This window comes from Jatropha curcas, chromosome 2 (assembly GCF_041381405.1).
Source record: "Jatropha curcas cultivar XTBG-Jc1 chromosome 2, XTBG_Jcur_1.0, whole genome shotgun sequence".
Classification (NCBI taxonomy): domain Eukaryota; kingdom Viridiplantae; phylum Streptophyta; class Magnoliopsida; order Malpighiales; family Euphorbiaceae; genus Jatropha; species Jatropha curcas.
The window spans coordinates 25,002,367-25,073,291 of record NC_143152.1 but is presented as its reverse complement, the minus strand read 5'-3'; the positions used below and the strand labels follow the sequence as shown (position 1 = coordinate 25,073,291).

Sequence of the window (70,925 nt, the reverse complement as noted above, 5' to 3'; positions counted from 1 at the left end):
CATGACAAAGCCACTTAAATGACAACTTTTTGAGAAACACAAGTCCAAGCTACATCTACTTTTCAATCCGACATTAGCTTGAGGAGTGCTGATAAGGAATTATGTTTTTCTATCAATATCTATATTTATCTTTATCTCTTAGTAACTAAGTCTATCACTTTATCTTTATCTCTTAGTAATTAAGTCTATCACTTGTAACCATATGTAATTATCTTTATCTTTCTATCTCTTGTAAGTCTATATATATAAATATGTACATTCACCATTATGAATAGTGAAAACACAAAGATCTTTTTTATAAATCTTCACAATCATAATTTGATATGTAAATAATAACTTCTACACAAGTAAAGCAATAAAAGAAGAAGTATAAGAACAAATTGTCAAAATAATAATCTAGTTAGCATTGTAGGATAAGACAAAAGTAAAATGAAACTTCCCCCACAAATAAAAAGTATAACATGTTTTAATCCCCATGAATAAATACAACAAAGTATGAAACTATTATTTCTACTAGGTTCAAGAGTGCAAGATGCTAATACTAGCATGAACTTAGTTCTCCTTTTTAGTGATTTGAACTTGAAGTGTGGTAGAGATAAGCTCTTGACTAAATAATGATTTAATAGATAGACTCAATCCTAAACTTCATTAAAGATTGATGAAAAGATAAAGAAATCTTGAGGCAATTTTGTGGATTCAAGATAAGCCTATTTTCTATAATAATTTATAAATTGAGAGAGTAGAAATAAATATTGAAATAGTAGATGAAGTTTACCTCAATGTTTAGAGAGAGGTTTTTAGTGGGCTCGTGAGGATTTTACTGCAAATTTTATTTCCTCTATAATTTTCCCCTATAGTTTTCAAAGAATGATCCCCTTCCCTAGTTATTCTATATGGTATTTTCTTCCCTTCAAAAATTTTTACTATCCAAACGGAAAGATTTCTCCCCTTCAGATTTGACTTGACCTCTGAAATTTGTCATCTTTCCCGTCAATCAAAGGACAAAACATCTTTCTACTTCTTTTAGCTTCTTTCATAATTCGTTGTCTCAACCATAACTCTTAAGTTCCACCCACGATTGATCAAACCAAAATGCATATGAGTATCATGTTCAGAATTTTATCAGATACTAATATCTTTTATAAGCAAACACTGTTATAATGCTTCAATTTAACAAAAAGAAAAACTTTTGTAATGCTTTTATATATTGTTTCAATTCAATAAAAAACTCTTTATAAAATTTTAATCTAACCTTTATGAATTTATAATGGTTATACCCATCAAATAGGCAACAAAATTAGCTTGATTATAGATTCAACGATTGAATACGCAAACAAATTAGGGTTCAAAATCTTGGAATGAGGGGACTATTTTCTTTTCTAAAAATGAAATAAATTGAAAAGAAAATACCTGAATGCTTATAAGCAACTCGTGAAAAAACAAAAAAATTTCTATCTACTGCACTATAGTGATTATATATTTGGTACAAACCCTAAAGAATCAAGATTGAAAGATCAAGATTACTGTGCTTGATCAAATTTACGTTTATACAATTTAAGAAACTACCACTAATTAAATAGTACTGAAAAAAAAAAAAAAAAACTCAATAAAGTTGTGTATTAACTCGGAGACACCCATCGATCCATTCGTTGTAGATGTTGATTGGCTCCATTAAAGGGTTGATCTTGGTCAATTAGCTAGATGTGCAGATGCTGCAACCAACTTCCGATCAATGATGTATGCAATAACTTTGGAATGATTGCAGAAAGGATAAGTGAAGACTATGTCGAGTTTCTCCAGCATGGCTTCTTTAAAGTGCGCTTCGTTTTCATTTTTTTCACTACAAAAACTTTAAATTTGTTGGAGAGAAAATTTGATTGATATGATCGATAAAGAAAAGCTTATGCGATTCTAATGTAAATCCAAAATTGAAGAGAATTTGAAACCAAGGGTGGCTTGAAAATGACGCCTCTCCTTCAATTTGGTTTGTTTAATGTTATAGTTTTGAAATATAAATCATATCATTTTGGATTCTGATCAATGCAAAATCAAAACCAAATGGATGAGTAGTTAGGGGTGTGTAAAACTACTGACAGAATCAAATTGAAAATCGAATCGACTCATTTTAGTCAGTTTAGACAGATATTCAAGAGCTGTTCGGTTAATCAGATCATTTAGCTCGATTTGATTGCATAGAAATTCATCAGCTCGATTGGACTTAAAACCAAATTGAAAAAGCAAAAACCAACTAAAATAAACCGAATTGATTAATTTGGTTCAGTTCAAATTCAATTTCGATTAGGTTCGATCAGTTGTAAAAAAAATCCAGTTTGCATTTTATGTCCTGGTTCGTGCTCACCTGTGCGAGCAGTGAATTAGTGTGGTCATTTTAATTTTTTTTTTTTTTTCTTTTTTTTCCTTTGAGGCGGCTATGAACACTCCTATAGAATATCCAAAAGTTGCTCCTTTATTAGCCCAAAGGCTTTGAAATTGCGCTAAAAATGGGTCAATAGTTAACCAAAGCTGGGCCGAAAGCATTATTTCTTCTGTCATCCATGACATCTTAGCTAAACCATAATTGCACGCTACAACAAAACCACGCACGGAGAGTAAAAAGAACCGCAACACACATCAGCATCGCTTATCAGACCTAAAGTAGTAATTATAATTAAATAATCTAGGCTCCGACAAACGGGAGCCAAACAGATAAACGGCACTGTTAAAGACATGCAAAATCCAAAATAAGAATTCAGCGGATAGTAAAAAGCATTATTTAGACGCAATTTACCTTTCTTTATCCACTGAGATTCTTCCAGACGACGATAGCTAAACCGCCTGCACTGTCAAACTCACAGAAATATATAGAAGAAAGTGGTTGAATTCATAACATTTGAAGGTTTAATGGTGGCTTATAAAGTTAAATTGAAAAATCAAAATCCATACTTACAAAATTAGGGTTTATAAACCTGGGGGGAGTTAGGTGTTTTTTGCGTTTGTGTTGCTCAGATTGGGTGTTGCGTATTTGCCGTCTTGGTATGGATAATATGGACATCGATTCGCCCGCTGAACCTAACCCTCCCAAGCCGCGTGATCGAGATGATCTAGTCCTGCGGGTTCGAATTTCATTTTTCATTCGATTTCTTTTCTAGCTGCTTCTAAAACAATGGTTTTGTTTTTCTTACTAGTGTGCATTGGGTTTACTTGCTTGTTTTCAGTGTTTAAATTTGCTTTTAACTATGAGTAATTTGATATTTTTGAAGCAGGCAATCGACTCGAACTTACTTTGTGTTTGTTTAGGATGAAAGTTTCGACATTTTCTCACCGTTTTTGTTATAACTGAACTTGTGATTATAAATGACAGAGTAATGGATTGTTGGATTGTTTAGTGGTTATTTAAATGAATTATTCACATTTTTTTCCCCTTAATTTTCAATGTTATACAGAGGCTTGCTCAGCTTGGAATTCCTGATGAGTACCTTCAAAGGATGCATGCTGGTATAGTTGCTTTTGTCATGGATAATCCAACCTGGATTCCTGAGATTGTCTCTGCTATTTTACCTCCTGATGAGGACGTGGCAGAGGTTCTCCAGGAAACCAAGGCAGGATCAAAGAAGTCTGTGATCCCAACAATGAAACATCGGTTCAGGGGCTGCATGATTTGGTTAAAGTGGTTGATGTTTTTGGGTGAACCAACCATTGCTCTGGGTAGACTGGCAAGGATAAGTACTGGTCGAGGTGTTTGTGGGGCTGTTTGGGGAAATAATGATATAGCATATCGATGTCGAACCTGTGAACATGATCCAACATGTGCAATTTGCGTTCCTTGTTTTCAGAATGGGAACCACAAGGACCATGACTATTCCATTATTTATACTGGTGGAGGATGTTGTGATTGTGGGGATATTACAGCATGGAAAAGGGAAGGCTTCTGCTCGAAACACAAAGGTGCTGAACAAATACAGCCCCTTCCAGAGGAGTTTGCTAACTCTGTAGGGCCTGTACTTGATGCTTTATTCATTTGTTGGAAAAATAAGCTAGTATCTGCGGAAACCTTCTGTCAGAACAATCCTAGATCAAATGACCGTATTTTAGTGCGCAAGAAGGTCTCGAATGAGTTAACGTTTGTGGTGCTTGAGATACTTCTTGAGTTCTGCAATCTCAGTGAGAGTTTACTTAGTTTTGTTTCAAAAAAGGTGATCTCGTTAGTAGGTTTGTTGGAGATTCTGGTAAGGGCGGAGAGGTTCTTGAGTGAAGGTGTTGCAAAGAAACTTAATGAGCTGCTTCTGAAGTTATTGGGAGAACCAATCTTTAAATATGAGTTCGGTAAAGTCTTTTTAGGTTATTACCCTGTGGTTATACATGAAGCCATAGAAAAGGATGATAATACTTTCAAGAAGTATGCACTGCTTTCTACATTCTCTGTACAGATCTTTACAGTGCCAACTCTGACCCCACGACTTGTGAAGGAGATGAACCTACTAGCTATGCTGTTTAGATGTTTGGGAGATATACTCATTCATTCTGCTGGAGAAGATGGTCGTTTACAGGTAAGCCTACATTCTTGTCTACTTTGTATTCAAATTCTACTTGTCTGCATATGCTTTACTTCTCGTGGCTGCATAATGTAATTCTTTACTTAGTGCCATTTTTGCACCTGAACAGACATATATCTTAAGGGTTGGCTTGCTTGAATAGCTTTTTCCATACTGGAGACTATATGGTGAAGAACAGTATTGTCTTTTCATGCGTTGTGTTGAATTTATGTTTTTCCTATGTTGCCTATGTTGCTATCTTAAACTTGCTAGTCATAGAAGTTCTTCTGTTTTGAAGACAAATATGGTACCATTTATAATACTTGGAAATTCCATGCTTCAAATGAAAGTTACAAACACGTGTTTTGTATTGGATGGTGTTAGCTTGTTTGTTGCTCAAATTCTCTATTGGGTCTACTTGCTGAAGTCCTGTGAAATACTGCAAATGAAGTTTCTATTCAGATCCAGTGATTATGTAGTTTTGCTTCATGAACTACATCTTGATTTGATTTTCTTTCATATGACAAGGAATTACAAGCAATAAGCTAGTAAGTTTTTGATGAATAATGTTCACAAAGAAGCTTAAAGAATCTTTCTTGATAGATATTTGAAAGCAAGCTAAAAAATGTCTAGTTCATCGGTCGCGGTTTGTTGCTTTTATTTGTGCCTTTTTCATTCTATCAAAAGCCTTTTTAGCCTCTAAACATTTGCTTGTATGATCTCTGTAACTATTCATCCTTTATCAGTCATTAATTTGAACTAGGCATGTACATTTGGAAGAGCAATGGATGGTGCTAATCTGCTTTGTTCTATTTGATTAGGAACTTGTAGTAGAAATTTCTTTGGAAAATTTGCATCATGTGTAATATGTAAATACTAAAGGCAAACATGGCTCTATGTTCCTTGATGAGATTTTTTTTAAAGATTGTTTATCAATACCTGTCATTAAGGAAAATTGGATTTACAGATTTTTATATTTAGTTAAAACTCTGCCCAAGTGAGTCTAGCAAAGCGTAGTTTGTCTTAAGCCTAGAAAAAGGAGAATGTTTGTGATAGGTTGACGGCTAGCGTAAAAATCTTCAAATATGCATTATGAAACCTTTGGAATTGGAGATAGGATTATCTCTTTAAAAATAGTGTTGGGAAATGAGATAGTTAACATCATGAGTGCTTTTGCTTCTCAGGTAGGATTAGACGGAGTGTCTAAAGCTAAGTTTTGGGAAGAGATGGATGCATTAATACAAGGAACCCAAGTGACCAACATATTTTTATTGTTAGGGTGGAGGGGTTTAAATGGACACATAGGTGGAGATAGCAGCGACTTTGATAGAGTACGCAAAAGTTATGGCTATGGCAACATGAATGAAGAGGGGAAGACTATTTTGGATTTTCCATCGGCTTATGATTTAGTCTTGGCTAATACTTGCTTTAAAAGAGGTAGTCAAACTTGATCGCCTTTAAGAGTGGGGGTAACCAGAGCCTAATAGACTTCATACTTACTCGAAGAAAGGATAAGGCTATGTGTAAAAATTGTAAAGTTATACCAGGAGAAGCTATGTGTAAAAATTGAAAAGGTATATCAGGAGAAGCCTTAACAACTCAACATAGAATATAGGTATTAGATGTGAAGAACAAGAGTAATATGAAAAAGGGAAGAGTTTAAGAGAACCAGAACGGATATTGAAAAGTTAAAACCAAGTAGCTTTTAAGGACAAGCTATTAAAGGAGAATGTGTGGAACTTAGAAGTTAATGCGGAGGACCTGTGAAAAGAAATGAGGAGTTGCATTAAGAAAGTGGCAAGCGAAGTGCTTGGTGTGTCTAAAGGGTTAGGGCCTTGACTGCAAGATTCTCAGTGGTGAAATGAGGAGTTACAAAAAGTCATCAAAGCGAAACGAGACTGTTATAGAAAGTTACTGAAAGCATCTAATTAGGAGGCTTTTGAAGAATATAAGAGAGCAAAGGGAGAAGCTAAAAAAGCAGTTGGCGAAGCTAGAGATGAAGCATTTGTAGACTTGTATCAAAATTTGTGAACAAAGAGGGGGAAAATGATATGTACAAGCCCGCAACGCCAAGAGAGCCGAGAGAGAAAAAGGGTATGGACTTGAGTCAAGTTAAGTGCATTAGAGAGTGAGTAAGAGTGCCTAATTCTACATGTGTAACTAAGGTTTCTATCTGTCCGTAGGGTAGGGAGGAAGGGAGGGAGGGAGGGAGGGAGGGAGAATATTATCTCTTTGGCATGTGATAGGCAGAAACCTTAGTTGGAAATGAGATCAACGAGGCTTTGAAGCATATGTGGTCCAGATGGTATCCTTATAGAGGTTTGGAAGAGTCTTGGGGAAGTGGGAGTTGCTTGGTTAACTAAGTTATTCAATACCATTCTTAGAGGTAAAAAGATGCCAAATGAGCAGAGAAAGAGTACTTTGATATCGATATATAAGAACAAGGGAGACATCCAAAGCTGTACAAACTACCATGATATTAAACTTATGAGCACACGATGAAGTCTAGGAAAGAGTAATAGAACATAGATTGAGGGACATTACAAAGCCTGTTAAGATCTACAACAAAGGCTATTTTCCTTCTAAGAAGAATGACATAAATGTATTGGGAAAAAAAGGACCTAGACATTGTACATTGACCTAGAGAAAACTTATTACAGTGTCGAGGGAAGTACTTTGGTGGGTATCAGAGAAAAAAGAGTTCATACCAAGTATGTAAACACCATTAAAGATATGTATGAAAATGCAGTCACAGTGTGAGAACAACTGGAGGGCATATAGAGGAGTTCACCATAATAGTTGGGCTACATCAATGATATGCTTTGATCCCATGCTTATTTACTCTAGTAATGGATGAGCTACCTGTATTATACAAGAGCATGTTCCCTGATGCATGTTATTCACAGATGATATTGTCCTAATCGAGGAAACTAGTGAGGGAGTAAACCAAAAGTTGAGACTGTGGAGAACTGTTGAGGATAAGAGTTTTAGGCTAAGTAGAAGTAAGATGGAATACATGCACTGCGAGTTTGGTTTAAGGAAAAGTAGGAAAGTGAGGTTAGATTAGATAGCATAGTGGTGCCCAAGTGCAACCAATTCAAATATCTAGGCTCTGTGTTTTAGAAAAGGGGGCGGGGGTGTTCATATAGATGAAGATCTTTTTCATAGAATTCAAGTAGGATGGATGAAATGGAGGAGAGCTATAGACGTACTATATGATAGGAAAATATCTAACAAGGGGAAAGGTAAGTTTTATAAGATGGTTGTGAGACCAACAACTCTACATTGGGAGTGAATGTTGGGCATCTAATTTGCAACATGCTCACAAGATGAATATTAGGGAGATGCATGCTAAGATGGATGTGTGGTTACACAATGTTGGACAAGATTAGAAATGATCACATTAGACAAAAGGCACAAGTAGTGGAAGTTGGAGATAAATGAAAGAACACTTGAGATGGTATGGTCATGTATTACATAAAACATATTGTCCTGGTTCACAAATGTGATAATTTAGTAGTAGAGGGTGCTTAAAAGGGAAGAGATCGACCTAGAACTGCTTGGAGGGATAATTGTCACTAAAGATCTACGGTGTTCGGATATTAGTGAGGATATAGCTATAAACAAAATAGAATGGAGGCAAAAGATCCATATAATAGACCCTAGTTAGTTGTTGCCTATTTTATGTCTTGTCCTATTCATGAATATGTCACATTGATTTTAAAATTCTCATTCAAAAAATTTTCTACTTTGTCCTATTTAGTTGTTTTAAATTTTTTGTGACTTATAATTTGATTTACATTGACACTAATTTGGTCAGAGCAAATATTTGAAATAAAGGATTCATATAGCCAACCCCAACTATTTGAGATTAGGGATTGGTTGTTGTTGTTGCTGTATATTTAGTTAATAACTTAATATTTGAAAAAGCAGCTAGGCTTATGGGCATTCTTATCTGATTTCAAAGCTCATTCTTATGCCTGTGAGTTGATGATATCTTTAAGGAGCTGATGACTTATTGTTATTTCTCTGTCGATGCCTTTTTGTAGCTGTAATTTCAGCTTGTCTTATTTCTTTTGTTCTTTCTGTTTCATATGGCTGAGTTTGTTGATTATTGCCTCTTTGCAGGTTACTCGGTGGGAGAGATTGTATGACACCACTATTCGTGTGGTGGAAGATATTCGATTTGTTATGAGCCATAATATTGTGCCCAAATTTGTAACCCATGATCAGAGAGATATCTTGAGAACTTGGATGAGGCTTCTGTCTTTTTTGCAAGGAATGAGTCCACTAAAGAGAGAACATGGCCAACATGTAGAGGAAGAAAATGATAATATTAATTTACTTTTTGTTTTAGATCATTCTATTGCCAATATTCATTCTCTTTTGGTGGATGGAGCTTTTTCTACTAGTGAAGAGACATATGATACTTTTCCTTACATGAATAAACAAGATATGGATGAGGAAGATAGTGGCAGACATACAAAAGTAGGACGACTGTCTCAGGAAAGCTCAGTGCCCGGTGTTTCAGAACGGAGTGCTTCGTCTGCGATACAATTTACTGAAGTTAAAGCAGATCCCTTTTCTCACCGTTTAATTCCTTCATCTGTTATATGGTTAATATATGAGTGCTTGAGAGCCATTGAGAATTGGCTGGGAGCTGATGGGTCTCTATCATCTTCAAATACTACCAGCACTTCCAGCAAAAACTTTTTAGCATTGAGAAAAACTTTATCTAAGATTAGAAAGGGAAAATATATATTTGGTGGGTTTACTGGTTCAATTGAAGATCAAACTAAGCAGTCTTTTACTGGTTTAAGCATGATTATGGACTCTGAGAATGCTAAAAGTATAGGGCAGGATTGCAAAATGGTTTCCGGTGACATTGAAACTGTCAATCCTGATGAGATTTTGATGGAAGCAGACAGTTATACAGAATTGGACACCTCAAGTATTTTGAGTTCGCCCAATTGGCCAAATATAATTTATGATGTTAGTTCACAGGATGTATCTGTTCACATTCCTTTACATCGGTTACTTTCCTTGCTTTTACAAAAAACACTAAGACAATGTTATGGTGATTCTGATGTTCTTAATACTACAGCTAATGTAAGCCCTTCGACTTCATTATCTTCATGTGATGATTTCTTTCGTCATGTCCTTGGTAATTGTCACCCATATGGATTTTCTGCATTTGTTATGGAGCATCCTTTACGTAATAGGGTGTTTTGTGCTGAGGTCCATGCTGGAATGTGGAGGAGGAATGGTGATGCTGCCATTTTATCTTCTGAATGGTACCGTTCAGCACGTTGGTGGGTATATGTTTCACTTGATTAATAATTTTAGGAGAAATTGTCTTGATTAGCTTACCCAGCGTTCTTCTTTTTTCTGCTTCTTGGGGTGGTTAGGTGGGTGAGACTAAAGTATTAATGCTCATGTATTTCTGGTGGTTTTGTCTTTGCAGGGCTGAACAAGGTTTAGAACTTGATCTTTTTCTTCTGCAGTGCTGTGCTGCATTGGCTCCAGCTGAACTTTTTGTTAATAGAATTGTAGAACGATTTGGGCTATCAGACTACCTTTCCTTGAACCCTGAGAGATCCAGCGAGTATGTAAACTTCTTCTTAAGTTCAAGCTGAAATATATGGTTGTAGATATTCTGTGATGCTGTATTCTTTATGTTGTTTCTGTGCATGAACGTGAAATGTAGGTTTCATCAATTTTATTGTTTATTTTGTGTTTTCAAGTTTTTAACATTCTTCTTTAAATTGTAAAGGGGGATAGGATTTTTGTGATTAAATCCTTGAAAACATGATGTTTTATGATTTGCTTATTAAGTCTGATAGATTTTGGATTTCTTGTCCAAGTTTTTACCAATCCACCTGTATCTGTTAAATACCCCATGTGCATGTGTATATATATACACACATATATTAATATCTGTTTTGCTGGCAACACTTTATCTTGTAGATGCATTCTTTTAATTTTTTTTTTTTTTTTTTTGTTTTCATGTCCTGATGATAAAGCAGTCTATTTGTGTTCATTTTACGCCAACTTTCCTAATACATTTGTATTTTATAATTGCCATTTGCCTTTTTCTTTTTCTGTTTTATTCCTTTTCTCAATTCTGGGTTTTGTGTTATTGTGTGATTGCGGCATATTGAATTTGATTTGACATATCTTGGGATGTATGAATATTGAAGTTATGGCATGGGAATTGCCTCTTCAGGTATGAACCAGTTTTGGTGCAGGAAATGCTCACGCTTATTATACAAGTTGTACAAGAAAGGCGATTTTCTGGGCTAACTCCTGCTGAAAATTTGAAGAGAGAATTAGTTCATAAGTTGGCCATTGGAGATGCTACTCGTAGTCAGTTGGTGAAATCTTTGCCTAGTGATCTCTCTAAGTGTGAACAGCTTCAGGAAATTTTGGATTTAGTTGCTGTATACTCTAATCCATCTGGCTTTAATCAGGTTTGTATTTTGTTACCTAGAACATTTGTCAGGGTGTGAGTAGATATTTGTTTGAATCACTTCTCCTTGTATATCTCTACTCTTTAGGGAATGTATTCTTTGCGCTGGACATTTTGGAAAGAGCTGGATCTGTACCACCCGCGTTGGAACTCACGGGAATTGCAAGTTGCTGAAGAAAGATACTTGCGCTACTGTAGTGTGTCAGCATTAACCACTCAGCTGCCCAGGTGGACAAAGATTCATCCTCCTCTCAAGGGTGTAGCTAAAATAGCCACCTGTAAAGTGGTTCTAAGAATAATACGAGCTGTGCTTTTTTATGCTGTTTTCTCTGATAAAGTAACTGAAACGCGTGCTCCTGATGATGTTCTTATAATGGCATTGCACCTGCTCTCGTTGGGCTTAGATATTTGTTTTCAGCGAAGAGAACGTATGGACATGTCACCTTTAACTGGAGGTTCTATTCCTTTGCTTGCTTTTGCCTGTGAAGAAATTCGTGAGGGATTGAATTACGGTGCTGGTAATCAGAGCTTGTTGTCACTTCTTGTCTCATTGATGAGGATGCACAAGAGAGAGAATTTGGATGTCTTTTTAGAAGCAGACAGTTGTAACCTTTCTTCTTTGATTGAAAGCTTATTGAAGAAGTTTGCAGAATTAGATTCAAGTTGCATGATTAAACTGCAACAACTTGCACCTGAAGTGGTCATTTATTTATCACAATCAATTTCTACTAGTGCTTTTCAATCTCTGGGATCAGCATCTGATAGTGAAAAACGCAAGGCCAAAGCTCGAGAAAGACAGGCTGCTGTATTGGTGAGATTTTAATGTACATTTTTACGTGAATTCCTTCTAGAAATTATTTTTTCCAAATAATGACAAATAAATTCTGCTCTCTATCATAGGAACCTATATTTCTGTTTATAATTTGTTGTTAATGTTGCATGATTTCTCACGATGTAAAGATTAGGTTCACTCACCTGAATCTTGATTTGGTTCACTTACCTGAATCTCACCCTGACCTATATTGCATGATTTCTTACTCGGTAAATATTAATTCCATCATAAAAAATGGAGATCTATTTCTAAATAAATTCTACACTTTAGATTCATTTATGCCAAAATGGAGGCTACTAGATCAAGTTGAGGGCAATTTGAATCAAGATGAACATAATCTTGAACACCTAATTTGTTGAGCATACTTGGTCTATGATGCAGGCAAAGATGAAAGCTGAACAGTCCAAGTTTTTGTCCAGCTTTAATTCCAATAATGATGATGGCGACGATGACGATGATGATTCAAAATCTGGACTAGAAGAAAGCAACATGGATAATAGACGGGATTTGATAGAGTCTGCAAAAGATGTTTGTTCCCTATGCCATGATCTTAAATCGAGAAATCCTGTGTCCTTCTTGATTCTTCTTCAGGTAAGCACGTCCTTTGTGTGTCTTCTGTGATTGTTGTCATTAACCAGACTATTGAAATTTTAGTTACTTGCAAGTTGTAATATATATTTAACTTACTTATATCACTTGTTTTTTGATGAAGAAATCAAGGGTTTTAAGCTTAATTGACAGAGGTCCCCCCTCTTGGGATCAAGTTCGGCAGTCTGATAAGGAGCAAGTCTCTCAAATTATAAACAAGGTCACTGATCAAGCTGGAATAAACTCTTCTTCGAGTGTGATTTCATCTAATCAGTTGGCACAATTGGTCCAAAATGCAGTCGATGAATTAGCTGGTTATGCTCAACCTGGGGAAATAAGCAATTTTCTAGAATTTATCAAAGGCCAGTTTACATCATTGAGGAACACTCAAGTGCCTAGTTTGTTGAAGAATGGGAATGATAGAACTGCATATACCTTTGAGACGTTGGAACAAGATATGTACATGTCCATTCGGAAAGAAATGAATGATAATATTGTACTTTCCAGTTCTGGAGTAAAGAATGTAGAACTTTTGGCAGATGAAAGTGGTATGAAAAGCAGGAGGAGTGCGGATTCTGTATTGCTTGGAAAATACATTGCTGCCTTTTCAAAAGAGATAATTGAGCATCCTTCATCTTCTGGAAATGCTCTTGATGACATTGCAATGGCAGAATCTACTTCCCAGGTTTTTGCATATGATGGATTTGGCCCAGTTGACTGTGATGGTGTTTACCTGTCCTCCTGTGGTCATGCTGTTCATCAAGATTGCCTGGATCGATATTTATCATCATTGAAGGAAAGGTAAGTGGCGTTGGCAAGAAAATTTATATAGTTTCACCATCAAATCTTGTTTTCCTTTTAGTTTTACTCTGCTTTAAAGCTGATATGGTCATCGGACCTAATAAGCCAAATGGTCTTCGAAGATTTAATCTGGATATCTGGGGATTAAAATAAATATGTGTTTCTTAGATATTGAGAATATAAAACAAAAAGAACAAGCAGTTTAAGGATTTATCTTGTACTGTTCAAGCAGTGAGATTACAATGTCCCAATTGCTTTGGTGGAACTTGCTTCTGCTTCCTGAACTTAAAGAAGTCAGGCCTGACTCCTTTGTTTGTCTGCTTTTGGTCCAACCCAAAACAAGTTAAAACACGTGGGTCTAATACCTGGTTAAATCGCCTGTTTAACAGATGTCAAGTCCATTGTCTCAAAGCATTTCTGAATTGCATTGCCCTTTGTTGAGGTTTCTGAGGTCTTGAATCCAGTTTATGTTGTTCATGAAGTTTCAAAGGAATGCCTCTATATTGTCATTTTTGTCTCTCTATTTTTCTTTACCTCCCTTTTTTCCATTCTTCAACAAGTTGCAATACAATGTGATCTTGAAACCTTTAGAATGAGCTTGGTTTTTGTGTATTAAAAGGTTTAAAATATGTTCTTATGCTGCTTACACAGACATGTAAGGAGAATTGTTTTTGAAGGAGGACACATTGTTGACCCAGATCAGGTACTACCACTTCTTTTGAAGATTTGGCATTGTTGATGTGCTATTGTGTCACAAAAAACATAAATATATGGATCTCTTTTCTTTTCTTTTTTTTTTTTCCATTCCTTTGTTTGATCCAGGCGGTCACTTTTCTTTTGTTCGTTCCTTTATTTTATCCAGGGTGAATTTCTCTGCCCTGTATGCCGTCGGCTGGCCAATTCTGTCCTGCCTTCATTGCCTGGCAATGTCCAGACGGTTTGGAGGGAACCTATAATTTCAAATGCTAGCCCAACAAATGCTGCAGTATTAGCTACATCAAGTGAGGAAAGTACTTCTCTTTTGCTTAACCAAGGCTTGTCTCTCTTGCGATCTGCTGCATTCTTAGTTGAAAAGGGAGACATATGGAGAAATTTTCCCCTGCAAAGAAATGAAAGAATGAAGCAAAATCTTGATTCAATCTCTCGTGTGCTCTTCAAAATGTATTTCCCAAATCAACAGGATAAGTTCTCAAAGTCCACAAGGGTAAACCATTGCATGATCATGTGGGACACACTTAAATATTCCCTTAAATCTGTGGAGATTGCTGCACGGTGTGGCAGGACTCATGTGAAACCAACATATGGTCTTAATGCCTTGTATAAGGAACTTAAATCTTCCACTGGTTTTATACTATCATTGTTGCTAAGGATTGTGCATAATTTGAGAAGTCAGACCTCTCTTCATGTCCTTCAAAGATTTAGGGGTACTCAGCTCTTTGCAGAGTCCATATGTTCTGGAGTTTCAATGGACCACGCTGGTATTGCTTTTGGACAGGGAGGTGAGTTGTTACCTTGTGGCTTTCACATGATCATTATACAGTTGGTGCTGAGTGCTTTTCTTGTTTTGACATATAGGGTATCATTTTGTGTATTGTTTTCAGATTGGCATTATGTTGTCATTTTTGGTTGAATATAATATTTCATTATAGGGTTAGGCATTTGATTTATGAAATGCAGGCTATCAATCATATGAACTTCTATAATGATCAGTTTTGGAAGAGAGTTTTCTAGAATGATGAAACATACAGTTTTTATGACCGGTTGAGTTGGTCTCGTGGAATAAATAGCATTTTCTTCTTTGAATAGGCTGCTTATAAAATTTAATTTTTCATTATTTTTGAATTTGCTTGAAACTATAATTTATTGGTGGTATTGATGCTTTGCTGAACAGGTGAAATGTCTTCCCTTTTGAAACATGTAGAAAAAGAAGTACCATATCCTGACATGCAATTCTGGAATCGAGCATCTGATCCCATCCTCACTCATGATGCTTTTTCATCATTGATGTGGGTGCTATTTTGTCTTCCACATCCATTTTTATCATGTGAGGAATCTTTGTTATCGCTCATGCATATCTTCTATATAGTCTCTCTAGCTCAGGTATGATACATGCACATCATCTACTCTTGGTAATTTGACATTCCATTGCAATCCAGTTTTCTAATTTATGTACATTGAAATTCAGGCTATACTTACTTATTGCGGCCAACATCAACATGATACTAGGGAATCAGGTTTACCTGATTGTCTGATTGCTGACATCTCCAAAGTTGTGAAGGGATCTGGATGGATCCGGCAATATTTTGTTTCGAACTATGTTGATCCTAGTTCTGATGCTCTGGATTCAATTCGTAGATTGAGCTTCCCTTACTTGAGGAGGTGTGCATTGCTTTGGAAATTGTTGAGTTCTTCTGCCTCAGAACCATTCAGCTCTTCTGCACTGAATAGATCATCCCATGGCATCGATGAATCCATAGACTACATGGATGGTGATATAGTTGAACTCAATGAAGTTCAGAAGCTGGAAAAGATTTTCAAGATTCCCCCAATAGATGCTATTCTTAAGGATCAAGCAGTGCGATCTTTGGTTATGAAATGGTTACATCACTTCCACAAGAAATATGAAGCCTTTAGATTTCAACACATTTTGCATTGCACACCTGCGGTCCCGTTCAAATTGATGCAGCTCCCTCGTGTATACCAGAATCTACTTGAGAGGTTTGTGATAAATATTACTCTTCACAGATGTTTAAAGTAGGTCCTCTATCTTCATTGAGATTCCAGTTAGTTAATTGTAAGAATATATGTGCTTCATTCAGGTATATAAAACAGCGTTGTGGTGACTGCAAGAATGTTATTGAGGAGCCTGCACTATGCCTTTTGTGTGGTAGATTGTGCTCACCAAATTGGAAGCTCTGCTGCAGGTTAAGATCTTGCTTTTATCATTGTTATTAGGATTATATGCATGATGAACATGCACATGGACATGTTCTGGCTTTCTTGTATCTTTGAAAGAAAACATGGTGATGCCATTAAGTTGACAAAAACTTTTTTCTTCTACCAAAGGGAAAATGGATGCCAAGCTCATGCGATGTCCTGTGGGGCGGGAACAGGTGTATTTCTGTTGATCAAGGTATCATTCCACATTTTGGAAGATTAGTTAGTTATGTTTTATGTTTTGGTAAATTTATTCTTTTGTAGTGTTTCTTATTATTTTCATAGGACCTAATGCTAGTTCTATTTTCACAGAGAACTACAATTCTGCTACAGAGATGTGCACGTCAGGCACCTTGGCCATCCCCCTACTTGGATGCATTTGGTGAAGAGGTATATTCTTCTGCTCTTTCAAACAGTGTAATTTTGATAGGGTTCTCTTTTTGGCTGATTTCTTTATATGCATTCTAGTAACTTAAGTTGTTAAAAAATTAATTAGTAAAAATTTGGGGACACAGAGCCTCTTATGCTGGTGAAGATGAAATTAGTGTAATTTTTATTATATAATAGTCTTTCACTATTTTGAATTGGAGTAATAAATTAAAATTTTTTTATCAATTAAATTTTTTTTATTTTTAGGTGGTTTGTAAAATCTTACGACTTTGTGGACTGTCTACTAATTCTAGTTTAAAAGGCAATTTTGACAACCTGGGTGGTTGTAGTATAGATGAAGTTGCAGACTCTGTTTGACAGAGAGATAGATAGAGATCTGAGGTCTGTTTTTCCTTTGTGGTGATTTTGTTGATGCATATGGGCGGCAACCTTACAAAAGTATGAATAGAACATGAATATCCACTTTATTATTAGAATATTGTCATTTGTCTCATGCTTAGGGCCAAAGGTGGAGTTTGGAGTCCTCTAATTGCATGCACTGAATGATGATTTTTCTTTTAGCACTTAACCAATTAGGGGCTGAAGGCAGGTGTAGATTCTGTGGTCAACTCTGCTTTCATATTGGTCAACAGATTCCTCAAACTTGAGATTTTGTTACACTTTAAGTGTTCTAAGGTGTCCCTTTTTTCCCGAAAACTTCTCATCTTTCATTTGTTTTCCAACATTGAGCTATGTATCAATATTTTGCTAAAATCTCAATTTTTGTGTACTGGATATATGAGCTTCATATCATTTCATTTAAAAGGATAAATGGCTCAATTTGGTCCAACTTGCACATGTCCAATTAGGTCCAAATTCACTTTTTGATCAATTTGCCTATAAACTTTTGATTTAAGATCAAGTTAGCCCAATTGTTTATAAAAATAATAAAATATAATTTTTTATTTTTCAAATTATAAAAAATTATTTAAGAAGTAAAAATACCTGAAAAATATCCCTGGCACCATTTCATCATTGCCTAAACACACTCAATGTGATCTTTCTACTTCCTCTTTTCTTCTCAGATACCTAGTGGAAACCTGAAAACAACACAATCTTTTTCCCTTCAAATCCCTTACAGAAATCATAAAGACCAAAAATTTTATCTTGCTTAGGCATGTAGAGAAAGAATAGTGCAAAATCATGATGAGAAATTTTGTGAGAAGAAAAGCAAGTTCAGCAGCCGCCTTTGTACTGCCAAAAGTCACACAGCTTTAGTTCAAAAACAACTACACCTAAAAGTGGAATGATGTTGAGATCAAAATTGGATTTCTAAATACATAACGAATTTTAATAAGGTTATGCCTATGGAGTTTTAGAGTGAGGTTAGGGAAGGGGTAGAGTGGAGGAGAGGTGTTTGTTATCCAACTTTTTCAATTAGGTTTGCAGATAAAGTCATCAAGCTTCGATTCAAAACCAATTAAACCAGAAAGTGGAGCGGTTTTGAGGTCAAAATTGTGTTCGTGAATAATTGTTGAATTTCAATGAAGGTTATGGTTATGTAGTTTTAGAGTGAGGTTGGGGATAGGGTAGAGTGGAGGAGGGGGATAAGGTTCATTATGTAGCTTTGATTGAAGTTGGAGATGGGAATTGGCTATGGAGATGGGAAAAGATGACAGTGTTTGCAAATTGTTTTAATTATTTTTTAATCTTTTAAGCAGTTTTTATTATTTTAAAATAAAAATACATAATATTTTACTTGTTCAATCAATATCAGGTAAAAATTAAATTGATCTAAAAAGAAAATTTTATGGGCTAAATTGGTCCTGAAGTTAATTTTGGACCTAATTGGATATCAAAAGAAAATTTGAGGGGAAAATTTGAGCATTTATCCCATTTAAAATCTAGATCTCTTTGCCCATTGTCAGAAATAACTGATCGGTATTATATCTGTTTTCTGTCTTTGGTCTCTATTCTTCTATAGTAAAAAGTTATATCTAGGAAAATGGGTTGAAAAAACAAACCAAAATTGCTTTTGCCGATTTCACATGTTTTTGCGATTTTTTTTTCCTTGTTTAAGTTATTAATAACAAAAGTAAATATATTTTGATATTACATTATTCTTTGACTATTGGAAAACAAAAACCGAAAATTAAAAACATCTCTACCAAACAGCCATTGAAGTTTTCGGTTCAACTTCTTTTAAACTTTATCATTGTTATTGTTATTATTATTTTTAATTGTTCCAATACCTTTTATCTTTTGTGGTGGAGCTCTAGATTGAGAAAAGGAACAAATTTAAATGTTCAAATGTTGGTGTGAGGTCAACGCTAAACATTAGTATTATATATAATAATTTGATATTGCTGACTCATCATTGTGATGGAATTGGATAGTAGAGGAACAGAGTTCATATAGATGCTTGAATCTCTGAGAAAATGTCATTATAATAGTTTAGCTCCCTTTGCCTTTCTGATGTTTCATCACACTTTTATGACTCGTGCACCAATATACGGCTTTTATGGTTTCTCATTTGTTATTATCAAGCTTATTTGATACTTCAATGGATGATTCATGGTAATTATTCTTGCAGGACACTGAAATGCATAGAGGAAAGCCTCTGTACTTGAATGAGGAGCGTTATGCTGCTTTAACATACATGGTGAGCCTATTTGACATCTTTGTTTTTTTCCTTACTGACATTAGAGGATACGCCTGCTGGACAGGTGAAAGCCTTTGGTTAACATTTTTGAGTCTTGTCCTCAAACAAGTTAAGTCTTTACTGCACTTCACCTGCCAATTGCATTATTCGCTTTTCGCCAAATACATAAAACACTGAGAGATTATTTATGAGTATTATACTAGGTATCATGGATGCTATGTGTTTGAGTATATCTTGGTTCTATTGTTCATTTTGTGTTTAATTGATTTAGTATTGCTTGACAGGTTGCTTCTCACGGCCTTGATAGAAGTTCTAAAGTTCTTGGACAAACTACCATGGGATCTTTCTTCTCGGTCTAGTTTGGAAGACATTCTTCGAGGTAGTTGTGGGATTTTGTCTGTTCATCTTTGCTTTTTTGTCGGTGGATGTTTGCTGTTGGATAAGATTGACTAAATTTATTTTTTTGCTGACTATTTTCTGGATGTTTCATGTATTGGTGAATCTTCATTCAGATTGGTACTGAACGGGCTTTGCCAAATGCCAAGATGTTGGAATTGTCCTATCTTATTGTTGGCTGAATTTGTTGAGAATCTTGGGTTGAGATGCTGTTTATAAGGATGGACAAGCAGTACATTAACTTCAGTTAAGTTTGCTTGTACTTTATTTTGTAGTATTCTTCTCTTTATCTCCTTTTAATGAGTTCATCTCCACGCCAATTAAAGCACCCTTTTGGTAGTATCTGAACAAATATGGGAAATAGTGTCTGAAAAGAGAGAACTTCTTATAATCCTTTGAAACTCTCTTGATAGGAGTTTGTCCTAGATCCTATAGAGGTTTGTTTAAGCTGAAATTTGAATGTCGAATCTGAATCAACATCTTATTGAGCTTAGTGATTAAGAAGTAATATCAATAACTGATTGCTGAATGCTTAGTTGTATATTGTCACTTTACAGTTGTAGGAGGCAATTTTTACTTTCATGCAATAAGTTACATAGTTTCCCCAACTAGTTTGGGACGAAGGATTGTTTTTGTTGTTGTGTCGTAAGTTACATAGTTTCCAATAGGCTGCTAATAAAGAAGAAGAAGAAGAAAAAAAAGAAACGAAGAAAGAAACGACCCCTAAGTGTGATGCTGGTAGTTTACCATTTTGTTTGAATAATTTTCCCCTATAATATTCTGAAGAATTCGGATCTGACATACTAGTTTAAAAGCCCAAATTCTTGATTTCTCTGAACTGTCACGCTGATGCTCCAAAGGGTACAAAATATGGTTTTTCGTTATTTACAAATAAAGCTTCTGTAGTGTTTTTCATGATGCTTTGTTATCTTGTGGTTTCTCCCATTTGCATATTTGGTATCTTGTGTTTTTTCTATTGGCATTGTTGGTCTAAACTTCTGCTGATGTGGGGGTCATACTGCATAGAACAATAATAGAAGTTTAAAGTTCTTTTTAGTGATTTGGCATCCAAACGGGGATATTTAGGAACCGTAATGGATTGAAAATATATCTATAAAAATAAATATTTTATTTAAAGATATGTGGGACTCATAACAACTCAAAAATATGATTACAAAATAAAGATTTTATTTAAAAATGAAAATCATTTTTGAAATAAAAATTTCTTTTAATGTTTTTTTTAATTTTTGAAAAGTGAAAAATGATGATAAATTTTTGCATATTCTATTAAATATTATATACAATTATTTTTCATTATAATTTTATTTGCCTCTTGATTTGGATTGTGTTAGAATTATTTCTAGATTTCAAAAGTGGGCCAAATCTAGGTTTCAAAAGATTGCCTCAATTTTTTTTCCAGTTTTTTATGTCTAATTTTGTCTTTTAAAAAGTCGTTTTTCATTTGAAATAAAAAAAAATTTTCTATTAATACATTTTCAATTTGTTGTGGACCCTGCATATCTTGATCAAATGTCATCTCTTAAAAATATGTTTTTTTATTACTGTTCAATGCCGTTTTGCTATCACAACTGCATAAGTTAACACATTAGCTAGTTTGGTGGGTAATAAAGGGTATTCTTGTTTACCTTGTCCCGCCCTGGCGGAGATGCCACTTATGCAGATACAAGAACCTGATTGTATTATGAAATTGTGCTTTTCATGATTTGTTTGTGTAGATGTGTGAAAAATAGGATTTTGTTTTCTCTTTCAGTTTTCAGCCTGAAATATATATTTCGTTTAGATTTGGTTTAGTTATGCTAGAATTCCATAAAAATTTGGTTTGTAGGAGCGAAACGATCGTTTTCATTCATTATAAAAGTTTAGTTTGTAGGAGTGAAACGATCATTTTCATTCATGCCAAATATTAAAATGTGAAATTTCTCAATGAGGCCTTAATTTCTGTTTAGTTCCATCTTTCTGCTGCTGTGTTTTGCAGAAGCACCCTAACCTGTAATATTTTTATTGATGGCATTTTGCAGGTATTTTGGATTCTTCTGCTGATGATCAAGAAATGCCGAGTCTCATAGTTATGTTCCTTTCCTTGCTTCTAGCAATGACATTCTATGGTTTTACAGTTACTGGAAGCCCCACCCCCCCAAGACCATCTACAATCATGTTAACAAGACAATGAAGTTCATATATATTAGGTGACCTGTTGCTTGAACTGTGCAGCTTTATTTTATTATTTTTTTAATCAAGCAGCAGATATAAAGCAAGTCCATGTAAGGTTTTCCACAGCCCCTTTTTCTCTTTCTTCCCCTCCTCCTTGCCCGACCAAAACCTCTTTTCAAATGCTCTTCTCTTTTAATGGGATTGTTTAGCTGGTAAAAGTTGAGCTAGTGGTACGAGAGCATTGGTGCAGGACAATTTCCAACTGCATTACTACTGTAAATGTTGTATATATCTTATATTCTTCATCATTTCTGCAGCTTTTGTTGTTTTTCTTTAAATGAAGACGATGGAGCTCAAAATTTGTATCAGTTTCCTTCATACCCATTTGTTATTATTTCAAGTAGTATAATTGTCGCCACGTAAGGATATGTTGTATGGTCTTTGGGTCGCTTACATGAATGATGGTACAAAGAAACATTTATTGGTATGATACTGTAAATTGTGAATTAATTATTACGAGCAGCAGTAAAGAAGCTAACGAGCTCTATTGCATTTGAGAAGATAACGACAAAAGAGTGGGTTCTGGGACACCCTCTTTTGTCCCGACCGGTTTACGGTAAAATCCAATCCGACAGTCCTAGAAGTAAGCTTATACTTTATCTGGTTTATATTTCTAAAATGAGTTACTTTCTTCTTCCAAAAAAAAAAAAAAAAAAAAAAAAAAAAAAAGGTTATTTTCAGGAAAATGTTGATGAGTTTGGTTCTCTACATTCTAGTCTTTCAAGGATTGATATGGGCACAAAAGTATACTTGAATGAGAAAATAAAATTTATTTGTTCTACTTCAAGTACAATAGAATGCAAATTTAATCAATTTCCATTGCTAACTCATAAAATTTGACTACATTGCACTTTTCACATTATTATTATTATTATTATTAAAGTATGGGTGTCGACGTGGTAATATGTTAGAACATGTAGTACTATGACATTTTATCTTTTTTTTTTTTTCTTTATAATTAATCTTTTTTTTTTATATAAACATTAAGTTTTCTATTATTAAATGATAGTAATGAAATTTAACGGAGTTATAATGGTTATCATTATAATTATTTTTTTTCATTTAATGAATATTAAATTTTTTATTAAATAATGCGTGGAGTTATAAATTAATGAAATTAAAGGAGTTACTGTGAGAGTTATAATTAATAAAAATTAATTAAATATCCGAATTACAAACTAATGCAATTTAATATAGAATTGTAATGGATTTTATTATAATTTATTATTTTTTTTGCATGTAATAAATGTTAAGTTCTTTTGTTAAATAATAGAGTTACAAACTAATGGAATTAATGGAATTTAATGGAGTTATAATGAATAACTATTAACTAAATAATGGAGTTACAACAATATGACAACCAATAGAATTAAAATATAATTTTAGTTCATTAAAATTTATTGCATTATAATTAAATCCTCTTATACATCATTTAATTATAAAAAATTAATAAATATTTTAATTGAATATATGAGAATCCCAAAAGAAAAAAAAAAATTCTTCGGTCTATGAATATAAACTGTATATTGCATGGTAATTAAAAAAACAATTAATTCTCCTAAACTATATCAAAGTATTTATTAATTTAACCACAGTAATTACTCTTTAAAAAATTATAGAAATAATTATTGCATTTAACATAAACAAGGGAAAAAAAATAGTAATTACTTGTTGATATTTTCAAAATGATTTATAATGCAGACAAAATAATTTTCCTAAAACGATTTATATTTGTAGATAGAAAGAGTAATAATAAAGATAGGGATTATTAAATGACCTGATCCAGTGGATATTCAATCCAATCCGATCCGAATGGAGCGGATAAAATCCGATCCATTTAGTGATGGATCGATATGAATTTATAAATTGGATACGAATATAGCATAATCAGATTCAAATCCAATCCATGAAATGTAATTTTGTATTTTTCTTATATTTCTAAATTATTGATTGTAATTCTAGATATACAGCTGTCTTTATTTTTCTCTCTCTTTCTTTTCCGTTAAGATTTTAAATCATTATATACAAGTTTTTCATCTATTTTTTTTAAAAAAATTTCTACATCAAACAAAAGAATATAACTTAGAATATTACAGCCAATAGTCTGAACCTTTTTTGCGCTTACAAATTGTTAATGACTCTTCTAATTGTCATACCATATAATATTTTTAATTATTGTTAGAAAATTTTAGGTTTTCAAGCATAATAAGAAAAGCGGGTAATATTTCATTCGACCCAATTCCATCCAACACCTGATGAAATCTGAATTCAAAGATATATGATCTTTTTCAAAGAAACATATGATTTCACTTTTTATTATTTAATTAAAATACATAAGCAAATTATTTTTGAATAAAAGTTCTTTAATTTTTTAAAAAATTGTCCATGTAAATCAATTAAAAAACACAAAATTACACAATCCGTCAATCACCATGCTTGGTATATCACAAGTTTATATATAAAATGAAGGCTTCTATCCTATTGTAGATTTGTATTTCACTCACTATATGCATTAAAAAGGCAAGTATTATTTTGTGATATTATTCAAACTAAATTCAAATTATTCTATATGACCAAAAAATAAAGTTCTAAAAAAAAAATTGTATTCCCATTTTGATTCCCAAAAATCAATTGTGCACTATAAGCAGTTCTGGGAAAAGTGCACATCCATGCAAAGTACTGCACATTTCTTCTCTAAACTGAAAAAACTTGATAAAAGAAAAGGCTTCTCTCTTGAGCATCATTTCTTCTCTAAAAGTGGGGTCTGTACAAAGCTGTTACAGTGGATATTTACCCAAGAGCAATTGGGACATATAATCTCTTATTCTACACATACCACAAGTCTTCTGCCAGTGGTTTTGGCTCAGGGTGGTGTAATGGAAAACAGAAGTCCCCCATGTACACAAAAAAAGGGGTGCAATTGTCTAAATTGGAAGATGATCGACTTAGACCAGTGTTGAAGACATGCATTAACGAGCGTATCCAAATTTGTCCCTGTTCAACCAGCCTTATGATTTTGAAATCCAGTTACCACCAAGATCGAACAGCTTTATGATTTTTGTCCCTGTTCATCCAACCTTTCAAGAGTATGTCCATTCTAGATCCCTGAAAGTCGATCAAAAAGCGAAGTTAGAAAACTCTGTTTTCTTGTTTTGATCTCCATGATAACTCAATAATAAACAATCAGCATAAACAAATTCCATAAGAATGCAGGCACAACTTCCAACAAAAATCATAAATGAACACAAGCCTTGAAAGGTGTCAACATTCCATTTCTCAATTGGTTTTTATGCAAAATGTAACATTAACTTCGATTAGTGATGTCTATGATAATTCAACAATAACAATGGATTCATGATACTAGAAGAAACAAAAGCAGAAAATGAGCACAAGCCTTAGAAAACATCAACATTCCATTTCTCAATTGGTTTCTATACAAATTGTAACATTAATTTTGATTAGGAGGTCTATGGTAATTCTAACTATTGACTCATGATACTAGAAGAAAGAAAAAGCAGAAATGCTTAAGAAGTTTATCGGCATTACAACTCCTCACTATAATATACAGATGTTGATGTTGTGAAGTGCATGCATTATGCTTTTAAACAAGAGACAAATTCCTTCAGTTTTTCTAGCAGCATCATACCTTGTGGAAGATGCACAAAGAAATAAAAGAAACTATTGGGATATCTGGTAAGAAATGATTTCTCAAATTCAACTCTCACCTATTACTTGTATCTTCCACAAGAATGTAATGAAAGATAAGTAGTGTGTTGCATGTCCCGGACTTTTCTTTTTGCATTGGGAACACTTACGTAATTGAAGAAGAATTAATAGGTGAGACTTGAATTTGAGTAATTGAAAAAGAATTTGTATCACACTTCTTTTCTTTTGTCGTTGCTCTTTGCAAAAGGCTAGTAACCAAGAAAGGCTTATCTAGTATTTTTATAATTTTACCTAATTCTTTAATTTTCTCAGTTTAGGTCATGAAAAAAGTGGATATAGCTCATTAGGTTAGGCATTTAATACAAAACCAATAATTTTACAATTCATTGACTTCATTTTTCCTATACGTGTAACTTTTCTAATTGGCAATTGACTTTTTTTTTTATCACGATCCAAATCTTATTATAATAAGTTTACTATAGTCTTGTGAAAAAATAGAAGTACTATCACTATGTATATATTAGGCATGAAGAGTAATGAATTAACCATAACTAGAAATAAAATATATATAAAATAAACTTTTTATTTGAGTTCACTTTCCACTGTATTCTTGTTAAGGTTGTAAGCAAATGCTTTCCATACAACGATTACAATGTGTTGGTTATTAGAATTGGAATGAATAAATGATCATCTAAATCTTTGCCTAGTATCAAATGACACTTTAAGTGGGCTTGGGACACAACATTCATTTTGCGCTTACAACAAAAGAAGATATGAACAAAATAAACCCAAAGATCTTTAATTCTAGTTGGGACACTCACCCACTCAAATTTTACTTGTAGGCATTCCTCTACACTTTGTAAGGAAAAGGGAGATTTATCAAAGGGATGGGAAAGAAAGTTAAAATTTAACCTCCTCGTACAGTAACAAGGTTAATTTGGGAGGAACAGAGCAAGGTTAATTACAATTAACAATGAAGTGTGATATCTACAAACATATCCTTGTTTCTAAACAACATAAAGCAAGATGTAATAGACAAGCACATCAGTAATCTTTTATTTAGTTTACTACCTTCCTTACACCCCCCCCAACTTGGGGTTTAAAACTATTCCTTATCCTTAATTCTCAAAATTCTCAAATTAAAACTCTCCCAAACAAGAAGTCAAGGGTATCCCTCCTCCACTTACCTTTCCTTACATACCTTTACCCTCAATCCTAAAAGTGTAAGGGTGAAACTAAAGTACAAAACTATGGCAAAGAAATTAAAAATACTACCCATAGTTTGAACAAAAATTTTGAATAAAAGAACTTGCCCGATAGGTAAAATTGTAACTTACAGGTTATGCTCTAGGTTACTCCCATCTTCGTTGCATGAGAACAATCTTCACTGACGAGGGAGCTCCCTTTCGCAGATAATCCCACAGATTTGGCACCGTCACATCCGTCATTTTCAAAAGTAAACTCAAGCTGCCTCTCTACAGATTTGAAAACAGCAGTTCGCTTGGATTTCAACCTGTACGGTGGCGATGCATTGAAAGCTTTACCGTTACATCCAATGGTGTTATCATCTGGATGAGGGCTGTAACAAGAACTTCCATCTTGAGACTCAATCTTTTCTGGAGTTCTCTCAGTTCTCTGTAACCTGTCTTCAACAGATTCCTGACCTCCTTTCCCAATTTTACTGGGAACTGAGTGTACTTGACTTCCTATTTTTCTTTTTCGAAATATGGATGGAGTGTTGGGGTAGCTCTTAGCAGCAATTCTCAATATCGATTCAGGGCTTTGAGCATTTAAATAATTACTCTTCACACAAGGTGGAGTGAAGAAACTAATAGAAGACATTGGGCTAGAACTGTACTCACGCTGCAAATGATGTATAACAAAGGGATCCAAATCTAGTGGAGTATAAGTTTCTAACTGTGGTGGCTTATAATACAAACAACCATATTGAGACCCAATAACTTTGTCTTCAACAATTTCACAGTTGATTCCACAATTCTCACATGTCCGTAGTGACTCTGAATTACAGCAACTAAGATCTGCAATAAAAGATTGGGGCTTACATTCTACCCCTTCAGAATCAGCAGATTCATTTGGAAGAACACTTGAAGAAGCTGCCATATCTCGCCTTGGAGCTGATGACTCCAACTGATCCTTGACATCTTCTAGCTTGCATACATCAGTAGTTCCTGATGAAGTCTGCGCGGTTGAATCTGATTCTTTACTTGTTTTGGTGACAGTTGGCCTATGAATATTGTCATTTCCATTTTGGATACCATTCTTTGCAACTGAAGAAGGTTTTCGAGACGAAAAAATTATCTCACTCTTGACAACTGGAGGAAGTTTTCCAGTAGCTAAATAGAAATCTAATTTTTTCTTCAAGGAACTATTCCAGTGATTTTTGATGGAGTTATCGGTCCTGTGCAAACAAAATTTGAGTCAAATTCGAGAATTAGGTTGAATAAAATGCAACTATTAGCTTATGGTTCGTAAAGAACTTTCCATGAGACAGCTCCCACTATCAGGATTCTTACCAATTGCCTCCCTCCTTGCACAAGGAGAGGGTCACTGGGCCAAAAGACCATTTATGACCTAAAATGTGGGACAAAATGCAATTTTAAGGCACTTAACATAACTTCATTCTGTTTAATAAAGGACCATCCCAGCCTCGAGGAATCAAGAGATCTTTTCTGGTGCTGACAATGAATCTCTCGTCCTTTCCCTTTCCGGAGCGAGATGGGTTATTTCGTTGACATCCACAAATGTAGTAGAGTAGGTTAAGATAGGATCCATCTTAATTTCCAAACAGAGTTTTATTTGTCATTTCTTTACTTTATGACTTCATCCAGATTACAGAACTATAACCACAAAACACCATTGATAATAAAATGAAAAGATTTCAAAATTCAGAATCCATCATTCTTACAAAATTAAATCAAACAACTGAAACTGCAACAACTTCACCTTTAACCCGAAAAATTCAAATATTATATGACAAAACAAAAAATTCTCATAAAATATAGTAGAAATAGAATTTCACACTTCAGATTCTTAAGCATAATCGTCGGTAATGAAAAGCATATCCTGCAAGCGAGAGACAATGGACTTTACCATCTAATTGCATATAAACTTGAAAATCTTTTGACATCGCACCACCAGATAAATAAACAAATATTACTGACTCCAACATACTAAAAGGAATGTGAACGCTAAATTTTTTTTAACATCAAGAGTTCTTGAATTGACCAACTTTATTTCCAGTTAAAACCTTATGTATTAATATTTACCCGACATTTACAGATTAAGCAAGAACAACTACAGATTAAGCAAGAACAACTACCTTCCAGGCAAAACTTTAGCTATTTCAGCCCATTTGTTCCCATGTATCCGATGGGCATTCATGAGAGCCAACTCCTCTTCTAACGTCCAAGCATCCTTTTTAATATCAGGATTCAAATGATTGTGCCACCTATACAAACATTTGAAACAAAGACTTTAATGAATATATAAATCAACCAAAAACTTTTGCACCCTTCCTGTTGCTTTACCTTAAAATGATAAATAAAAAAGAAATAGATGTCAGCATGTGTGCAAAACATTATGTATGAGGATATACTGGCAACTAAGGGATTTTCATGTGCCCTTCGTTAAACCAAGAGGGGAAGGTAATGATAAATGGAATGCACCACTCATCATTGCAGGGATAGTTAAGCACAATCAACCCAGAGTTAATTATCTTCACTTATGAAAGTTACCTTTCACGGCATTGTTTCCCTATGCGACCAGGCAAAGACTTTGCTATGACTGACCATTTTGTAGGTCCATATTTTGCGACCAGTTCTGTTATTTTGTCGTCCTCCTGCAGAATGAAATACAAAATAAACTTCACTGCTTGATTTTATAGCCAAAAGAAGAAACAATCACCCGATGCTTAAATTGTAGCCTTCAAGAAAAGATAGTCACATAGATTTGGCCCCGCACCTACCTCTTGAGTCCATGGTCCTTTAACAAGATCAGGATTAAGAACCTTTTGCCATCGATGCAGACATTGCACTTCTGATCTATCTGGAAAAAACTCAGCTGCATACAGACAGATATGATTTACATGTAAGATCACGCATTGTATGTAAAAAACCAACGGTAAACACCTATATATGTTTTTATGCTACAAAATCATTTATTACTCCCCTCAACAATTCTGTTACCAAAGCATTTGATCACTGAATGTTCTACCAACTTCAGCTGCATGTGTCAATACCACTAGAACATAGTTTTCATTGCACGAGAAAATACAATTTATCCATATTAACTTAGAAGCAATACTAGCATCTTCTCAACGTATGCTCCAAGTGCTTGCAAGTAACAATATGTATGTCCTTATACTATGCAGAAAGTGTTGGTTGTATGTCAAATATCCTGGACAACAATAATTTTAAGATTCAGGGAACGGGAGTCAGTTTCTTGATGTTTTCTTGGATGTATCTTTTTATTCTCCACATTTCAGTATTATGCTAAGCAAGCAAGCACATTATGCTAACAGGCACCAGCACTCATACACATCATTGAATATCCAGAACATAATAACGAAATATATTCCAAGAATCCAGAACACATTTCTCAGTAGCTAAAGCATTTTAACATGAGGCATCTAAAGAAAGAGGGGGACCTATTTTCTTCCAACTTTTCCCCTTAAAAGCAGCAACAGCATTTCTTAATGTCTCATCCTGCAAAAAATATTGAAATCATTAGAAACAGATACTTGAAGGAAAAAAATGTAACGAATAGCAACTAACACATAATTTGAACAAAAACATCAGATATACACCAATACTAACACATAATTTGAACAAAAACATCAGATATATGAAAGTGTGGATGATTTACACCAATTGAAGATCCACATGTACACATCAATACTACTATATGTTAGTTGCAAAGCCAGTAATACTTTAATATGGATCCTAAGATGGATATTGCGGAATGCAAATATGAAATAGATGACGAATCAACACATTTTTGGGAAGGTGGAAGTGGCACTCATTGAGGAGGCAGCGTCAAGAGCACTTAGGGGGTACAATGAATTAAGTTGAGCCGAGCTTTGACTAGATCAAGCTAGGCTCATTATTAAACAAGCCAAGCCAAACTGAGTTGAGTACCATTAGGCTCATGTAAAGCTCGCAAGCCTAGATGAGTTTAATCGAGCTTACACTTTTTTTTTTTTAATCAATTTACATAATAAATTTAATAGTTCATAAATTTATTCAAAAACTAAAATAGATATGTCAAAAACTATAATAATACTTTTTTATAATAAATGTGTAAACATTAACTATTATACTATTGAAAATTATTTTTTTGGCCAATAATTTTCAAAAAGTATATTTATGCATAAAAAATAATAAACAAAAATACGAAGATATCTTGTATATAAATAAGCTAAACAAGCAAAGTTTTGCTTAGCTCAATTCAGCCCTAGTGTTTGAGATGGTTTGGACGGGTGCACATAAACTTGCTAATGCACAATAACAGCAGATTGAATATATTAAAAAAATGAAAAAGAAATTGAGAAGAAGATGTAGTTTGAAATGGAGGAAGTGGTAAAAAAAGGAATTATACCAGATCTTTCTATAGATGTAACCCAGAAATGAAGGAACAAGATTGATGTAGTTGATTCCACTAGCTTGGTATTAAGGTTTGCATAAGGTTGAGCAATAATTTAACAAAAATATCAAGCTATTCCAGATTAGACACAACAGGCTTCTTGGAAAACCACAACCTTAGAGAAAAAGTGAAACATAAACAAATTCTAAATATAATCAATCCTTTCAAATATTCTATGATATATGTGTGAGTTAAAGTAAATCCAAGAAACGCATACCTCCTCTGGAGTCCAGCCACCTTTTGCTCGCCGAATTGGCCCAGTGGTTCTCCTGCAACCCAAATTCCAGATTCATCATTTGGGTTTTAAGTAAAATTTAAACGTAAAACACTCAAGTCCAATTAGACTTACAAAAATCACTAAGTGAGAGAAAGCGCAGCTTGCTAAGAAACAATAAAAGGGAGTTTCAATAGTGACCTATTATGAGTTGGTGAAGCTGTGGCTGGACTGGATACTCCAGGAGACTTGAGAATAGCACTGCCACTTCCTTCAGATAGAGACGAGCTGGAAGCCGCTGTTAATTGCTTATTTTCAAGGCAGCACTCTTCTATCTTCACCTCATCCATCTTCTTTCTTCTATAAGCATCTCTAAAACCAAATTTTCCAACAAATTAATGCTAATATTTAATCATACAAATAGAACAGAAAGCATAAAAACTTAAACAACGAGTGATCCTAATCTACAAAACAAAACCCTAGAAAACCCCAACTCTAGACCAATACAATCAATCCCACAACACCAAATACAGATACAAACGAAACCCAGATCTTATAAATCAGTAATTAGATCAAAAGAAATCAAGTTTGCATCGAATTTTAGGGTTTTTATTAAAAAAAATATTATTTCCGAATCAGAGCTACTTAAACCTCGAACAAATAAACATTACACGATCAAAAACTGAAGATACAAAAGAACCATAAAAAAGAAAGCAACTTTGAAAAACTGAACAAAAACTACATAATTGAGCGAAAGTGAAAAGGAGCTGACCTCTGAAGTGGCGGGAATCGAAGTCGAGCTCATCCAAAGAGAGAGACAAAAAGAGAAATAGAAACTGTCCCCGTTTTAGAGCCAAAGGGAGAAGAGAAGATAAATGAAACGTTTCTCTTGCGAAGAAAACAGAAAAACAAAAGCGCTTTTGCTTCGAAAAATCCTCGCCCGTTGAAACTGAGAGAGAGAATAATACAATAGAAGAGAGTAGATTTATATGTAACGAATATATTAGCACCGACCGTCTCCGTTAAAGGCCGTTGTAGACAGCTTTTGCCTTTTCATGAGCTCTAAAACCCCTATTTCTTAACGGCGGTTTAACGCTGACGTGAACGTCGGGACCAAAGTTTGAACCTCAAACGGCACACAAAAATTTCTGAAAGCCCAAATGTTTTAAATGTCGAACTAGTTTTCGAGCTGTGAAGTGTAGAACACGTTTCGCGGAAGTTTCTGAACCGTTGGATTGGGAAGTACTTGTCGAAGTTTAAGGCTGTGTTTGGAGGAAAGAAACCTTTTATCTGATTTTCAGTTACTTCCCCACCAAGTCTACCACATTGATACAAATCAACAGCAATTATAAATTTGAGTTCAACTAAATTTTATTGAATAATATAATATTTAATTTAATTATTTTATATAAAAATTTTAATTTTTTATATATGGTAAATACGAGATGCAATTAGTTATCAAAGCATAATCAACTAAGATTGGATAAGAAAATCCACTAGGAATGTGCACAGCGTTCTTTCTTCCTTCTTGGTTAGAATTTTCTTTTATTTTCTCCATTGAAACACAAAAACTAATATATAGATATAGGAGGAGGCTGATTTTTGTCTCTTGTAACAATTTCTCCCTTTTATTTTTGATTTTGTTGCAAATTTTTATGTTCTTTTTGTTAAACACGTTATAGATTTATGCCCATTCGACATAATTTATATTACTTATGTTTATGCTATTTTTCGCGGTTTATCTCCATTTTGTGTGGAGTTTGTGATCTCTTCACTTTATGTGGAGTATTTGTGTTTTATTTGGACATGTGTGCAATTCATGAGTCTTTTAGAGCTTAATAGTGTGGTCTGTTCCTCCATTGGATTTAATGATTCAAACCCTATGTGTGTTCATCATAAACAATTAGTTCATAGATATTAGGCCATGTACAGGAGATTCAAAGAGTTTATCTAGCTAGCTACTTTGAAGATCTATTAATATTTTTAAATTCAAATTTCAAATTTTATTAGAATTTCTTATTAAATCAGCGAATAATAATTATTTTAGTTATAATAATATTGTTATATGTTTTATCTTCAGAAGAAGGTCATGTCCTCCCTATATTATTTGTATTGATTTGAAATTTTTAAGGAACTCCTAATATATTATATTAAAAAATATATATATATGGTAAATATGAAAATAAAAATTTTAAGTCGATAAAATTTTAAAAAATAAAATTGAATTTAGTCTCATCTCTTTTGCCTAATACACTCTTTATTTTAATTGTTACATATATGTAATCAATAATTTATATATAGTTTTAAATAATTTGTAAAATATATATATATATATATTTTTTTTTTGTATATTAGATGCTTCACAATTTTTTGAAATTTACTGATATGAAAGCTCTTGCATAATAACTTCCAAAATGGATTTTCTTTGAAAAAATTTCAAAATTATATAGACAGTAAAATTTAACTTTACAAAAGTTTTAATTTATAATTAAAATGGGTTTTTTATCTTATACTAACAGTTCCAGAGTATACCAAAAATTCCTTTATTCATCGACCAATAAATTTAATTAAGTATTTTTTCAATTCTAAACATTAACAAATAATTGGATTTTTATAAATTTCGTTCGCTATAAATGAATTCATTTGTAAATGAAATTTATTTTCATGTTTGTAATGAATTCAAAATTGAAAATTCATTTATTTATTTTTCTAAAGTACCATTAGCATAATAATTTTAAAAGGCTAAGGGGATAGATAGTTTTGTCATAAATTTCTGAGTTGTTTAAATATAAGGAATTCATTTGAAAATTTCATCTTTTTTTATAGATTTTATTTAATTATATCCATATTCATAGAATTTAAAATTTCATTTGGTTTTCAATACCAAACATAAAATTTAGATCTATAAATGAATTTCACAAAATTTTATGGAATTTATTAATTCCAAACAATGGTAGATAATATTTAAATATCTTCTTTTTCATAATCTCTGCAAAAATATATTAAAAACTTTCTTTAATCACATTTTTCTTGTCTTAAAATTATATATCATGTTTTTTTTATCAATATTTGTATGATTTTCCTTTATAAAAAGCTTATAAACAACTAATTATACATTTTAGAAATTATAAACCTTGTATTGCTATGTACAAAGGGAGCAAAAAAATTCAAAAGACAAAATTGACTAACACGGTTACAACAAGCACGGCTACTGATATTATGGTCGAACCAAAGACAGAAATTTGAAGGAGAAGAATGCAACCATAGGCGTCTATTATGAAATTTGAACCCTAATTTATTATTTAATGAGCAATAAAATTAGTTTTTCTATAAATATGAACGATTAACCTCCAATTTGTACTTAGTCAAGCTCTTATAATAACTCAAAAAAGGTTTTATATTTCCTAGCCAATTCACTACAAGCTTATTATCATGTTCAATAATGAGTTATCACATATATTATATGTTGAGCTGACAATTACAAAAGATGAATAACGCAGTCTGTGGTTTAAAGTACTTTTAAGATATCAACGGAAATCCTTTTACAACTTTTCAATGCTCATCGATGGGGTACTGTATATGCAATATCTGGACGAGTAATGGTCACATAGTAAAGATCTTTTTCTGTAAATTTCTTTGTTATGAAAAGGAATGGCTTTAGTTTTCAGTAGAGGAGAGACGAGGCCATAGTTGTGGTGGTTGGTTTGGCACTACCAATGTTTATATGAGATAACAAGCTAAAAACATATTTTGTTGATTGAGAATGATCCTAGTTTCTTGTATTGAACTTAATAATAAGGAAATAAGACAAGTGACCAAGAACATGTAAAGGAGATTCTACCTATAATTTTAAAATAACATTAGAAATATGAGTTGTACGGTTAGGTATAAGTACAATATCATCTACATAAATTAGCATATAAAGAATAGTTAAAGAGGAGACGTAAATAAAAAGGAAAGAATCAACAAAACAAAATCCAATAGATTGAATTAAGAAAATATCAAGACGTTTAAATCAAGCTCAAGGTGCCTGTTCCAAACCATATAATGAATTAGTTTTCAAATAAAATATAGGTGATATTAAACCTAGATGGTTGAGACATATATATATATATATATATATATCTTCTAACTTCCTATGGGAGGAGGGCATTAGAGATGTCTAGTTGCTGAAGGTGCCATCCATAATAAGCAACAAGAATTTAACAAAACATGAATAGTGGTTGCCTTGAAAATAAGATTAAATAAGTGTGTCGTTTCGACCATTTTGTCAAATTTGTGATCTTAACAACAATATCCATCTTTTTGTTGAAAAGTAGTCAAATCTTTTATTGTCAATTTTGGATTCTTCTTCTAATTTTAAAGAGAAGTTTGATTTGGAATTGAAGAGAAAGGAAAGAGGAGAGGTAAATATTGTTAATCTGTTTGCTATCAATGATAAGAAAGGAGAAAATTTCCGTTGGAAGCGCTTCCCTTCAATGGGTCTGACCCAATGCGAGCGTAATTAATATAAAAGGATGAGGACACTTATGGTATAAAAAGGAAAATTAGAAAATTTAAAAATTTCATAGACCAAATTTACAATTAACCCTAATTTTTATATTAATCCTAATTTTTATTTACAGATGGAATACGGGTGTGAGAATAATTACTTACCTCTTTTTATTTGCAGATGGAGTGTAGGTGATAGAAAAATTGTCTCGTATCTTTCCATGAGGATGCCTAATTCCAATGCATACCAAATATAGGATGCATCATCATCATTAAAAGTAATTTTGGTATTTCTCAAAATTTAATGTTGTTAACATATCTTTTTTAGTTCGGTAGCAGAGTGCCTCGGAGTGGTTATATAAATTTACACAAATATAGATAGAAGCATGCACTAAAACCATGCAATTATGTTATTTAGCTGAATATATCATTTAATCCTTGAATTTTGATAAAAAAATTTCATAGCATCTTGAACTATAAAATCGATTTTGTAGTACTTTGAATTTTATTTTTTAAATAATTTCATACTTCCTCACACTAAAAATAGTAAATTTTATCGTTTTTTGGCTTTTATATGTAAAATATTGATTTGATATGTTGAACAATAATTTTATATTTTCTAATTTTTCAGTAAATGTTTAATCGATTTAATTTTATAAATTTAAGTGTTTAATGTGTCAAATAAAGTATTTAATAGATACAATTTTATAAGTTGAAGTATTTCACGAGTTAAATAAAAGTTGAGGATGCCACAATGTTTTTTGTGAAGTACATTGGTGAATTTATGTATTTTGCTTAAGTTATTTTGATATCATTTATTACATAAAGTATAAATGGTACCCCAATCAATTTTTTTTAAATTAACATATCATTTTTACTTAGAAAATTAGTAATATATAATTCATAACGAATTCTTATTAATCATGTGTAACATTTAACAAATATTTAGTAATAAGAGGTCTTGACGACTTAAATAAAACAAGTCAACTCTTCTGAATAAATTAGTCTTTTAAAACTGCATAAATAATTTTTGTTTAATTTTAGCTTTGTTTGGCAACGTTTTTAAAGAATGTTCACATATCTATGCTTTATTTATTTCTGTAAATAACTTAAAAAAAATAACATGCTGAAAAATATTTTTTATAAAAAATATTTTTCACAAATGATTTATTTTTTACTATTTGGTTGTAATATTGAAAATTAGTTAAAAATATTAAAGTCTTTATCTCATAAAACTATAAAAATTATTATTAATAATAGAAACTTTATAATTTAAGAATTTTATTGTTAAAAATGAGAAGAATGCAAAATAAATAAATAAATATATATATATATATATATATATATATATATATATATATATATATATATATATATATATATATATATATATATATATATATATATATGAAACACCCCGAATTTTTATTTTTGAAACTTTTGAATTTTTATTTGATTAAAAATCGGGAACTTTGACCGTGTGGGCTGTAAATGTAATACAGTATTCGAGCCCAAATTTTCGAATTGGGTCCAAGCCCAAAAACAGATTATTCGGAATTTTCGATCCGAGAACATTTAAAATTTTTTTTTACGAATCAAAAAATGAAACTAGTTACTAATCGATTATAAAGGTATGTATAGGTATGTAATTATTATATAAATTAATTATCCTAAATCGAATATCATAATTGTTCATATTTTATTAATATTGAGTAAATGGAGAAATGTTCTAGAACCAGCCTAAAAGAATCAAAATAAATCAAATCGGATTAGAAAACCAAGCAGATCGAACCGAATCATTGAATTGGACCAAACCGATTCGAATTGAATCGGAATAGTCTAGAAACCCAAAATTTCTTTTCTTCTTCTTCGTCCTTCTTCTCTAGCGTGGAACACAGCCTCCCCTCCCCTTTTCTTTTTTTTCGTTCACAGCCAACGCCACCGCCACCTATCGCTGCCGCCGCTCTCTCCATCTCCTCTGCTATTTCCGGCGAGCGCAGCTAGCGTAGCTTTCGCAGGAGAGCTGCGATTTCGCTCGATCGAGAAATCTGGTCTCTAATTCCTCGATCTCCGGCGACTTCAGTGCAAGCAGCCAGCTCCGGCCACTCTCTAGTCGACGGTGAAGCTCTAGCTCTCTTTCTCGCCGTTCTCTCTCTCTCTTCCTGTTTCGGCTGACGCAGCAGCAATCGGGGGAAACTGCGACTGTGGTGGCGATTGGCATAGTCCCGTTACCTGTTTTCTTTGCACTTTCCGGCAAGACCAGCCACAAGCTGGCGAATTCAACTCTCCTCTCGTCGCCAGCTCTTCATCGCACGCCATGGCTACCTTCCCCGGCCAAGTTGACGACGGCAGAACCGAACTTGGATTCCATAGGCAGGTAAAGTGATTGTTGACCCTTTTTCAGTATATTTTTCATGAATTCATTGAGTATAGTTATAGGATTTGATTTGCTAATTGAATTACTGTAGAATAAAGCCTTAGATACTACTGTTCATATAAATATTTTAGAAAATTTAAATTAATTTCTTGCTAACTTTATTTGAAACATATTTTGTTGAATATGCTAGTGTGATTAAGGTAGTCTTAGTTTAAGAATAGAGTAGCATGATAATCACAACAATTGTTATTTGTTAATACTTGGAGCTATTGCTTTATATACCTAGCTACTGATAAGGTGAACGTGAATAGCCAATTTTGAATTTTTGCTCTTGAAATCGATGTATAAATGATTCCTATATTGGGATGAGTATGCGAAGTCATAAACCAAGTTCTTAATGCGATATGAGTTTAAGTTTAAGGAAAATATATTTTTTCTTGGGGGCAGTAGCTATTTCGGGTACTTAGTACTATGTTAAATAATTGGTATGGAAACAGATGTATGTATATATTTATATTTTCAATACTCTTATGTGGGTTAGTGTTGGTTAGTGCTTGATAGCAATATTCTTGCTAAATTAACGATTCAATTGAAAAAAAAAAAAAACTCTTTAGCTATATCTAGAAGTGGTATTTTTATGTTAAGACGGAGAAATTTATGAAGCTTTAGTTATATGTTTAAGTTTCGAGTTGAGTTATCTAGTAGAAGTATTTACTAAATTGGAATTTAATTGAAATATTAGTTATTAATAGTTAGTCTAGAACTTTAATAAATGTTTAATGATATTGTTTATACCTTAAGCAAAGAATTATTGATAATATTCCTAGAATAGTTGAAGGTCTTTTAATTTGTAAATTATGGTTGATTGGTGATATATTATTGAAGGCGGATGGGTATTTGATTTGGTTGATTGCCCGACGGATGGGCTGTGTGGATTGAGTTAATATTGAATGAAATTTTTGATATTTAAACAGGTGGATAGTCCCATTTTTAGGGAAAATGCTGCCGAAATTTCAGTAGAACCTAGGCTACACATAATAAGTTTATTTAGATTAATTCTATAACTTGATATTTAATAAATAAAGTGCTCTGATTATTTTATTATTATCATGATTATTCATTTAATTATTCAAATATTTTTATTTATTTTATTATTGTTGTTTATTGTTAATACTATTTATTTATTTATTTGCATTGATTTTGGATGTTTAATTGTGCATTGCATTACGATGTTTAATTGATTAATATGTCTGCATTTGATTGCAATGTTTGATTAATTGTGTTGTGATAATGCTATGCTTTGTTTGTGTGGAATTGGGATGAAGTGGACCACCGTGGGTTTGTGAGGACGGTCTGTGATATGGATCCGAATATTATATGATATTTGACCGTCGGCCGGGAAAATGGGAGATCGGCGCCCCCGTGTGCACCTGATGATATGGATTATCTGGAAAACCACAGGATGGCTTCTTGTTGTTGCGCACCTGATAATCTAGATTTGATTGTAGCCCGCAGGGTGGCCTCCTGTTGTGAGCACTTGATGATCTAGATTGGATGGAGACCACCGGGTTGCCTCCTGTTGGTATGGAAAAGAAAAGAGAGAATGGAAATACCATGAGAGGACTGGTCAGTGAGGATTAGACCAGTTGGCCGTATGGGGGATCGGCTCCCTGGTGCACATGTATGAGAGGGCGAGCCATGTGTGAGGACGGCTCGTTGGGGTTTCAGGTGGCGCCACTGACTAATTTCCACGTGATGTGATTATATGAAGATGTTTATGATTGTGAGTGCTGGTGATATGCCATTTGTGTGACTGGCTGCGTGAGCATATAACTAGTCGGATGACTAGATTAATATGTGTATACATTTGTGTGACTGCGTGTGTTGTGCAATAATTATTACTCCTTAGAAAACTCACATGTTTTGTTTGATTTTTCAGGAAGTAGGTTTTTCCTTTAATCCGATTTAGGCTATGTTTCTTCGGCGCAGGGCAATAAAGAATTTTTCCTAGTTCCATAATTGTTTTGCTATGTATACTAACAGTTAGTGACTCCGCAGTTGTAGGATTTGTATACTTTTAATCGTTTATTATTATAGATGAGATAATTATGTGAACCCATATTATAAATGTGATGCATTGTTAATTAGGCCCGAACTGTGGAACGTTGTAGCCGATAAATTTGGGCCGAGATTTAATAAAATATTGAGGTTTATCTTTCATAATCATATGGGCTTAATGTTGAAATTTTATACCGAGATAATAGATTCTAGCGTTTCAGGCTTACTACGGGCCTCGGGGGCCTTAAGCATACCTGGGCCCTAGTGCCGGTCCGGCTCACGGAAACGGGTCGTGACAATATATATATATATATATATATATATATATATATATATATATATATATATATATTATGAAAGTCGCCGGTGGCCGGTGGTAAATGGTGACTGGTGGTAGTGACTGATGATTAATAAATTAAAAAAATATGAATTTATAAGATTTATCAATGTCCAAAAAATATTTTACTCTCTTGAAAATGAAAATTTATTTTCTTTAAAAAATGACTTAATTTTCCTTTAACTAGAAAAATATTTTTCTTTGACCAGGAAAATATTTGCCTTTGACTTATTTTTCTGAACGCTCAAACAACTGAAAATTATGAAAAATATTTTTCTGTAAATTATTTTATAGGAACAAATGTAAACTTTAAAAAGTTATTTAGAGTTGAAAGAGTGGATTATTGAATGTTACTCTTCTCTCCTTAATGTTTATATGAAGAGTGGATTGTCAAGAGTTGATAGCTAAGTAAAAATTTTCTTTTTTTTTTCACCATAAAATTATTTCTCCAACTTTTTTTTTTTTTTTTGAGTATTCCAGACAGAAAAAATTAGTTTTCAAAAAAAATTCATATAAATCAAGTATCAAAATTACAAATTCAATTAAAAAAAACAAAAAACTCACAAATTCACCATTTATCTCAACCTTCTGTGGGTCCCACAAGGCCCAACGGCTACGCTGTGCAGCAGAAATTTAAATGGAAGGACTTTAAAAAAGCCCAAAAAAGGCAATCTGCATGATTTGAACTTTTGAAAGCGGAGCCCTATTTCTCTCAACGGTCGAATTTACAATTCAACTCCTGTCTTGATCCGGAAAACAGCCTTTAATTTTCTCTCTTCTTCTAACATCCAAATTTCTCTCCAAATCTCACTCAATTGATATCACTTCTGTCTCAATGGAAATCCAAAGCGGTTCGCTGACTACGCCCAGATCACTCAAAACTTGCCCTCTAGAAAAACCCATGGATGCCAATTTCATCTCTAAGGTAAGAGTAATTGCAAGGGTACGCCCCTTTCTTCCTCAAGAGATCACAGCAAAAAATAGCAACCCTAGTTCGTGTATTTCAGTTATCCATCGAGATTGCGAGTCAAGAGATGAAGTGACTGTTCGTCTTAAAGATCCTGATACTAGGTGAGTAATTCTCTACATTTCGTTTTCGTTGGATGATGCAAGGTAATTAGTGCGTTTTGGTTTTTGATTATGGTTCGACCTTGTTATTATGTGTAGCCGAAGTGAGTGCTACCAATTGGATTCCTTCTTTGGTCAAGAAGACAACAGCGTGAGCAGGATTTTTGAGAAAGAAGTGAGTCCTTTGATTCCAGGAATATTCCAGGGCTATAATGCTACAGTTTTTGCCTATGGAGCTACTGGCAGTGGAAAGACCTTCACTATGCAGGTACTTTGACTAAAGAGAGGTTCAATTTTGTTTTCCCTAATTGATGTTGCTTCTAATTTGCTAAGAAACTGGGGAAAAAAAAAAGAAAAATTTGAAATTATTGTTTGGTCGGTTACTTGAAAAATAATAGTTTCACTCCAATTGAGCCCTAATGTTTGTGAACAGCAACAGCTGATGTTAGTCTCTTTGCATCAAATTGACCTGCACATTATCCAATTTTTGTTATAACATTCATTTATAAATGATGGAAGTTGGTAAATTATGTTCAATTCCATAAATCTCTGGTCACTTTAGATTTGAGTCTTGAGGGGAAGTATTAGTTTGTTTGGTTCTGTTTCAAACTCAGTAAAACTGAAACAACGGGAATTGTTTGTACCAAAATTTAAAATTATAAATATATATATTTTTGCTAAAAACTGTGTTTAGGTAATTGGGTTGTCTTGTCCTGATTGAACAGAATAATGCTCACCCCTACCTGTGACAAAAGAACTGAGCCTAATGCCGCTGTGATGTGGTTGATGTTTCAGGGTACTGATAAACTGCCCGGGCTAATGCCACAAGCCATGTCTACCATTCTGTCCACATGCGAGAGTAGAGGAAGTAAAGTGGAGATTTCATATTATGAAGTGTATCTGGACAGGTGTTATGATCTTTTAGAACTCAGGGAAAAAGAAATCATAATTCTGGATGATAAAGAGGGGCAAACTCACCTCAGGGGATTATCAAGAGTCCCTGTCAATTCAATGGCTGAATTTCAAGAGGTGTTTGCCCGTGTAACTCAGAGGAGGAAAATTGCACATACAGGTCTTAATGATGTGTCAAGTAGAAGCCATGGGGTGCTTGTGATAGGTGTCACTACTCCTTGCTGTGATGGTGATTCTGGGACACTTATTACTGGGAAGCTTAACCTCATAGACTTAGCAGGTCATTTCTACACTCACCTCAACACCTACCTCAAATTGACCATGGGTAGGTTGATGAGTATAGTTTTAGTCAGTCTAGTTTTATATTACTTATTTCTATTTTTGTAATTTAATCAGGAAATGAAGATAATAGGAGGACCTGTAATGAAGGGATGCGCCTTATAGAGAGTGCAAAAATAAATCAGTCCTTGTTTGCACTGTCCAATGTGATTCATGCACTGAACAACAACACTCGAGTACCCTATCGAGAGAGCAAACTAACCCGTATATTGCAGGACTCTCTTGGAGGAACCAGTCGTGCTTTGATGGTTGCCTGTTTGGTAAGAAGTTTTCGTTGTATTGTGATAAATATTTACTCACATTCCCAGACGTATCTGAAATTTAATTGGAATTCTTTTCTTCATTTAAATTTTTTTTTTTTTTTTATACAAAATGGTAGAATCCAGGAGAGTATCAAGAGTCTGTCCATACCGTAAGATTGGCTGCTAGATCACGCCACATCTCAAATTTTATTTCTTCAGCTAAAAAACAAGAGACTCCGAACGTTAAAGTTGATATGGAAGCAAAACTGAAGTCTTGGCTTGAATCTAGAGGAAAGACAAAGAGTGCACAAAGAATAGGAGCACATACTTCTCCATTTCCTAGTTCTATCAAGAAACACAATTATCAAAGCTCCGCAAAAGCGAAGGTCAATAGCAACCGGGGCATTTCAAATGCTAAAGAGAGGTAGAGATAATCGTTCCTGAAAGTAAAAGATGATGCATTTATTTATACAGATTATTCATATGCTTAATACATATGCAGGCCAACATCTGTGCCTCTCAGAAATCTTTTCAATACGGAAGGCTTAAAGGATTCTTTGTTGGAGGTATGTTCTTATTAAAATCGTGTCCTTTTAGGCACCATTATCTCCAGCGCTAGTATTGTTTTGCTATTCTGATTACCCTATAACTACTGCTGTCAATATCATGGAACTAGAATGCCAAATACAGTCTGCGAGTTGTTATTTTCAAAATAAGTTTGACAATCTTTTGTTTGTTTAAGTATTATCAATCACCCATTTTGCAAAATCATTTGACGAACAATTAAATGTCCTGCCCCTTCTGCTGAACCAGAAGCAATAGGAATTTATAATTTCAAAAATCATGTTATTTTGAACTATCAAACTCACAAATCTAAAGTCAATTTGCAGAGTCTGCAGTTTGTTGCTGAGGACAATAGAGAAGAGACCGTTGTTGATTCTGCTGAAACTGTTTTGAATTCAACTGCACAAAATCCAGGTACACAGCACAACCACTCAAATAAAGTCTTGTTGATTCATGAAATCAATGAATCAAATCAAATGGATTTTTATTTCTTGTTTCATTTTGTCAAGTTACTCGGAGTCTTGTAAACTATTCAATTAGACAGTTACTTGTTTCATGAAACCAATGAATCAATTCAAATGGATTTTTATTTTCTTGTTTCATTTTGTCAAGTTACTCAGAGTCTTGTAAACTATTCAATTAGACAGTTAATTGTTTCATGAAACCAATGAATCAAATCAAATGGCTTTTTATTTTCTTGTTTCATTTTGTCAATTTACTCAGAGTCTTATAAACCATTCAATTATGCAGTTGAGCCATTGGAGCAGGGGCCAAAGGCAACATCCGTAGACTCCAGCAACTTGATAGGAGCACCGCCAGTTAGCGATAAGAAAAATGATGCAGGAAGTCCTTTGAGAAAAGTTCTCTCCCCCATCAACTCGAATATAAATCAATTTCCCCAAGAAGAATTAGCATTTGCAGATCCAAAGTGCACCGCGTTCTTTGAGCCAGAGACTCCAATTACACCATTTACAGCAACACGGACAAATAAGTTCACAACAACAGGCACCCCACTAGACAAATTTAGTACAATGAGTAATAATCTGAAGGTAGGATAAGATCCAGCTCCAAAATATACAAAGCTGTTAAATTGTACTTCTAATTTCTAAATCTTTTATGCGCAGAGCTCTCTGATGCAACAGTACATCGAGTTCCTGAATACAGCGAGCAGGTAAAATATGTCCAAAGCTCTTTATAATTTTTTTTTTTTTTACATCCTTCGTATATAAACTAAAATTGTTAATTGCATTCTGCAGGGAGGAACTACAGGAAATCAAGGTACAATTACACATCAAATGACTTGTCTATCATGGGGCTAATTTATAACGATGTTGTCTTACTTTCCTGCTTCCCATATATAGGGGATTGGACAGAAAATGGCGGAATACATAGTTGAACTGAGAGAAACAAGCCCCTTGAAATCGGTGAGTAGGCCCTTTTAGACATGATTTTTTTTTTTTTTTTTTTTTTTTGGGCAGAAAACTTAAAAATAAAAACATGAAAAACAAAAATAGGAAAAAACAAGATAAAGCAACACAGAGTTGGAAAATTTCATTCATAAAAACAGAGTTTTCTTTCACTTTTTTTCTTCATTTTCTCTAACTCTCCTCTCAAGCTCACTCGTTTTTAACTCTCCTTTTACTATTTTTATATATAACATACAGAGTTTCTAAAGTTTAGTATTGCAGCAAAATTAAGAGAAGAATAGTAAATACCAAGAAGCAGCTAAAGTAACAGCATGATCGCAGCTATTGAAAATTAATAGCCTTCATAAGTATCATAAGGTTGTAAGACCCAGATGTTTTTTTTCCCGGAAAGATATTCATTGCCCAACCAGTCTTTTATTTTTATTTTTATTTTTATTTAGATTCTTCATCTCTCCTTCTTGATTTCAGTGACCGTTAAAGCCTTCAACACTTGCTTCAGTATTAATGGGTTGTAAAACCCAAATGTTTTCTTTTTTTTTCCCCTCAGATATTTGATGCTCAACTAACCTTCATTACTCCTCCTTGATGCAAGTGCTATTATACAGCCTTCAAGTTTTCTTGGGGAAATTCAAGTCTTTTTTTCTGCAATACCTTGGCAATAATATCAACATAATCTAACAATTTTCCAAGATACAAGCTTTTTAGTATATAAAAAATAAACAAAAAACCAGAAACAAAAATATACCAAACAACTATGGTATCCGACTTTTAGTATTAACACTGAAAGAGCTTTGAAACCTTTGCAGCTAGGTGATCTGGAGAAGCTAGGCCTTTCATCTAAGCAGGTAAAGAACTTTTAGAATATATGTTGATTGAGTGCAAGTTATAAGTTTGAGTCTATAAAGACGAACTAATAAAAAATGCATGCAAAACATAGGTTCACAACATGTTCAGCAAAGCTGCAAGAGCAATATTTGATAGACAAGAAATGGCTACACCCTGTTTGTCAGAGACTTTACAAGTCGAATAGTTATATGGATAATTCATCCATCAACAGTTTGATTCCAGTATCAATCAGTTAGTCCTTGCATTACTATTGTTATTGGTGATACGTGTCCTTACCTAGGACAGCCTTATTTTGCTTGTGCGTTTAAGGAATTGGTTTTTAACTCGGATGTGTATGTAATATATATTTATGTACAATTGAAACCTTTGTATTGTTCAATAACAATGATCTATATATATACACTTCATGTTTTTTAATTTCTCATAATTTTGATAAAATGGTTTTTAAGTTCAAAGATACATCTGGTCTATTCTCTGTAAAGGAAGCTGAGGCTACGGTGCGTAGGGAAGCAATTCAGTGGATGATTTCTCGTAAATTATCAGCAGTTTGGATGAATGATTGCTGCTTTAAAAACATATGCTGGTTAATTTGTAAGAATTTGGTAGTCTTGTTTTAAATTGTAAACAATTTCTGTTATCTTGTTACAATCAATCATGGAGTTGGGTTAAGAGATAAAGCCAATTAGCTGGCAAGAGCCTCCTGTGTTTCTTGAGGCCTTACTTTCTGTTTCTGAATATAACTGCTGCTTTTAAAAAACATTGTTTAGAAGATTCCAGAGAATAATTAAATTTAATGTTTCATATTTGAAAGTGAAAAAAATATTTATTTGGGATAAATAAAAGAATTCAGCAATAGAATAGATAAAAAATAAAGAGAATACAAATTTACTTGATTTCTAACTATATCTACTTTAATTTTTATTCAACTCTCTCTGTCTTATTTTATTGACTTGTTATTTATTTTTTGAATGTTCCAAATTGTTTGTAAGGTTTCTAAATTTATATATTTAAACAATTATTTATCCCATAATAATCTTTATGATTATTCATTAAATGAAAGTAATGAGTTAAAGACAAAAAAGCGCAAAATAACATTTATTGACTAAATTTTTAATATGCGTATTTTATCAAATCATAAATATTAATTTTCACTAATGCCCAGATTGTTCTCTTGTTTTAATAGTCAAACTACTATTATCATTTAATTGAAATCGTGATGTAAGCAAATAAAAATTTTAAACCTTAATAATTTAACATGAATAATTTGATTTTAATGGATATCAATAAGGATATATCAGAAAAAAATAATACAAAATGATATCTTAACTATTAACTAAAAGAAAAATAGTTCCCTTCGAAAAAAAAAAAACTAAAAGAAAAATAGTTGATTAAATTAATTCAGTTCTAGAAGAATACGTAATTCAATTAATCTAATTATAATATATACTCCAAACTCTAAAAGTTTTATATTAATAATTTCTTTAAACGTTCAAAATTAATTATTTAAAGATTTTTTATCAAAATAAATTCAAATTCAATTAATTATTTACAACAGTTACCTTTTTTAGTAAATTTAATTAACATATAAATATGAACCGATTTAGTATAGTTTTTTTATCTATAAATATAAAATAATATATAGATATAAATTATTTTGATAATAAATTGGAATAATTATTAAAAAAAAATTCAGTGAACACTTATTTATATTAAATTCAATAACTAAATATAAACACAATAATTTACCCTAACACAATAATACTTATTTTCGATAGTTTCCGTGAAATTTAAAATATTTTAAAATAATTTTAGATATATGCAATTAAAAGATTTTATCTTAAAAAATATTTATTTATAATATTTAATTGAAATTTAAAATATTTTGATTTGGAGAGGGATAAAAATAAGGAAATAAATTGAAAAATATATAATATTTGGTTGTAATTTAAAATATTTTGATTAGGACTGATTTTTCATTTTTTTTTTATAATTTGATTGGCTTTTTTTATAAATTTATTTTTAAATATACATCTACACATAATTAAGATTTTGAAATTTTTTAATTTTATTCTATTTAAATAAATATGTGTTATAATGCATTTGAAAATTTTTAACAAAACTTTTTAAATTTATTGCTGATTTACCCTTTTTTTTTTTTTTACAGTTTACATGTATAAATTAGAGAATGAAATTATATTTAAAAATTAAGTGAATTTTATTTTGAGATTACTTTATTATATAAAATATAATTAGCATTATAAAATATTTTTAAAATAAAATGTAATTTAAATAAACATTATATTTATTTTATACAGGTGGCATTATATATAGATATTGCGAGAAAGTAATAAAAGAAAATATTTCTCCAAAAAGGGATAGTATTTAGCAACTTTCCATCGATTTACATAACATATTATTTTTAGTTTTATTTTTATTTAATACCATATTATGCCCTTGAAAATACTTTGTGTCCAATAGCAAATACCTTAAACCGTAGGGCTCATTTTTCAATGAGTTATAAATGCATGCTCATGTGAATAGTAACAGCACCACTCACTGTCCTTTTCCTTATCTAGCTAACTACTACACTGTCCCACCCATTTTCCTTTATCGAATAATGGTTATCACGCTTTCACCTTCCTCCAATTGCAACCCGAAACGTTTCAATAATTGCACATTCCGAAAACAGCAGACCCATCAATAATTCATCAACAGACATTAGAAAATAGAAAAGGAGTTTCTCATTAAGCTTTCAAAGCTATTTCACCCCTCGTACTCATTTACATATTCATATGCTAGTTTTTAATTTATACAATATATAACGTTAAAGCAACAGGCAGCCATTGCTAAACACAAGCTCACAAGCCACCACTACTTTTATTGAAGCTCAAAACCAGAAACAAACGAACAAACTCATACGATATCTAGACTCTATTAATTATTTCTCCTTTTTTAGAAAGAGAGAAGCAGAGTCATCTCTGCTTTTACTTCTAAAAAACAGACTGATCGCCGCCGATCTCATTTACAGTTGCAAGGATTGCAGGTGCAGTTGTCACCGCACTTGCATCCGTTCTCAGCTCCAACGCCGACCTCACCTCCATCGACAAAGCGTGCCTTCTCCGGTGCAACTCCGAGAACCTGAGTCTCGGCGGTGTTTTTCTCGGAGAAACTCATGTCAGGATACATCTTGCATCTGCAAATGAGCAGAAATAAAACAAAAAACCAAATTACAACTAAAATCAAACAATTTTAATCGATCAAAAATAAGATATAAACAAAATTGTTCAGATCTTACCCGCCACAACCGCTGCCACACTTGCAGCCGGAGCCGCAGCCGCAATTTCCACCACAGCAAGAAGACATTTTTAGATACTCAAAAAGGAGAACTGATCTTTCAACGCCGATTTGATATGATAGTGAGCGAGTGTACAATGACAGAGCATTGGAGGCTCAATTTATAGGCAGTTGCGAAGAGAGATTGGTGGATATCGACCGTCCACGTGTCACGATAATGCGTCACACTTATCCTTACGTATCGGTCCAAGGCTTTTTACCTGCTTTCTTCCACATACGACATACCGTCGTTTTGGGTAATTCTGGTATTTTCTGGAGAGTGAGTTGACCAAAAGCCTTCCACCGTCCGATTGTATCATTTTGGATCAAAAGTTTAATCGAACGCTGGCATCTATCAAGATGGACCCATCATGATAAATTTTAGCCGTTTGATGGGTCCGACCAGGGGCCATTTGGCAGTGAAACTATCTAACGTGTCGATCAATATGCGATTGGAATCATTCAAAGGCCCAGGCAGATTCCCCACTGTTGTAGTTATGTGCCCTGTGCATTGGATTATTGGTACACTTTTACTTGGGAATAGGGACTTTTGGTTAATTGAAACTAAGGATGGAAGTGGGGCCGAAATTTACAACATTTGCATTAGAACATCCAAATCAGTTTAAATACTTTGATACTAATATCCATTTTAAATTCATTTAAAATTTCTTTTGAAATACAAATAATTAAATCAGTTTAAAATTTTAAAAATCCATATCCCTTCTACACCAATTTAATTATATTCAAACTTATTTTAAATATGATCCATAAAAATCCATTTTATTTATATATACACAATATCTCACCAAATTTATTATAGAAAAATTAAAAATTAAAAATACTATACTTCCTCAGTTTCATTTTATTTGTATGGTTTCACAAAATACGCCTATTAAGAATTTAGTCAATAAAAATTATTTTACCCTCCTTTAACCTTAATAACTCATTAAGATATAAAAGAAATCCTTCATTCAACGAACAATTATAAAGGCCATTATGAGAAAAATAATTATTTTTATGTTTAAATTTAAAAATCTTACAGATATTTTGAAACATAAAAAAAAAATAACAAGCAAACAAAATAAAAATAACAAGCAAATAAAATATGACGGAGGGAGTATTAATTTCAATTATTAGTAACACCTAGCAGTTTACTTGAATTTTATTATAATTGAAAATTAATATAACATTTTTAGTTTTTAATTTTCAAATAAGATAATGAAAGAAACTTTCTGCAACATGCATGAGAAGCTTGCTACATGCAAATGCTCATAAAAGAATATAAAATATTACAGGAGCAAACTACACTATTATGCTTCGTCCATAGAAAATCATTAATCGAACATTTAAGATTTAAAGTTTAAAACAAAGAAATCAATAATCTATCTTGTATTTAGAACACCTGACACTAATGACATCTTATTATCAGGGGCTCCATTTGTAAAAAATCATTAACCGAACTTTTAAAATCTAAAGTCTCTAACAAAAAGGATTTAATAACCTATCCTGTGTTTTAAATCGAGGAATTCATCAAAAGAGAGAGAATACAATAAAATTTCATTAAGAAGTTCAAGAGACTATAAACTCAGTATCTATTCAAAATGAAATTATTAAAAAGAAAATAAGATAAAATGAAATAAAAGAAGGAAAAAGAATGAAAATTAATATTTTTAAAAATTTATTATCTAAAATTGTGAAATTTTTTACTTTTTATCTTTTGAAATAATGATTTTTTTTTTTTTTTAATTTTGTCACCCAACTTTTGAACAAATTTTTTGGCTCCTTAACTTTTGTTTTTGATTCTGCCACTGATTAGCATTAACAAAAAAAAAAAAAAAAAAAAAAAAAAAAAAAATCTTACTAACCGAGATAAAATGGAATTTCCACAATAACTGCAAAAGCTCTCTCTGGCAATTGCAATGGCTTCTCTATCTCTTCATGAACGTTGAAAATTTCTGTGTTTATATGAATATCATTTTGGGTTTTAAAATTGAAAGAAGTTAGAAATTTTAATTTTCTACGACGTTTAGGTCTATTTGATCAGAATTTATTGTATCTTTGTTATTATTATAAGTCTTAGAATTGAGTCAATATATTTCTTATGTAACCATAGGTACTATGTTGGATTATATGCCCTCTTTTGATTGTTTCTATGCTCTCTTTTATAAAGGAAAAGAGTATGATGGCCCAATGCAATAATTTTCTTCCAGAGGTCCAATTATAAACATTTTACCCCTTCAAAAATATTAATTTTATGCAGATTATAAATGATAGTTTTTTACAAAATAGTGAGTGAAACTTCCTTATTTTTTATGTTTCTTTTAATTGATGTTAATTTCATTTGCAATTGAGGTAAAAACCAAAACAACTAAAGTAAATTTAAGCTAAACTGTTAGATAGATAATTTTATTCTTCATAATATTAAATAAAAATATTTTTAAAGAGTTTATATTATTAGTGTTTGTAAACTTTTCTTTTCTTTGTAATAAGTGTAATCTAGAAGAAGAAAAATAGAGAGAGAAACAAAGAAATAGATTCAGTGATGATGTCGGAATTTGGTTTTAAAAATTTAAAATGATATTGTTTTTGCCATGCTAAATAAAATTTAAGCGTTTCATGCTTATCGCTGTGTTTGAGTTCAGACAATGCTTTTAAAAAGGAAAAAAAAAAAAAAAACCCAATAGAACAGAAATGTAATTAAATTAAGAGAAACAAATAGCTAAAATTAAAAAAGTTCAAAAGTGAAATTATGCATACATGAATCGATGTTATAGAAAGTTGATTTAGAGCGTGAATACTTTAAAGGGATTTTTCATCCGTTTCGGTCAATTAAGGACTTAAAATAATGAAAATTATTAGTTCAACTAGATAATTATAATTTTCATGGAAATTACATCATGGGGGAATGTAATAGAAATTTTAATAGCTTTATAAATGAAGAATTATATGAATATAACGAGATAAAGAAAGTAGAAAAGTAATTGAAAGAATATATTAATTGTTAGGTTATTAAATATAATTAATTTTTTGCAAGTTAATGTAATGAGACCATATGATTAAAGAAATTATTTAAATTGTGAATACCTCAAATTACTTGGACATATTGAGATTGTGAATAAATGATCGTGACTGGAGCTAGATGAGATTTGCATTATCACAGGCCCATGATTGGGCAATTTAGAATAATATTATTTTGATTAGTCGTTATAGTTATCCAATTTTTAGGCTAGACTTTATTAGCATTTCAACAAATTTATTATTAGGATTCATTAGATTGAGTCATAGATTTGGATTCTTCAATTTCTAGAGTTAATACCCCCCTTCTATTTCTTTTCATTTTACTAAATCCTCCAGAACATTCTTTTATAGGATCAATATGCCATTAGAATAGCGAGTGATGTTAGTAACCATCAATTTCTATTATTTATTTAATATAATCAAGAGAGTGAAAATGTTTTATCTTCACTCTTATGGAATTGAAGTCGCTTACACAATTGATATATTGTTGATAATCAATTCCCGTTATTCATATAGTTTAATTATGCATATATTGATATACATGACTAGTGCTGAAAATAAACTATATTACAAAGTATATGAATTGAATCATTTTAACCCTCCTACTTATCTAAACCTAAGAATACAATTTAAAAAAGAAAAAATAATTTCATGTGTAAAAAGCTAAATCATCATAAACCAGTTCATCTAAAAGCTCATCGAAAATCAAGTCCTCGAGTTCAAGCCCTACACATTCACTATCAAATTGCAGATTCATCCATCCATCACTCTTTCCTAAGTCTCTACTTACAGCATAATTCAATAAATGATCAGAATCTGAACTTGAGCTTAAATACCAACTTATAAGTGCCCACACTTCTTCAAGAACATGGTATCCTATGGGCATTGGACGAATATGCGAAAGCACAGACAATGGCATGGGACAATAAGTGTATGATTTTGCATAAATCTCCATCAACACTTCATTGATTAGGTCAAATAAGAGTAGATGGTTACAATGGTAACCTTCTTTATTTCCTGAACACTCTGGATCAAGAAGCATACAATCTTCTTCAAGTTCTTCGAATAAACCGGGATCTACTGGTTGATTACTTGCATGCCATGTTCCAAGCAATTCCCTTCCAGTAAAACCTGATAAATCTAATATATCTTTGACATAATCAAATTCAGCTTTTTCTTTTTCACCTACTTGAAATTCTAGAAGCTTTCTTGGAAACTCTATTTTTAACTCTACTTCGGGTACTGTTGGTGTAAACTTGCTGATGATTTCTGCTTCTGCTACTCTATCTTCTAAAGTATCAACTTTGTCAGGAGAGGGAGGGCTTATCTTCGTTTCTGCTTCTGCAACTCCGTCCTCTAAAGATTCAACTTTGTCTAGAAGGGGAGGGCTTATCTTCGGTTTTAAATCTTCTTCTGTATAATCCATATCCATTCAAAAGGACATATTAGAGTTAGTCACAAGTATGAATTTGTTTAAAATTTTAAAAGTAAGATATCATGTTAAGATCAAGAATGAATTAGTGACAAGCAATACCTTCTGAAATGGAAAAGCTTGCAGGAGTGACAGTATCTTGTTGAAACTTGGAATCAGGCACAAGGAATAAGCTGGGTTCTATCAGTTCAATGAAAGATGGACTTGGCACTGCAGTATCCTGATAATCTGGAAATGCTCTGTCCATTACCACCAATTTTCCCAAATCATCATTAACTAAACTCAACTTAGCGCTTTGATCAGAATTAGATATTGTTGTCGTTTCCAATTGAACCTCGTTAACTGAATTTGTTTCACTATCCGAACTCTGTTGAACATCACTTTTTACACGGTTTGATGAGAAGGAACTAGAAGAATCTTGGCCGTAGCAGAAATCAGATTTGAGGTTAGGAGAGGAGAACATTCTTCTAAAGGATTTTGGAGCATCTTCCGTTGTCAATTTTGATGATTCACAAGTATGTTTTGCTTCTCTGTTGAAAGTAGACTCGTATAATTGACTATATTTATCTAGTGATCCAATAAGAGATGATGATCTTTGGATCTGCCTCGTAGGAAAAATACAATTATCACTCTCGTTAACACTAAAATTTTCTTTTTTCCAAGATTGGCTTCTGAAATCCTTGGGAAGTCTTTCACTTTGACCATGAGGAATCTTATGACAGATTGCATCCTTGAGGATTCTACACTTATCATTTTTGCTCTGTCTAATAGCATACTGTAACTTGTGTTTAAGATCCTTGAAGCGTTTAATTGCAGCTGGATTCTTTTCATTTCGCATTGAACCTGGCGAGGAATTATCAGTAGCTTCAAGTTTTGCTTGGTTTTGTTTCAGAATTTTCTCTATTCTGCACTCAGCAGCTATTGATGGCATTGAATTTGACCGGGTATATTGTTTAGACTTGGACTTTTCTGCATCAGCTTCAACATTTTCTTGCTTCTGGCTGAATTTTCTTAGTCCAGAATTTGAATTGCGACAAGAGAATAGCCTAGACATAGAATATCCTCCTTTACTGCTTAAGGCTTGTTGGTTTTGGAAATGATGAGCCCAAAGAGAGCCTGGATCTTGTAAAATTTTCATCAGGAATTCTTCATTCAAGTTGATCATATCAAGAGCATCTGAAATCTCCTTTGACTTGTGATTTGAAGCATCCATATTGACTTCTTTTACATGTACTAATTCTTGATCTTTACTTTCTGCAAGAAGAGACTGATCATTTTCAGCTAATTGATTCACTCTATCCTCAGACTGCAGCTTAGGCTTCAACTGATTCTCATAATCTTCACAACCTTTTTTCTCCGACAATTTTTCTACAGATGGATCTTGTAATCTCATAGGTGAAATGGTCTCACTTTTCTCAGCAACTTTAGGACTTTTATCATTCAAGTCCGTTGCAGCAACCACACAGTCATTATTTATGGGTGCAGCAGCAGCAGGAGCAGCAGGAGCAGCAGAAGCAGCAGCAGCAGGGGGATTCTTTTCATCTTTCCGCACCGCATTGGATCGAAATGTACATGATAGGTTTTGATGTTTTCCCTTCTTTCTATACAATTCCTGTGATATAAGTGATTTTAGTCGAGACTTAATGGAACCTTTAGTTGCTGAACTTGTAGTTGCACTAGTCTGTATTATCTTCTCATCAACCTGATACATTTCAATTCAATTATTATAAAATTAATATTTACATATAAACAAATATACACCTTAACAATATTACTGTTAAGGAATATCATTTGTTAATCAATTCACCTTAGAGCTGTCATTTCTTGAGCTTTCCTGCTTTGAAATTCCGTCTTCCTTCAATAGATTTACATCATCTACTGACTTTCCATCTTCTACAGAAATTATAAGGTCAATGACACAAATAAATCGAACATTTTCCATACAAAGTCACAATAAGTTTGACTGCACTCTAGCACAAACTAAATATTGAGATTCAACAAACACACACTTCTAGTCTGTTCTGATATAGTAAATGGCAGATCAAGAACAATCACCCCAACAAAGAAACAAAGAGGAGTATACACACACACACACACACACACACACACACATATAATTGTGGGATTTTCATGTTAATGGAATCTAATTTGGCTTACCTACAGAATTTTTACCATTAACAACCCTCTTGTGAGGAAGTCTCTTCTTGATGTGACGCCAATGGTGATACTTAAGTATATGAAGCACGCCCCACATGCATCCTGCGCTCGTGTTGCTGTGATTCCTATCAGGGACTGGAGAGCTATGTTGTTCCTTACCCATTATTGATCAAATTGAATTCAGGTAAAAGCTTGTAAGACCTGATCCAATTTACGAGCAGTAAAATGAAGGTGAATATGAAGAAAATAACGATAAAAAGCCTTGTTTCTTATAAAACTTCAATATTAATTAAAGCAGATCATATAAACATGTTTGAAAACTACTAGATCCAACCCAGAAGTCTAAGCTAAAAGATTGAGACAAACCACTTGTAAAGTTTTATGAATTCTCAATATACAGAAGTTTTCTCTCTGGCAAATTTTGAAAACTTTTGATCCAAAGAATAAGGAAAAGGAAAGAAATTCCTTAACTGGTTAAGGCAACAATGAGATTTAGTTACGAATTTTCCTTATTCTTGAAAAATAATAGAGATTTTTGTATTATTGAAACAAAATCTTATTATTTTGTCCTCTCCATTCATATTCATTTGGAAAGAAATCATTTTCCGAGAAAAACACAACATATACCTCAAGGAAATGCAGCTGAAAGTACAAACTTATATCAATAATAGCATAAAAGGAAAATGAATTGGTTTTTCCATACCTTTCAGCAAAAGATGGAATGAATATTGGAAATGAAATCTCAAAAATCAAGAAGAAATTGATAAAATCGCAATAAACAAAAGAAATTGAAGGGTGAAGGTGAAAATGAATCCGTAAAAAGCGGATTATTATTGATGGTGTTTTTGTATTTGGTCCTAAAAACTCCAATTTCTAATTGCTATTTTATACTTTTAGTCCTGTAAATTCAACAAACACAGACTCTGTGGTTATTATTATTATTATTATTATTATTATTATTATTATTATTATTATTATTATTTTGAATATTAAAAAAAGAGATTTGAAACTAAATTTATTATCAGGTCATATACACGTTTTCATTAGATTATAACTTAGGTCATATACACGTTTTCATTAGACTATAACTTTGCTATATTGCGTAGTTATCAATTCGGTTTCTATATACATATATATGGTAAAATTGAGTGTAGACAGTAAGGATGCTGGAACCCATACCATACATGCATGTATACAAGATCCATTCACATTCTTAATTCATTATATTCTTCTTTTTAGAAAAAAAAAAAAATTAGAATATTTGTGTATGATTATTGTGATATTATTGACAACAAAAGCGTGTGGGGCTAAAAAATGAAAATTTTTAAAAATGGCAAGATTTTTGTTTTAACTTTTAACCAATCGTGCCAAATTATTTCCAATTTGCAAATTAGGAAAGTATATTAAAGTCTTAAAATAGAATTTCTATTTTATTTTATTTTCATAAGTGATCTAAAATTCTAAACAATTTAATAAGTACAGTATTGATTAGTCCAAATATATTTAAAGTAAATGATCCTGTAAATACTCTAATTTGATTATAAGCTGATGAATAAATTAGTTTTCAATAAGATCTTAATATCTGATATTTCATTTCTTTGCAATTATAATAGCAACATGGTAAAAAAAAAAAAAAAAAAAAAAAAAAAATTCAAAGTTATCAAACTCAAAAAAATTAGAAAAGAAAAACTAAGAATTTTTCAATAAGATTTTGCCATCTTGGGATTTCGGGAAAAGGGTGAATCCATCGTAGGAATTTGGTTTTCTTTTAAGGTTTTAGAATGTTTTCTGCTAAATGCTGGGTTCAATGTCAACCAGTATTAGGTTTATGTTACTCGTGTCAGTGTGTGGGTCTCATATTTGTATTGTTTATATATATATATATATATATAATTACATCCATTCTATATTCCTTGTCACTTTTGAGAAAATAATTTATTTTAAAATATTTGTCACATACGTGGTTATAAGGAGTAATAAATCTTTTTTTTTTGTTTACATTTTGTATATGATCAATATTTATTACTTCAATGTAATGGTTTTCTTAAAAAATTAGTATTAAGTTAAAAGTAATATAGTCAATTTATTTAATAATTTATTGTAATTTAGACAAATTTAATTACTTTTTTAAGAGACGTAAAATTCCAAATGTGATAAATATTATGTAGCAGAAATAATAATGATATTGATAGAGAATGGATAAACATCCTTTCACATTCTTAATTCATTGTGGGAGCTGGTTTGTCTTTTCTTTTTCCCCAGATTATTCATGTTGTATGAATATGATTTTTGTGATATTATACATTGACAACAATAGCGTGTGGGGCTAAAGCATAAAAAGTTCAATTCCTTGCTTCACAAGGTACAACTGTTTTTTTCTACGCTCTCAATAGTGAAAATATAATTATATTAATAAAAAAATTATATTAAAATTCTAATTTTTAAATAAAAAATCTTTCTAATATTAAAGAAAAATTTTTATTCAAAAAATATTTAAGTCGTATTTAATTGATGTATTTCATATTGCTCATACTTGATTTGTACTTAATAAGTAAGTTGAACTTATTTTATAAGGATTATCACGGTGATAATTGATGTTTACACCTACTTGATAAAAAGTTAGTTTAGATTGACTGATTTGTATTTATATTATATTTCAAGTATATATATAAAGATAATTATTAATAAATTTTTTTAATAATATGTTATGTTATCATTTTTTATAATTATGTCAAAAAATTAATAATTATTAAATATTATTATAAAAAGTTTAGTTAAATTATATATACCCCTTAATGGTCCTTTTACAATTCAATATTACTGATTATAAAAATTGTATCCAATTAGCATTCTAACTATCAACTATCCGCCACTAAGTAACAGTTATCAAGTGTGCACTTAAATGACTAAAAAACACAAATCTTTTTTATGAATAAAAAAATTGTTTTTTTTAAACAAAATTATAATTGCATCAAACCTCTTGAAATATTGTTAATCTAATTAGAAAAATTAATTACAATATACTTATTTTATCAGAATTAAAATGAAAGGTAGCCTATTGTATTTTGTTAAGTACTGCCAAGTCCTAAATTTGGCCTATGGTGTGAAGCCAGGCTGGGGCAAAAGACGGGGGATTGAGGGAGTCTGGCCCTCAAGTTCCAGAAATTTTTAAAATTTATTTTATAAAATAGTGATTCTTTTAAATGGGCCTTCTTTAAATCTTTAAATTTTTTTTCCCTTAATTTTACGGTCTATTCCCATCCCTAAAGCCAATTAGATTTATTTAAGCCTTTATCTTTGAATAGTAACTCCAATAACTAGGCATGACCACAGTTTCGGTTTCAAAACTACCGATTCTAGTTATAATAAAGGTGGAATTGAAACCGAACCGCTTTTAGACGATTTTTAAGACGGTTTCAGAATCGCCAGTTATGGTTTTTGCAATTTTGAATCAAAATTAAATAATATATTTTAAACTTTTTAAAATAGCTTGAATAAATAATAATAATAATAATAAATATTACTGTTGAAAAAAATTAAATCAATTTAATAAAAATTTTTAAAAATTAATTTCAAAAATTATAGTAAACAAAAAAAATAAGTTGAGAGTTTCTTTAACAATATGTTTTTCATGGTTTCAAATCAGAATCGTTAGTTTTAAAGCAAAACCGTGGATTTCAGTTTCAAAAAATGAAGAACCGGAACCGAATCTTAAATTCACGGTTTCTGTTACAGTTTTAAGAACTGTAACCGAACCTTTATTTTCGATTTGAAACCGAATCGTGGGTATTTCTACCTATAAGAATAAAACTTAGAAGGCTTGTATAAGTATTTTTAATATTGTTGACGGAACAACCACAATGTTGATGGAATTATAAATTAAAGATCTCATAGTTTTTAGCAACAAAGTCCTTATATAGAGTATAATTTAGAGACAAGTTTTTATTTTTTTCCTATAAATTAAATTGCCTTATTATATGTACTCTTCGGGTCGAAAAGCGACTATATTAAAGTTTTTTCGAAGATATTAACTTCACGACTTGATTTTCTAGTAAGTGTAGATTTAGATGCATGCTGAGGAAATACGTTTGATCATATAACATATTCAAAAAAATTGAATAATGATAAAAGAGAACAAATTCTAATTTCTTTTTAAATATTGTCAACATTTTTATATTTATTTAGATAACTAGACTTGTATAATTACGTATATAACGTAAATATCAATTTTAATTATATGTGTGTATTTATTCCTATGACTACGAGATCCATCATTGTCTCCTAGGCTATAGGTTTTTTTTTTTTTTTTTTGAGTAGATATTATTGTCGGCTACACAATAAGTTCTCATCTTAGTTCATTAAATTAGTGAAAACAACTGTGGCCGAATCACATAAGTGAGCAGACCAACTAGACTATCACCTGATTGGCATGCAGTACATGCTTAATTAGTTTTGTGACAATATTATAAATTATTTTGATTCATCATTTGATAAGTAGTGCAGTATAATTAAACTTTATAAATCCATAAGAAGTGGCTCAAAAATAAAACATGTTTGAGTACAGTAGCCAAGTTCTATATAATTAGGGGGTTTTGTTTATGGAAAAAATTCTTATAGATGGTAACAGTTATGAATGCAAAAATGAGATTAGTCTTATTAAAATTATATATATATATATATATATATATATATATATATATATATATATATATATATATATATATATATATATGAACTCTATAATTCATAAGGAGTGACTTACGTAGCGTAAGTAATGCTTAAGTTCTGGAATGTGAAAATTTGATATGTGGGAAAACTTTATAATACCCGACCTTTAAAAGATATACTTTTCTTACATTAAAAATTTTGTTTGTCAAAATGGTGTAAGAAAGAATTATTTGCAAGCTGTAAAGTGACGAAACTTTTATGATAGCTATGCTATCTAATCAAGCTGCAAACAATGAAGACGATAAACAACCATATACCCCTCGTCGATCCATCTGTCCCCAAACTTTGACCAACCGATCGATGCCACTAGTTAAACCTATCGGACTCGGCCCAAATTGTGAAAGACAAATTAAAATATATTTTTCTTCAAAAAAATTTTATACTGAAAATTTAAAAATTTTCCTTAGCAAACCTCTGTATCCACCCCTGCCTACGAAGCAACAATGCCGATATATGGTTCGATTTGACAAGGTTAACCATTAATCAAAACAATATTTATCAGTTTTGAAGTTCTTTATTTATTATTTAATTGGATCGGTGTATCAATGAGTCTGTGTATAAATGAATCACAACACTAAGTATAGCTAAGTATTTTCTTCAAATGCATACATATGTATACAGTTTTTTATATCTCATAACTATAAGCTCGTACTTCTAAAAGAAACAAAAAATAATATAAGCCCGTAACTGTAAGAAATGTTGAATGGTACAGGGAGCGAAAGGAAAGAAAAAGGTAGAGTAATGTGGTGGTTCCTACTTCGGTCCCCAGCCAACTGATCTTCTTCTTCTTCTTCATTTTATCCTTCCTCTTTTTTTTTTTTTTTTTCCTTCAAGTTTAGAACTTATGCCATTCATTGAATTTGCAACCAATTTACCAATAATAGGAACTCTTATATACTGGTAAAAGGAACGAAAAGGGCAAGTGAAGTGCTCATAAAAAATGGAGAGGAATTATATAGATCAACACTATGAATTTAATCACTAATATGAACACCAAAGCGCCTATCTTTGAAAACGATGCCAAAAATTTATTAGTGATTTTGCAAGTATACAGATCGCATAAGTAGTATATAAAAGATATTGTCATCAAGAATAGAGATACTGAATATTAATTTTGAATTTCAAATGTATTGTCTAGAAATTAGATAAAGAATCCTTGGAATCTAAACTAACTAAATGTAAAACAAGTAACTATTAATTAGAATAAAAGCAAACTAGATTTATGTTATCAAATAAGAAAAAGGCACTATTGTTGGGATCAACACCATTGAACAACATTATGGGACTCAAATTTTTATTTTCAATCTATAAAGGGATGCATCTTGAAGGGGGAGGAGTCCATTAATGTATATGCCTCTTCCAAGTAACACAAATGTTTTGAAATCATAACAATGCCTGCTTTCATTGTGGTGTAATGATGATTTCAGCTCAATAATTTCTATGACTCTCCTTAGATCCTCTAAGGAATAACTTAGTCCTAAGTCTATCTCCTAGGTTCATGTGTGAGTCAATTCAATAAGGGAGTTCACCTTCCAATTGTTCATCCTCTCATTTCTTTTTATACAAATATGGAGCTCTATCATATTTATAAGCATTAAGCATACACACTCAAGAATCAAGAAGAAAACACCCACTTAGATTAAAATAAGGAAAGATGATTACATAAATATTGTCCAAATAGGTTTTCACCCAACATTAGCTAAGGGAACTATTCACTAATCATTTTCAGAATACAAAACACAAGATTAAGAAGAAAAGATAGCTCTAGAACCATCATTGTCCATAATAGAAAACAGAGAAAAAACTTATGTTCCCATTGCTAACTATGGAGTAAGTTCCTTGAGCAAAACCAAAGATGAAAGAGGAAGAAGAACAATCTTAACTTTCCAAGTGGCTCTTTCTTTTAGGATTTCTAAATTTGTGCTTCTCTTAATTTAAGTTGCTCCCTGAACTTTTTGATTCCTCTCTGAATCTCATCTTTTTTATTTTTATAGTTCAGGCGATGATGTGAGGGTATTTCAGATATTTCTCTGGTGGAATCTCTTGCTTTTAGTGCCACAGAGGAGAATACAAGGTCGGTTCCACGGTCGTGCTTCATGTGCTGGCTCTATACTTTGATAGATAGAAGAGGTTTTTTAGTGGGAACCCAGCTGAAGTAGACGCCCAATGCTCCTGCCATATATTGGATTTATACAACCGGTTGAGGTGCCATGTATTTTGCATTGAATCTTCAGACTTATTGGTGGAGAATACATGGCTAGTTGATTGGCCATGTATTTTACCATGATGCTTCTGACTCTCAAGTGGATAAAGCACGGCCAGTGGGCTGGTCATGAATTTCGCCGTGAGGTCTTCCTCTTGTAAAATGGTCTGAAAAGACTGAATTGCCCCTTGCTTTCGGGCTTTCTAGCTCGAAAAGGTGGGACATTCACTATAAGGCAAAACAAATGCAAAATATGCACAATGCAAATGCAAAAAGTAGCTTTAATTTATTAAAAGTCCCTAAAATTGGGCTAAACTAAGAAATTAAAGATATAAATATGTATGCATGAAATGCACACATCAAGTTCTACTGAACTTCTAGTTGTAAGGCAAGTGAAGTGACCAAATTCATCACTTAATTTCTTTTTTATGACATCATAGTTTCAAAACTTTGCCCTAAAATCATGTCAATTTGAAATTCATATATACTTGTTGACAACTAATAAAAATTTGTTAAATACATAATTTAACCTTTAAATTTTGACTTGAAAAAAATTTTACGGTGCCATGAACTTTACAATTGACCTTATGACACTAAATTTCACTTTTTTGTAATAATTTTGCATCTTCTCATACTAGCAACAATAATTTTAAGGTTTTTAATTTTTATATGTGGTTAATACAACTGTTAGAACAATTATTTTTACATTTTCATATTTTGCAACTATCCAATGAATATTTAATAGAACTAACATAAATTGAAAAACATATAAATTAAAAGTTAAAGTGTTCAATAAGTCAAATTAAAGTACTTAACATTTATAATTTTATAAGTTCAAGTGTTCAATAGGTCAAAATAAAAGTTGAAATTAAGATTTTTTTTTTTTTGTAAAAAGTACAATAGCGAATTTAGTACTAAACCAATAAAAATCTATTAAATTAGTATCTTTTATGTAAGAAAAACATATCCTAAGTTTACACAAAATAATTGGATAGGCCTTTCAAATAAAAAAAAAAAAAAAAAAAAAAAAAAAAAAAAAAAAAACTCAAATTGAATATATGTAGTACTGCCTAAGGATGTTGCTAGAGTATGTTGAAAGTATAAGAATTAAAATGAAATCAAAGTTAATAAGTTAAAAAAATAGGTAATAAATAAATGAGTGTTGGGATAAGTGGATCGACACTCTTTTCTTAAGTGAAGGTAAAGGTTTAATTCTCATGGATGAAGCAAATACTCGTTGTGCAGTGCCTTGCATTTGAACTGCTTTTCATTTTTATAGAGAAATGAGTTAATTTCTTTTTATATTTTTTTACCCAAAATTTTAATACTGTTAAAATCCCTCTTTCTAACATTGAAAGAGAAAAAATGACCCCTTATTTACTTTATATATTTTTTTAATATATTATTCATTAATTATAATATCAACACATTACAATTCTCGTATAGATCAGACATGTAACTTTGCTATCAAAAGCTAATAGAGTTCAATGATCTTCTTTACAAACCAAAAGAACTATATATATTCTTTTGAATGACAATACTAAAAATAAAAAGAGATAATATTATATCATTTAACTTGAAAATGATTTTGACAAAAGATGTAAATCTTCATAACAGCAACTAGTTCTTTAATTGATTTGAACGATAAAATAATAACTCATCTAGATCTTCTATACCTGAATTGCTCATCCAAGAACTTGCAACATATGACGTACACATATGAATTCCCATTATTATGCATCAATAGAGGAACATATTGTACTATTAGGCTACATTGATCAATGATCCACACTTGCAAATCAATATCAAAGGTCTCTAAGCAAATAAATCAAATATTATATTTTTATTTAGAATAAACCCTCACAAAGAGGGGACAGAACCCACGGAGAAGGAACAAGAAAGACAAATATGAGATAAAACAACAATAACAAAAATCAAAATAGATCTATTATAGGATAAATAGATCTGAGTTTACTAAAAATGAATGAGATTTTAAAATATATACAATATAAAATGAAGTTTATAAATAAGCTCAAAATTTTTAATTTCTAGAAATATTTTAATAGATTTTAAAATAATTTTTATAAATATTAGTTATTTGAATTCTTTTTGAATAAATAATCTAAAATTTAGGCATAATCCAATAAATATTAAAAATTTAAAAAAAGTTTCATCAAAGTTTGCCTTAATTTGGAATAGTTGAGAAGTATTGTCATCTCCCTTCACAAAACAAAATATAAACATCAATTTTGTTATAAAATATTTATTTATCAAATATAATGACATTAGAAAACAAATGTTATTCTAATAGTTATAGAATAATTTATAAATCACAAAATCATACCTTATTTTATCATAAAAAACTGAATACACTCTGTAATTCCATCATTATCACCATATTGATCAAGCTCACATCAATAAAATGCCATGAAAATATATAGTCTTATATTGTTTTCAAAGAATCTTTTTTTTTTTTTTTTTTTTTTGTGAAAGTATGATTTGATTTGATTTATGATTTCATTTATATTGAAATAGACATCCATACAAGTTCTATAACAATGGAAAAAAAGAAAATGAAGAGAATAAATATTAATGATATTGTTAATTATTTAAAAAGGGAAGTGAAAAAATTTTTAAATATTAATGATAAGAAAAATTGCTTATTTAAAAAATTAAAGATATCATTAATGATATTGATTAAATTATCTATTAATTATAATAAAAAATAATTTTTAAAAATATAAAAATTGTCTATAACTTGATAGATTAACAGTTTGCCACATAAGCGTTTTGATACTCTAAAATTATGCATAAGCTTCTAGGTTTCTGTTTTTATATATTTATATAGATAGATAGATTTAGGTTGGAACTTAATTAAGGTAACGTTTGGTTGTCAAAATTTTGATGAAAAGTAAATAGAAATTCTATATTTCATAAAAATTTCAAAGAATGGAAAAATAAAATTTTTTAAAAAGATAAATATTTCAAAAAATATAATGATATTAATTATTTTTTTAGGGAATATAATATTAATTATCATTATATTATTATTTATTTTATATTTTTGAGTATTTTTTTAAGAAAATTGATAATTCATTAATGAAGAATATAATATAAGCATACTGTACTATTTCTAAAGGAATAAGAAGTGTCATGTAAAAAATTGAAATATTTTATTTGGAGATGATTTTGACATAAGAAATTAATCTTATAGGTAAAAACTCATCTTTTTGGACACAACATACGAAACTTTTTGCAACAGTATTCTGCACTTTGTTCTTTCAAAAATTTGAACACTTGATGCTTGCACAAGAGTTTAAAATATCAACTATTCATGGCAGAATAGACTATTTAATATCAAATTCTATTAATAAAAAAATCGGCATCCGAATTTGAAGATTTAAAGTTTTCAACTACAATTCTTCAACATTCAATTTTGTATTTTAAACTCTCCAAAAATAAGAAATCACAAAAAGATATAAAAATTCTCGAATAACGAAGAACAACTCCATAATATGAGAGGAAATATAATAAAAGAAAACACAACCTTGTTAAAAAGGTACAAAAAAAAAAAAAAAAGCACTCAAAAACTATTAAATAAAACATATACCTTAGAGACTAAATTTAAAATTTATTCCAAATGAACACAAATCTTGAAATTATTGAGAAAAATCAATAAAATAAAGGAAAAGGGTGAAGAAAAAAATAAAAATGAACCAACGTTGATCAAAGGAGATGATCCACAGTGGCTCGAAGATAAATATTTAGAAGAACACCAAGAAGAGAGGGGAGGGAGATATAATCTAAAAATTTTTTATTTTTATCTAAACATGATAATTTAATATTTTTACAAATATTTTTTTGAAAATTCATCTTTTTTAAAATATAACTTTCTATGAAAATATTTAATTCTAATAATCAAATATTACAAAAGTAAACAATTGGTTATCCAATTCAGAGGGATAAAAACTGTTTTCCTTTAAGATTTTTCCCCCCCTTTATGGAACACCAATATTTGAACCGAGAGAAAGTAAGAAATGTCAAAAGAATAATAATAACTTTGATGAATTAGTAAAAAGTCCAAGATAAGAAAATTTCATTATCTCCCTGTTTTTGGAAGTTGAGTTTTTATCATGTCAAATATTTCTTTTCTAAGGAAGATTAAAGGTCTAAACTCACTCATTTTTTCTAATTCAATTCCTTATGAACAAAGGGACTATCAAAAGTCTTCCTTGATTGAATGCTAATTTACACACTATGTTACTCGTCAAAAGGTTTCTAATTTTCTATCAGAAAATTTTTTTTTACTATTTAAATTTTTTAAATAAACTTATAAATACTTTTTTTTCATTTGGTTAATATGTCAATTCCAATAAAAATATTGGAAAATATACCATTATCACGTAAAATTTTGTCAAATTTTACAGAAGAAAATTAATAATTACAATTTTATTCCAAAAAGAATATTAAAATTGCATGATTTCCTTTTTAAACTCAAGATTCAAGAATTGCACAAAAGTTCATAAATTCAGCGACTATATGTGAAACAAAGGCTTTAGGAAGCTGAGGACATTCAAAATAAGAAATGGAGGGAACACACTCTATTCCAAGGACTCAGACCCAAAAACAGCAGCTCTAACTAGCTAGTGGGCACACCAATTCGCTTACTTTTTGACAAGACTAAACGTAATAGATGTGAACCATTTGGCAAGAGTTTTATAATCTGAAATAAAAACTCCCAAAATAAGAATTATCTATTGTATTTGTAGTGCTCTTCATAGCCTGGATTACTATCATAGAGTCAGTTTCTATTTCCACCGCACATTGATATGCCTGCCACTTCACCCAACTCAGAGCCTCTTTACATGTTTAAAATATGTAATTTGAAACTTCTTTCTATATGCATAAATTATATTTCTAATTCGATTTTTGAATTCTAATGAAATAAAATATAGAACACAAATGTCAAAGAGGATATTTGGGTGAATAAGTCAAAAGCATAATTTCTTTATTTTTTCGAATAAAATTTAATTATTTCGTTTCTCTTGAAAATAATCTAATAATATCTTTGTTGATTATCATTTGACTTAACAACATTTTTTTTTTGGTAAACCCAACTATTCAATAATTTTTATTTTTGCTAACGCTCAAACAAAAATTAAGAAGTTTTGAATTGGAAATCCCCCGTTGATTAAGTCAAATTAATAAGGAAAAATAAAATGATTTGATGTCTTTTATGCAAAATAATAAATTTAATGACATGAAAAAATAAAATAAAAATAAAACATACACACATGTTGTCATCCTGTACCACACGTGTGCAAGCAACTAAACCTTCCAATTTCAAAAACCACCATAACTTAGCTTAGCTAATACAAATAAATTAATGACAAAAGCAAGTTATTTATTTATTTTAAAAAAAATTTGAATGACAAAAACAATTCATAAAACTCAAAACATGATAATCTTAAACCTTTGACTTTTAAGATTCCGGCATTTTTATCTCCACTTCCTCCACGCGCTGCTCATAGTCAACTCTCCAATTAACACTAAAATAAAATAAATCCAATAGCCATTCCCCTTTATTAAAATAATTAAAAAATTGACAATATCAAACCAACAAATCCTCAAAAAGTCAACTCCTTCTCTCTCATTCTTTTTTTGTTATCATCTGAGCTGTCCTTCTTCTTCTTCTTCTTCTTCTTCAGTTTCACTTTCCTTTCTCTGCAAAAATGAACTAAAAAAGTACAAAACCATCAAATACAAAACTGAAGAGCCAAAAAAGATTTAAAAAAAAAAAACTTCTATCTATTCTTTAATGGGTAACGGCGTTACAAAAGTGAGCCGCTGTTTTGCTGATACAGCTGGGGAAATCTCTCGCCGGCATGACATCGCTGTTTACGTCGGCGATCATAAGGGACTAGGTCATTCCTTCTGTTATATACCAGCAGACCCAGCTCGCTTATCTAATAGTAAAGTTCACTCAGAAGAAACGACCACGTTTTTCTCTATCTCCGGCGCTTCAGTAAGTGCCAACACATCGACAACTTCTTCATCAACCGATGCGTATCTCTACAGCTCTAGTTTAGATGCCGCCTCCACTTTTGAAAGTTCTGTTTCTTTCGCCTCCGTTCCTCTTCAACCTGTCCCTCGCGGTCAGCTTAGCACAGGCGCTGGTTCTGGTATGCTTTTACCTGGTTCGAGTCCGATCGAGCGTGGATTTTTATCCGGTCCCATCGAGCGTGGGTTTCTTTCAGGACCGATCGATCGTGCTTTTGTATCGGCGCCGATCGATCGCGGGCTATATTCCGGTTTAATAGAGAAGGAGAAGGAGAGTGTTAAGTTGCAGAGAAGTTTCTCTCATGGCAGTTTTGGGATTGAACAAGTTAAACAAGGTAAAGGCAAGAAACAAAATTTAATTAAGAGTTTAAAGAGAGTAATATCTAAAACTATCTCTAGAGGTAAAAAAAGGATAATGGCACCAATTAAAGGTGTTAAAGAATCGGTTTCGATTAGAAATGGTGAGATTATAAGTGGTAGCAGTGCTAATTTAAGTACTCAAATGAGTTTAAGTAATGATGCTGATGAAGATAGTTTATTTTCCATGGAAAGTCAAAATCTGCAATGGGCACAAGGGAAAGCTGGTGAAGATCGAGTTCATATTGTAATATCAGAGGAAAATGGATGGGTATTTGTCGGAATTTATGATGGATTTAACGGTCCTGATGCTCCTGATTATTTGCTTTCTAATCTTTACAATAATGTGAATGAAGAGCTGAAAGGACTTCTATGGAATGAAAAGTCTGAATCCAATTCAACAACAGAGGAAACAGAAGAAACAGAGGAGGATTCTTCAAGTTCAAATTCAACTGGTTGCAATTCAAATCCTGATTTGAAAAGAAAACAAGGGAAGAATTCTGTAAAGAATAGAAGATGGAGATGTGAATGGGATAGAGAAAGAATGGAACTTGACAGGAAACTAAAAGAGAGAGAGACCAATTCTAATGGGGTTAATCGTTTTGATGTATTGAAGGCACTTTCACAAGCATTAAGAAAAACAGAGGAGGCTTTTTTTGAAATTGCTGATAAATTGGCAACAGATAAACCGGAGTTAGCTCTAATGGGTTCCTGTGTTTTAGTTATGTTGATGAAAGGAGAAGATGTTTATTTAATGAACGTTGGTGATAGCAGAGCTGTTTTAGCTCAGAAAGGTGAAACTGATGTTGCTATAGGGAAAGGAAATCAAGATTTGAAGATAATAAGTGAAGAAATTATACGAGACGATCTTCAAGTCTTGGATGGCGATGAATGTTGCAAATTGTCTAGCTTGAACTCAATTCAACTCACAAAGGATCATAGTACTTATGTGCAAAAGGTGAGTGATGTTTCTTTCTTTCTTTCTTTATTGTGACTTTCATTTATTTACACCCAAAATTGATAAAAAAAACATTTCGGTACTTACAGGAGGTTCAAAGAATTAAAAGGGAACATCCAGATGATCCTTGTGCTGTAATGAACGACAGAGTTAAAGGTTACTTGAAGGTGACACGAGCTTTCGGTGTTGGGTTTCTCAAAGAGGTAACATATATTCCTAAATTCATTCCAATCAGTTAATTTCATCGTTGTTCAATTCATGATTTTGACCTGTTAATTTCTGCAGCCGAAATGGAATGATATACTCTTAGAAATGTTTCGAATAGATTACATCGGAAAATGTCCATACATCACAAGTTCTCCATCACTTTATCACTATAGGCTAAGCTCAAGAGACAGATTTTTAATATTGTCATCTGATGGATTATACCAATACTTCACCAATGACGAAGTTGTTTCGGAAGTCGAATTGTTCATTGCTGCATTTCCTGAAGGGGATCCTGCACAACATCTGATAGAAGAAGTCCTGTTTCGAGCAGCTAAAAGAGCTGGTAAGATCCAAAATCAAATAAACAGAACTGAAATTAAATAAACAAAATCTGATCGAATTGGTATAATTATAAATTGTTATTGCAGGAATGGATTTCCATGAATTGCTTG

General features: G+C 31.9%; 6 protein-coding genes and 1 long non-coding RNA gene across 12 annotated transcripts in view; 4 read left to right on the top strand and 3 right to left on the bottom strand.

The window, feature by feature from the left end:
• The first annotated feature begins 2,746 nt into the window (after positions 1 to 2,746).
• PRT6 (proteolysis 6) lies at positions 2,747 to 22,126 on the top strand. 3 transcript variants are annotated; one of them, XM_089717514.1, is made up of 19 exons: positions 2,747 to 3,113; positions 3,444 to 4,547; positions 8,661 to 9,844; positions 9,997 to 10,137; positions 10,759 to 11,002; positions 11,090 to 11,812; positions 12,215 to 12,424; positions 12,546 to 13,222; positions 13,874 to 13,925; positions 14,085 to 14,721; positions 15,114 to 15,322; positions 15,408 to 15,940; positions 16,042 to 16,146; positions 16,289 to 16,355; positions 16,472 to 16,549; positions 19,122 to 19,190; positions 19,475 to 19,572; positions 19,703 to 19,832; positions 21,626 to 22,126. In XM_089717514.1, the coding sequence occupies exons 1-17, from the start codon at positions 3,036 to 3,038 to the stop codon at positions 19,547 to 19,549; spliced, it is 6,186 nt and encodes a 2,061-aa protein (XP_089573640.1). In that variant the 5' UTR covers positions 2,747 to 3,035; the 3' UTR covers positions 19,550 to 19,572; positions 19,703 to 19,832; positions 21,626 to 22,126. The 3 variants fall into 3 exon arrangements, with proteins under 3 accessions (XP_089573640.1, XP_089573639.1, XP_089573641.1); XM_089717513.1 differs by having other exon boundaries at positions 2,748 to 3,113; positions 19,475 to 19,569; XM_089717515.1 differs by lacking the exon at positions 3,444 to 4,547 and having other exon boundaries at positions 2,750 to 3,113; positions 19,475 to 19,569.
• A 2,278-nt stretch (positions 22,127 to 24,404) lies between these two features.
• On the bottom strand, positions 24,405 to 32,361 carry MYB3R-5 (myb domain protein 3r-5). Its single transcript, XM_012219544.4, has 9 exons — positions 32,132 to 32,361; positions 31,561 to 31,731; positions 31,363 to 31,414; positions 30,151 to 30,208; positions 29,470 to 29,564; positions 29,240 to 29,343; positions 28,825 to 28,953; positions 26,822 to 27,903; positions 24,405 to 24,923 (listed from the first exon to the last, which is right to left on the bottom strand). The coding sequence occupies exons 2-8, from the start codon at positions 31,707 to 31,709 to the stop codon at positions 26,832 to 26,834; spliced, it is 1,659 nt and encodes a 552-aa protein (XP_012074934.1). The 5' UTR covers positions 31,710 to 31,731; positions 32,132 to 32,361; the 3' UTR covers positions 24,405 to 24,923; positions 26,822 to 26,831.
• A 5,031-nt stretch (positions 32,362 to 37,392) lies between these two features.
• LOC149498460 (uncharacterized) lies at positions 37,393 to 40,450 on the top strand. Its single transcript, XR_016319799.1, has 2 exons — positions 37,393 to 38,227; positions 40,167 to 40,450. It is a non-coding gene; the product is annotated as an uncharacterized LOC149498460 (long non-coding RNA).
• An 837-nt stretch (positions 40,451 to 41,287) lies between these two features.
• On the top strand, positions 41,288 to 46,437 carry LOC105636294 (ATP binding microtubule motor family protein). Of its 2 annotated transcripts, none has more exons than XM_089718500.1 (13): positions 41,288 to 41,693; positions 41,790 to 41,958; positions 42,486 to 42,927; positions 42,999 to 43,201; positions 43,321 to 43,607; positions 43,686 to 43,749; positions 44,074 to 44,161; positions 44,498 to 44,796; positions 44,872 to 44,918; positions 45,004 to 45,025; positions 45,109 to 45,171; positions 45,981 to 46,019; positions 46,112 to 46,437. In XM_089718500.1, exons 1-13 carry the CDS (start codon positions 41,458 to 41,460, stop codon positions 46,202 to 46,204), a joined length of 2,052 nt encoding a protein of 683 aa, XP_089574626.1. In that variant the 5' UTR covers positions 41,288 to 41,457; the 3' UTR covers positions 46,205 to 46,437. The 2 variants fall into 2 exon arrangements, with proteins under 2 accessions (XP_089574626.1, XP_089574627.1); XM_089718501.1 differs by having other exon boundaries at positions 41,289 to 41,693; positions 42,486 to 42,882.
• A 2,301-nt stretch (positions 46,438 to 48,738) lies between these two features.
• LOC105636293 (metallothionein-like protein type 2) lies at positions 48,739 to 49,475 on the bottom strand. The gene is made up of 2 exons (XM_012219541.3): positions 49,316 to 49,475; positions 48,739 to 49,213 (listed from the first exon to the last, which is right to left on the bottom strand). The coding sequence occupies exons 1-2, from the start codon at positions 49,381 to 49,383 to the stop codon at positions 49,039 to 49,041; spliced, it is 243 nt and encodes an 80-aa protein (XP_012074931.1). The 5' UTR covers positions 49,384 to 49,475; the 3' UTR covers positions 48,739 to 49,038.
• A 3,380-nt stretch (positions 49,476 to 52,855) lies between these two features.
• On the bottom strand, positions 52,856 to 56,847 carry DAU1 (TRM32-like protein (DUF3741)). Of its 3 annotated transcripts, none has more exons than XM_020680157.3 (5): positions 56,664 to 56,847; positions 55,961 to 56,161; positions 55,611 to 55,696; positions 53,906 to 55,505; positions 52,856 to 53,784 (listed from the first exon to the last, which is right to left on the bottom strand). In XM_020680157.3, exons 2-5 carry the CDS (start codon positions 56,121 to 56,123, stop codon positions 53,021 to 53,023), a joined length of 2,613 nt encoding a protein of 870 aa, XP_020535816.1. In that variant the 5' UTR covers positions 56,124 to 56,161; positions 56,664 to 56,847; the 3' UTR covers positions 52,856 to 53,020. The 3 variants fall into 3 exon arrangements, with proteins under 3 accessions (XP_020535816.1, XP_020535817.1, XP_089573527.1); XM_020680158.3 differs by having other exon boundaries at positions 55,611 to 55,693; XM_089717401.1 differs by lacking the exon at positions 56,664 to 56,847 and adding an exon at positions 56,432 to 56,620.
• Positions 56,848 to 68,508: 11,661 nt separating this feature from the next.
• Positions 68,509 to 70,925, top strand: part of LOC105636292 (putative protein phosphatase 2C 4) — a 2,685-nt gene continuing 268 nt past the window's right edge. Inside the window, exons 1-4 of the mRNA XM_012219538.4 lie at positions 68,509 to 70,266; positions 70,356 to 70,469; positions 70,552 to 70,816; positions 70,902 to 70,925. The exon at positions 70,902 to 70,925 is cut by the window's right edge and continues 268 nt beyond it. Coding sequence (XP_012074928.1) covers positions 68,710 to 70,266; positions 70,356 to 70,469; positions 70,552 to 70,816; positions 70,902 to 70,925 — 1,960 coding nt within the window. The 5' untranslated portion in view covers positions 68,509 to 68,709. The remainder of the gene's footprint in view (positions 70,267 to 70,355; positions 70,470 to 70,551; positions 70,817 to 70,901) is intronic.

Coding starts and splice junctions, on each gene's coding strand:
- PRT6 (XM_089717514.1), top strand. CDS start 3,036: ATGGATAATATGGACATCGATTCGCCCGCTGAACCTAACCCTCCCAAG. Junction 13,926..14,084: donor ACATTGTTGACCCAGATCAG/GTACTACCACTT, acceptor TATTTTATCCAG/GGTGAATTTCTCTGCCCTGT. Junction 19,191..19,474: donor ATGCTGCTTTAACATACATG/GTGAGCCTATTT, acceptor ATTGCTTGACAG/GTTGCTTCTCACGGCCTTGA.
- MYB3R-5 (XM_012219544.4), bottom strand. CDS start 31,709: ATGGATGAGGTGAAGATAGAAGAGTGCTGCCTTGAAAATAAGCAATTA. Junction 31,415..31,560: donor GCTTCACCAACTCATAATAG/GTCACTATTGAA, acceptor TTTGGGTTGCAG/GAGAACCACTGGGCCAATTC. Junction 28,954..29,239: donor GGGAAACAATGCCGTGAAAG/GTAACTTTCATA, acceptor ATGTTTGTATAG/GTGGCACAATCATTTGAATC.
- LOC105636294 (XM_089718500.1), top strand. CDS start 41,458: ATGGAAATCCAAAGCGGTTCGCTGACTACGCCCAGATCACTCAAAACT. Junction 41,694..41,789: donor CTTAAAGATCCTGATACTAG/GTGAGTAATTCT, acceptor TATTATGTGTAG/CCGAAGTGAGTGCTACCAAT. Junction 43,750..44,073: donor TAAAGGATTCTTTGTTGGAG/GTATGTTCTTAT, acceptor GTCAATTTGCAG/AGTCTGCAGTTTGTTGCTGA.
- LOC105636293 (XM_012219541.3), bottom strand. CDS start 49,383: ATGTCTTCTTGCTGTGGTGGAAATTGCGGCTGCGGCTCCGGCTGCAAG. Junction 49,214..49,315: donor TGTGGCAGCGGTTGTGGCGG/GTAAGATCTGAA, acceptor GCTCATTTGCAG/ATGCAAGATGTATCCTGACA.
- DAU1 (XM_020680157.3), bottom strand. CDS start 56,123: ATGGGTAAGGAACAACATAGCTCTCCAGTCCCTGATAGGAATCACAGC. Junction 55,697..55,960: donor TAATGGTAAAAATTCTGTAG/GTAAGCCAAATT, acceptor TAATTTCTGTAG/AAGATGGAAAGTCAGTAGAT. Junction 53,785..53,905: donor AAGCTTTTCCATTTCAGAAG/GTATTGCTTGTC, acceptor TGGATTATACAG/AAGAAGATTTAAAACCGAAG.